Raw genomic sequence first — 63683 nt, forward strand, 5'->3', positions numbered from 1 at the left:
TTCTCTTAAATTTTTAAAGTAAGAAGATTTATTTTCTTGTGGGACATAAACATTAACTAAAAGTATTTTCCTTAATTAAAATTCAACTTCCACTGCCAGGTACAGACCCATCGAATCTTTAAATATTTCTTTTGATTTTAATAGAGGTGATATGTAAGTTGCCACTCCTTTTTTTTTTCCTTGGAAAGCTGAAGCTGCATACATTGTTCCAAGTCTTTTATTCTCTATCAGTTTCAGGTCTTTTTTCCTCATATGTGTTTCTTGCAAACATATAATATTCGCCTTCTGTTTCATTAAATAATGAAAAACTTTACTTCTCTTAAACTTAGAATTGAGACCATTAAGATTGCTGAATTTGTCTAGTTGTACTTGTGTATGATTTATGATTTAAATAAATTCAAGGTGCAAGCAGGCTAATTATATCTTTTTATATCAGAAAGTCTCAGATTTTGTTCTTGTTCTTTCTGATTTTATTTCTCGAAATCCATACATGTTTTATTTATCCCAAAATATTTTCTATTGTCTCCCAGTATGATCAGAGTCTTTTTATATCAGCTTCCCAAGTTGGTTTATTTCAACCCAATATAAAATCACACACACACAAACAAAAGAAGGAAACCTGGAACTTTTCAGTAAGTCTGGATGCACCCACAGTGTGCCAAAACTGGCTTGAGAAAAAGGCTATCCTGGAATGATGAGGACTAGGTTAAGTGTAGAAACCTGATGAATGAGCATGCACAGTGCATGCTCTTCAGGGAGAAAAAAAAGAGAGAAGCTCAGCTGATCAGAGAAAGTGAAGTTGAAAAACTGTTACAACGAAAAAAGCAGAGCAAGGGCAACCATTCACTGTTTTTCCCCCATGGGATGTAGTTTGGATCACACTAATTCCTTGCAAGAATATTACCCACCAGAATGGGTAAAAGACTGGTTATTGCACAGTTAAGCCCCATCCAGGGCTATCTGGGGGCATTTGTATATCCGAATGCTTGGGCCTACAATTCCCATCAACCCCACCTGGTAAGGGACTGTGAGCAAAACAGCTGAAAAGCTAAAGTTTACTCATCCCCTATCCTAATCTAAAAGGCAAGTTTAAGTTCCATTTAAATCAATGGGGTTAAAGTCAATTATAGTGAATGCTCTATTGATTTCACGGGGACTCAACAGCTAACATTAGCTAGGTTGGAGTGCATTTGGCTACAAAAGCCATAACCATTTCTGGATATATATAATTTTAATAACATATATAAGTGAATTATACATTTTAAGCGAAACCAAGAACCTATTGACAGAAGTTTAAATTTTTGGCAAATAAAGGAAATTCAGCAACAAAATAACTTTTTCAGTTGTCTTTTAATGAAAAAAACCTGTTTGAATAGAAATGGATGTATAACAAAGTTTTCAGCAGATTTAGGAAAACATAGCTATCATCAGTAGAGGAAAGGGTGAAGTACATCATATTTTTGTTAGTCTTCTTTGCTCAGCAATTGCTCCATGGAAAATTCATCAAACTGGGGATATAGGTATGTAGGACAAGCCTATTTTTATACCACAACCTAAACAGATAACCCAAAAAGAAAGCCAGTGACTTTCAAGTGATGTGTTTGGGACTGGTAGTCATATAATCCTAGGGTTCTTCACTGTAGAAATAATGTAGTTGACTCTAATTGAAGTGGTTCATTTCTATGGAATCCTAGGATTTGTAGTTTTACAAGGTCTTTAGCTGCGTCTGCCAAAGAGTGCTAATGCCTCACAGAACTACAAATACCAGAAGTCTGTAGGATGGGGCCATGGCACTTAAAGTTGTATCAAACTGCATTATAACTACAGTGTATATGCACCCTTAATAATTTACCATATTAGGAATTCCACATCTGAATTTAAACAACTGATTCTAACCACCTATACTTAGAAATAAACTTCATCATATTAGCTGAATCCATTCATTGATTTCATTAAGTGTATTCAGGATTCTTCTTAGGGGTGGAATGCTACTTCTTTTCCTCCTCCAGGTGTTGAAGGGCAACTCAATGGCTCCTGAATGTACTGTTGTGGCCAGTCAGTGGCCAGGGGCTGAATCCACCTGCCTTTTTACACCAAGGAGAAGATGTCATTGCCTGTTGGCCCTATAAATAGGTATACAGGTAGAGTTACACACCACTATTGTAACTATTAGATCTTGGCCTTAGACTGATTGCCATTGCCTCTTTGAGTATCCAGCTTCTAGTCCGAGCATGCTGACTTTTATAGCTGAACTAGAGTGGTTCAGAAAAATCAGCCCCAAAGTGCCTTTAGCACGACTATGATACTCACCTGGCAGGCTAAGATCTATTTATTTAGGCAAGTCTTTGATTGACATTTAATGTTAGAACAATGTTGATAGTGGTGTGCTATATCCTTATCTTATACGGGTTTTCATTATATTTTTGGTTTATTTAAACTGTTCTTAACTGTCTGATTTTAATTGTATTTTTGTTTAATAGTTGTTGTTTTTTAAATTGTAATATAACATTTTAGCTAATTTATATTTTAAATTATTGTAACCTACCTTGGATCTCATGGTGGGAAAAAGGCAGAGTATAAATTAAGTGAATGAATGAATGAATCCTCAATATGTTGCAGCCAAAATCCTATGCGAAAAACCAAATGGTGCTGACTTTTATGTGTGGCACCAGCTTTTACACATCCTGTTTGTTGCATGGAACGACAGCTAAAAGTCTGTGCACACTGACTAATCAACACAAATATTTCTTGTACAGGAAAGGGCAGGATTTCAACAGAATTTTCTTCCAATAGTATCTTAAGGTTATGGTTCTGCACACTCTTCCATTAGGAAGCAAATCATGATGCTGAAATAGCAACAGAACTTCCCCCCGCTTTGGAAAGATTGTGATGCCAGGCCATAATCTTAAACAAGCTCATTTTCAGAGTAAGTGAAATATCACTGTCTACTTAGTATATTATAGTTATACAAAATAATTGCCAATTGATGTGAAAGCCTACACAAGCACACTCAGGTATACAAAGGGACTTACTTCCAAGAAAGGTGTGTACAATAAGTTTACAGCCCTGGGAAAGAAATTGATCCAGGTGCCATGTGACTAGTTTTCAAATGTTCTTTAGTGGATGATGGTCCTTTGTAATATAATGCCAGATAAGTAAGCTAACATTTTTCCTGTAATGGCTTCAGATTTAGGAAAAAAGCAAAGGTGTGCTCCAATGTTTCCTGCATTAATGAAGCTCCTTCTGTGTGATTTAATATGGTCCTATCCCTCACAACACAGAGGCTATTAATATTGCTTTTGAGTGTGCTTGAATCTTCTTTAATCTTAAGAAATACATTTAGAAAAGAAATCTGATTCATTTCAGTGTATAATGGGGATAGACAATGTTACCCAAAATAAAATATCCATTATATAACACATACAATATCCATATTAAGCTAGCGGCTGGCAAGCACTAAATCAAATTTAGACATGTACATATTCGGTGAGGAAAGTGTTCCAGCCTATTACAGGGAACCTTTGAAGGAGGGAAGGAAAAAATTGCCTGACATAAAAAAAGACCCTAGATTTGTATTGACCCAGACAGTTTCATTCAAAGTTATGATGATCCCTGTCTTTTTTGATACTGTATTCTGAGCTTCTCCAGCTGTTCAACACATTGTGTCTGGGCTAACTTCAATGTCCGGTTCTCTTCTGTCAGGTCTGCATACTCTTTTGTTAGCCGAGCAGCATCCATGCTTTCTTTCTCAGCTTGATCTAGCCTAATGATCAGATCCCTTCTGAAAAAGAAATGATAAAGGTTAAAGGTACCATTTAATGTTCCAGGGTAGTGCCATAGATGGATGGCACATGGATACTTCGGCTTAGATCTAAAGAACCAGGAGCAAAAGGGGAAATGCATTCATGCTATTCTGTGAACTTTCCTAAAAAGAGCAAAGTGGAGAGCGGGGAGTCTTCTGGATTGGGTGGGGGTGGTTCACAGAAAGGAGCAGGTCCTTCCAGTGCAAGGAATCCAGCAAAGCCAGGCAAATCTTTCTTAAATGTGGAGAAATTTCAGGAATGTGGCTATTTGGGACATTGCTCCCCAATAAGAATTCTGTTCCCCAGTTAAATTTTGTTTCAGTCCCCTCTTAAATTAAATTGCAGTAACTTAAAATTTACAGTTTGGGCATCCAAAGGAAAAGTTACCAAGGGAATGCGAATACAGCAAATGGAAGAGTTCTAGGTGTGATCGATTGTCAATGTCTCGCTTTTTGCAATGCTGGAAATTTGAGGAATGAAGGAAAAATTCATTTGGGGGCAGAATTCTTATGGGAGGGATAATACTCTCATTTTGCCCTATCTGTAGCTTGGGCTTTGAGATATCTCCAGACTCCTTTCTGGAAAGCATCAAACTGATAGCTGCAATATGGTATCTAAGGTGGTATCCAGACCGGCGCTTTGCACCGGCCTGGATATGTGATAGGGTTGCCTCGGGGCATCCTTTACAGACGCCCCGAAACCCTAGCACGTAACTGCGGTGTCAAAATGGCTGCGCCCTGTCTACATGGCCGCCGCCATTACGACATCACAGCTGCACTGAAGACAAACGGCGCGGCACGGATGTGACTGGTGTGTGCCACTGCAGGGTACTTCTGGTGCCCTTTCAGCGATGCCAGAAGGAGCTCTGAAATGGAGCTCCTTTCACCGCACATGTCACTGGCACAGCCTTTAAATAGCCACACCAGCGATACGGAAGAGAAAGGGGCCAAGCGGCCCCTTTCTCTCTTTCCCTGCCGCTGTCAGGGTGTCCTTGGGGCATGAAGCCCCAAGGACACCCCTTTCCAGGCCAAGGCCTGGAGAAGCGGCGGATCAGGGCCTCTGGGGCCATTGAGGCCCCGATCTGTCAGGGAAAGGGGCAGTCTGTATCCCACCTAAAAGATGTAGAATTGATTGGATGGGAGGCAAATCTCACCAAGTGTATTACATACATTTTGGTAAAGGAGGGTCAGGTGAAGTTGGAAGAGAAAGAGCAGGTTCTTTGCATTCACTGTATAGCCCAGACTTTACAGTCATCTTTCTAGGAGTCCTCTTTTGTTTTGGTAGCTTTATTCAGCCTTGCTGCATACCCATAATAATTCAACCAAACTATTTACTATTATTGGAAAATAATCACAGAGTAGGTGGAGTAGGAACAAGTAGCTCTAGAGTCTATTCTATTCTTATCAGTGTCATAGAAGACCAAAACCAAATGCTCATAAACTTTATGGTGATAAATTAATAGTGTGACAGATACTGATAGATCTGGACAATCACACAGTGAATCTGCAGTTCTTAATAAACTTATAGGAAACCACACAGGAAAACAAACTTAAATATTTAGGGCTATGCTTACATGAACTCTGATTAAAGAACTAGGGTTATTCTTTGAGCCAGCTGGACATAACCAACTGCCGTCAAGATATTTGTCATAACAAGAATTGCTACAGAGTGACCATTCAGGTCCTCCTCATGATCACAAAAGTAATGGCTGTTGCATGTGCAATTTACCAAAGGTGCATGGTGGAATTTTAGCTAAGCTATAAACACACCCCAGGACAAGCCAGACTTGAAGCAAACAAATGAGAAAAAGCAAGTAAATATACTGTATCTTAAGAAACAGAAATACTCAAAAATGCCTCAGGGGCTGTGCAGACCGCCCCTAAGGGGTGGCCTGCAGGTATGTCAGATTGGGGCTGTGGCAAATGCACACTGTGGCCCCGATCCAGCCTTTCCAGAGTGCACTATCCATGCTTGAAGGCACTCCTTTGATGCTGCATTGTGCAAAATTAAAGAATGCAGTTTGGTTTTATTTAAAAACAACATTTACATTAATCAAACACAGCCTGGTGAAAGCTTTGTATAACTATAATATCCAGAAGGAATTCAAGTGTTTGCTGTTGTGAATATTGTCACAATGGATTATATTTCCCAGTGTCATGCAATTAAAGAAATGCCCTGATATGTCCAAACCTCAGGCAGCTAGATTTCAGCCAATGAGATGTTCCTCACTTCTTTGCCTGAGACTCCTTAACACTTGGAGATCCTTTACCTTTCACTGACATGAGCAATGGCCCTCCGGTTTATGGCTCATTAAATGACCCCTAACACTGAGGATCCTTCTGAAGAGATTGTGGCTTAGCCTATGCAAAAGTTTATCCCTCAGGATGATCTTGTTATGTCAATACGAGATGCATCTACACTGTAGAAATAATGCAGTTTTGACACCACTTTAACTACCAAGGTTCTATTCCACAGACTCCTGGGTTTAGTAGTTTTGTGAGGCACCAGCACACTCTGGCAGACAAAGCTAAAAACATTGTTAAAACTACAAATCCTAGGATTCCATAGGGTGTAGTTACAGCACTTAAATTGGTGTCAAACTGCATTATTTCTATAGTTTAGATGCATCCATGGTGTGAAATTTCCGGCTTGAGAGCTTTAGGTTGAAATTCATACCAGAAAATGATTGCAATGGCTTCCAACATGTTTACAATCTATAGTAGCATGAGTGGTAGCCATGGTTATTTAGGGTAAATGCCTCGGCAGTCCCATTATACACTTTTCCCTTATTCCCCAGTTGAAGAAAACCCAGTTTGTTTATTCAGTTAAATAATCATACCTGTCTCCCATGTGTTTACACCTCCATGTTAGAATCTGATCAAATCTGCCATTAGTTGTGTGTATGGTTGGATAATTAGTTATTAATGTAGCAATATAGGAGGCATTTTTTAAAAAAATTGTAGAACATGTGTACTGTAGATTTGGGGAATGATCAAATGTGTAGTGTTGAGAAAGAACCTTGATGGTGGTTTACAGTGAAGATAATTGCTTGGCACAGATGTACAGATGCGTGGGTGATGTGGTTCCTTACAGGAGAAAAGATATAGATATAGAACTCAAAGTTTTTAAGGGGATGGATTAGACCAAGAAGGATGATACATAGATATGCATTGATTTATGGGTGAATCATAGCCAAGCCCGCAATTAGGGAAAGGAATTGTGAATATGGGATAGGTGTCTGGAGATGATAGCAATTCTGTGGAATGTTTTGGTCCCAAAACACATGGGCCAAATAAAGCGGCTTGCAGACACTTTGGGAGAGTGGTGTTTATATGACGCATGCCCCCAAAGTTTCTGGAAGCCATTCCAAGGCCGCCAAAGACAGCCCAAAGCCACCACAAAAAGGAGCCAACTAAATCCGGCTCATGGTGGCAGCAAACTTTGGGAGTGGGCTGTGCAGTCACTGTGATCACTACCAGAGGCCACTCTTTATTGGTTGTGTGCTTCACCCCTAAGTTTTCCAAGTTTTTTAAAAAGTGTTTACCACACTTTCCTTCTGCCTAAAAATACCTCTATAAATTCAAGTTCTTTATTTTATTGTTTTGGAATATACTCTTTACTTACCTGAATCCAAATATTTATCTAGCTTTCTAAAGTCCTTCCAAGATCAAAAGTATGGTAAATAAAAATCAGGAGAGATGCTTGCATCAAAATCAGGAAAAATGGGGAAGGAGTACATTTCATAAGGAAAAAGAAGCCATCCACTATATATATACACACAAACATATTTGAAAAGCAGAATTAATCTTTCATTAGATATGGGAGGATGGCTTCTTTGTGCAGGTATTATTTATCTGTGTATGTGACAAACAACAGTTAGATAGGACGCAGAAGGAATAACTCACTTACTTCCTTTCTTCAAGCAGTGCAATTTCCTTTTTGACTTCATAGTATTCTTCTGCAATTTGGCAATGCTGTTTGAACACCTGCATAGATTCTTTTGAATCATGGCAAGGAGGCAGGGGCTTCATAAACAAAGGGGAAAATAGTCTAAGGTACTTTACATTCAAGAAGAATACATAGAAATAGAATTTAAATCGAGACCAACATTTTAACATAATTATTTCTTTTGTTAGACAAGCTGGAACATTATCTCAATGAAAATAATATGTTACAAAAGAAAAGGCAAAGATTTCCCTCTATGCAAAGTAACATGAAATTGTCTTCTTTCCAGAAACCTTCATAATTGTCCTTTACTATTTGCAAGGCAAATTCTTGTAAAAGAAGAGTTTTTATTAAAAAGTTGTATTTTAACAAGGCTATTTACCTATCCAACAAAGCCTATCACCAAAGTGGAAATGTTGAGCATAACAATGACAGCTCTGTGCTATACCCATTCTGTTTTCTCAAAAGGATGTTGTTCTTCTCCATTTAGAATCACACATGATAACTGTCATACAAGGGTTGCTGTTCAACACAAAATTAAGATGAATTCATATTTTGAGAAGAGGAAAAACATTAGTTGGAAATAAATGAGGATGTATAGGGGTTAGCAATGTAAAGAATATTACTGTAGTTTCTCATTGTTGATGAAAAAAGGTATCAAGACCTTTTACTGAGAAAATTGTTACCTCACACTGAGATTTTTTTCTCATTTGGGGGCTTTTTCATAAAAATTTCATTGTTGTGTGCGTGCGCGCACACACACACACACCACATTTTTTAATGCAAAATCAAGGCTTTTTACATACAGTTCCCCCCCCAACAAAAAAGTCCCATAGTGTGATAAATAACTGAAAAACATTTTTAAAAAACTCTAGTTATCTCAGTGGGGAGAAAACTTTTAAAACTATTCATTCTTAATGAAATTAGTGAAGATTTATATCCTTTTTATTTGTCTGGTGGGGAGGGCCTGTTCAAAATCAGTCTCTTCAGCAAATAAACAAGAATGGCTATCTATGGAGTTTATCACATGGGGGAAGTCCCTGCAAAAACGGGATTTAAAAGCTGAAAAAAATGCAAAAGTGGGTTGATTTTCACACACATCATTGTTAAACTGGTGTTAACCCAAATGGAAAGTAGACAAAAGCCACTGCTTTTTACTGTTGGGATTTTCCAAAAGTAAAAAGGAGCGGTCTTTGTCTACTTTTCGTCTACTTCCCATTAGCGTTAACACCACTTTAACAACAATGTCATGTGAAAATTAATCCACTTTTGTGGTTTCCCCCCCTCTGATTTAAACCCTTGTATCTGCACAGGTTTTTCCCTGTCTGATAAACTCCTATGTTTATTTCAGTAACAGTGATATATAAATGAAATATCACATCTGTAGATGAAAAATATTTCATCCTGTGAAATATTAAGGTTCTTATTGCATATCACAACCACGTTACAATACACTGACTCAGAGCCTGCATCATTGCCTATGATTTGTAATTTAATTATGCCAAAGATATATCCCTGTCAAGCAACAAAGCCATGTCAAATAAATGTGACAATGAGCTCCAGGATACAGTACAAGGCATCCCATTGCATAATGGAGGTTCCCCTTGCATGACAAAGCACCATGCAATGTGGCTGAGTGCCAATGAGGGGATGCACCTGTTGCACTGTTGGGATTTTTTGCCCCACCATGACTCCCTCTTTTGCATACATCAATGTTCAATGGCAGCCTACCATCAGAAATGTCATGCCTTTGTGCTTCACCCTTGTTATGCAACAGTCAGGGTCACTTTGTCTGCCTCTTTTCATTGGATGCCTAAAGTATATTTCTAAATGTTCAGTTGAAGTCTTACGTTACTGCAATGCTAGCCATTTGGGCAAAGGAGGATTGTTGTTTTTTCATTGGGGAGGGCAGAATTTTTATTGAGGGTGGTATTGCCCTCAGCCCCTTCCCCAACTACATCTGTTATATCCCCACTCATTAACTCTCTGGACATTTGCAGATGTCTTCCCTCCTTTGACATAAAGTTCATTTCTTTTCAAAAATTCATTTTCAGTGCAATCCTATCTGTGTCAACTCAGAAGTAAGACATCTTATATTCAGTGGGGCTTGTTGTAGTTGGATATAGGTTGCAGTGCATATTATCTCTTACTATGTTATAATCTTAATGTAAATTAGGCGCGGTACAGACCGCCATAAAGCGGCGTACTTGCGCCAATTATAGGGTTAGGGAGTGCACACCAATAATAATAATAATAATAATAATAATAATAATAATAATTTATTTATATCCCACCCAATCACAAGGAATCTGGGCGGGTTACAGCAATAAAAATACAGATAACTTAAATACACCAATCGCACGCTCCCTAACCCTAATTCATGTGGATGGTGCCATCGTTATGCAGTGCCATCCACACAGGGCTCATGATGATGTCGTCATGCACACACCATGTCCAAAAGGTATGGCATGCGTGTGATGTCTCCTCACCGCTGGAGGGTGCTTATCGCGCTCCTTTTTGGGAGCAGATCGTTCCTGTGGCAACCACATGGCCGCAGGAACAATCCTGAGAAGAAAGGGGCTGCCCCTTTCTCCTCATGGCTCCTGGGGTGTCCGGGGGCATGAAAGGATACCCCTTTTCCACGCCGGAACAACAGCGGATTGGGGCCACAGGGCTGCCGGTGAGGCTGCCCTGGCCCCAATCTGGTGAGAAAAGGGGCGGTTGTGGTTTGTACCGCGCCACAGCTCTCTTTCAGATTGAATAAAAACAAAAAAGCAGAAGATAGTTTTGCTCCAATATTTCTTGGAATTAAAAATAAATCCATTTGAGGTGGAAATAAACTGTTGCAGATGCTACCAGGAATTGCAAGAAAATAGCCCAGGACTACATTTAGGTTTTGTTTGGACACACACACACACACACCACCCTCAGAACTACAGAAACAAATACTGCAATTGCTAGCAACCACCTAACACATTTGCCCTGTCTGCAGGAAATGAAACTTATATTGGAGTAATTATTTTCAATAAGTTTTGTCCATGCTTTGGGGGAGAAATAGAGAAGGGTCCATTTATTCAGACTGAGAAAAAGTGCTGCATACCCACAAGAGTGACAAAAGTGCAGTGTTCCTAAATAGTGGTCAGGGAAAAGAGGGATATCTATGCTTCTCAGCAGTTCCTGAGGGTCAATAATAGTGGACAAGCCACCCATTAAGGACACTTGGCCTCCACTAATGATCTTATCCTGCAATGTCCAAATGCAAGGGTGAATTGGGTGTATTGTGCGCTTCACAGCTGGGAATAGCTACTTTGGCAGATTATAGCTTTCAGAATCCTACAGCCAGCATGCACTGGTCTTGTTGGCTGGAGGATTTAGGGTAGGGTTATAGAGTGACATTTCTAAGCTGTTGTTCATGTATGGAACATTGCAAAGTCATGCAGAACAACAAGGAAGCCTCTATGTGAGTTAAGTGTGTACCAAGTAATACTCTGCAGAATCCTTTGTAATATGGAGGGCTTCCATGACAGGACTACAGGCCTCTTAGTGGACATGATAGATATAGACATTTAAACATCTGCTAGCATGGTGTCATCAGAGGCTAGCCTGAAGATAGAGCGCCCTCCCTCCATAACTGTCATCTTTCGGCCGGTGAGGGAGAGAACAGGCTGGTTCAGTGTCATCAGAGGCTAGCCTGAAGATAGAGCGCCCTCCCTCCATAACTGTCATCTTTCGGCCGGTGAGGGAGAGAACAGGCTGGTTCAGTGTCATCAGAGGCTAGCCTGAAGATAGAGCGCCCTCCCTCCATAACTGTCATCTTTCGGCCGGTGAGGGAGAGAACAGGCTGGCTCAGTGTCATCAGAGGCTAGCCTGAAGATAGAGCGTCCTCCCTTCATAACTGTCATCTTTTGGCCATTGAGGGAGAGAACAGGCTGGCTTAGTGTCATCAGAGGCTAGCCTGAAGATAGAGTGCCCTCCCTCCATAACTGTCATCTTTTGGCCGGTGAGGGAGAGAACAGGCTGGCTCAGTGTCATCAGAGGCCAGCCTGAAGGAAGGAGACTCCGCCCTCCATAACTGTCATCTTTCAACTGTCAAAGTGTACTAGGCTATAGAACTATAAATCTAGTTCTATAGCCTAGTATGCATTGGTCACATCAGCTCTTTTACCCATTTGCCACATGAGCTTTTGATTTTATCTTAGGGCTCTGCACACAGACCACAGCACATTTGTCTGTCTGCAGGACTGACTAGATTTTACCCATCCCTCCCATTTTTATCCAACTTTTCTAGTTTGTTTCAAATAAAACCTTTGCTATTGTATGGCCACTCCTTGCCTGACCAAGGGCAACATTTAATGAAGTTATTCTGGTAAGATGTTTTCAGTCCTGTTGATTGAACACTATCTTAATTTAGATTAAGCCCCGTGCTCACATGTTGCCCATAACTATAAACTGTGTGCAACAGTTCAAAATAGGTATTCCTGAAATCATTAAGCAAACTTCTTGAAGTTCAGCCACGGGTTACTTAAATCAAAAGAAAGGATTTAAGTTAGTTCATCCCTTGCTTAATCAAGAAGTAACAAGAATTCCTCTGAAATAAAAAAGAAACAGTTATTTTTGCCCCTGCCTCTCTTTTTAGACTCCTCTATTTGTGGGGGAAAGTGCTTGGAGTCACTGTACAGGGAGTGTCAGTGCACATTCATTCTTATGTCCACATTTTAAAAATGGTCCAACATCCAACCTTCAGTAGTGGCATATATACTGTAAGAAGAAAGGCAAATTAAATCCCTCTCCAAAAATAGTTTGCTTAGGGAGAGCAAAAACATATGAAACGGCTGATGCCTGCTCCTAATTCTTTTTTGCAATAAAGTCAAATACGACTGACATTTTCTACTTCACTTGTGAGGCTACAATTTCATTTTTTTTTTTTTTTTACATGTCTTCCCTCCTTCATTCTCACAACAGCCTATGAAGCTAAATTAATTGACAGGTATTTCACCACAATCATTTAATAAGTTTCATGGTTGTGTTCAAATGTGTCACCATGATTCAAATGTGTCACCCAGTACAATCATTAGTGTGCTCTTGTGTCACTCAAGAAAGATCAATATATATTGTAGGGCTTGAAAGTGTGCAGAAAGGGGATACCAAAAAAAATTGGAAAGGAAAAAGGCTGAAACTGGGTATGGTCTTGAGAACTTATCAATTTCAAAACCCATAATACTAGACAACCAAAAGGAAACACACACATACTCAACCACACACACCTATGAGAAAAGGTAACATTTCAGTATTTTAGCTTAGAAAAAAGGTGAAAAAGGGAAGTTGTGGTAGAGGTATATAAGATTATGTAGAGTATGGAGAAAATCTCGGAATTCCATAGCACAGAACCATGGCAATTGACTGGGTTATTTCTGTGTTGCGGATGCAGACTAAATGATAAGAAATTCTGGACTATACAGTAAAAGGAAACACTCCTTTAGTCAGGTTATAGTTAAACTATGAGATTCAGTGTCATAAGATGTAGTGATTATGACCATCAATGTGAATGGCTTTAAACAGAGATCAGCCCAATTAATAGAGACAGAGGTAGGTGGTGGAATAGATGTTAGCAGGGCATTGACTGCTCTGGGTTTTAATCCAAACCTTAAAAGAGCTCTCCAAGGTGCCAAATCCTACTCCTAGAATAAGTAAAACTCCTAAAACACATACTCAGACAACTTTATTGGTGTTTGAGGAATATTAGAATTACTATGGTGAGATGCTAAGTTGCTTCATCCTTTAATTCCTGGAACTGAATGCTTCATGTTCTACATTTTGTCTTGTTAAATTCGTTTTGTTTTCATAGCAAATATGGGCATGATGATGTGGTTTTTCCACAGTAAAGTACAGCTAAATAAAATGTGTTGTTGTCTTTTAAAAAAATAATAGGAGAACCCAAATTTTTCAAACTTACACCGTTTTTTAAAAAGTAAATTAATTCAGCATACACCTAGTATATAAGCAGTTTCTGCTCCAAACATATTTAGAGAGCTAAAATGTATCTCATTATACTGAGATCTTCCATGCATTTGTATTTCTCATCTACAGCCAGCTATTGCATGTTCAAATTATGTATTTTTTTCTGCCCAAATCATCATTTTAAAAATCACCCAAATATCTTAATGCCTGAAGTCAAACAAGATACTGTCTACGTGAAGTCACTAGGCACAACATTATGGCTGCATTGAATCACAATTGTAAAATTTTCCAAATTTGAACATTGTTGCAGGAAATATCACAGTCACTGGAGTAGGAAAAACCAGCTGAATGTACCTTTGATATACATAAAAAACTAGTGGATATCTCCTTGCACAAAGTTCTTCATAATACAAGCAGTATAACTTAAGGTTACATTGCCACATATCACACATATGATCCTGACCTCTAGGAAATGTCACCCCAAAAAGTAACTTTTCCAAGCACTGGATTTTGAATTTTCCTAGCGTGAGGGCTGGGGATGCAGAGAATGATTTGACCAAATGTTCATAAAATTTCCCCCAAATATCAAGGAGAAATGATTTCATGAAATGGCTTCTCCATCAAGTGTGTTTCTACTCATCATTTCATTGATGTTTTAGTATAATAGTTTGAGAATAAGTCCCACTGGATTCAGTGGGTCTAGCTTCTGACTGAACTGTCAATCTCATATGCCTGCCTAAACTCCACCAACCCACCAGGGGTCATCTTTTTGCTATAAAGTAAAGCATCTCTGAAGAGTTTTTGCAAGATATACATACAGACAAAAAAAGAAGACACATAAATTTTTTAATCTTTAGTAATCTAGGTTTTAAAATAAGGCTACAAACCATCACTTTATATTTTTAACAAGCTTACTTGTTAAAATCACTGCCCCTTCTTTGAAAGTTATTTTAATCTGTTGCACATCTCAAAGTGACTTGTTCCTGGAGCAACAAATCTGACACACTATAAAATGGTGGGTTCTTCTATACTGTATTCAACTGCTGTTCAGCATAATGGCAGCCCATAGTGAGTAGCAAAGGAAGCAGCTATTTTGAATTTCCCAGAATTAAAAAAAAAAGCCTCTAAGAAAGGGACTTTCTAGGAAAAATAAAATGGCTGTAACTCCAAATCCCTTCATCTCTCCCTCAACTGCCAGAATTACTGTACATCTGACCCCAGAATAGTCCCTTTTGAAGTGGATGATACGGCTGAGAAATTGGCTTTGTCAGTTCAGGATAGATAACCTGAACATTTCTCAGAGAGCTTTTTGGAAGGACTGATAAGAAAGGCAAGATGAAAAACATGCATATTGCTGCAGGGGGGAAAAAGCCTGAACGTGCCAGGAAGGCACCCATTACATTCCTTTTATTCCAACAAAAATGTTCAGACTTAGGACTGCATCATACCAGATTCATAAGGCACCAGAATACCGTTAGTCTCACAAATGCAAATGTAGCAGGTTGGGGACAATTATTATCACACAGCTCTTCAAAAGTGTGAAGGTCTGTCCCAGCCTCTGCCTTCCTCACACCAGCCTCCATAGCCTCACCTTCCTGCCCTAATCTCATCCCAGCATGCTTTTCAGTCTGTATTTATTTTTATTAATTTTAATTTTTAGTGCAATCATAGCAGTCCAGTAAGTAAAAAATAAAGAAAGAAAAGAAAATACATTTTTTAAAGTAAAACAACAACAACAGCCTGCTTTGGAAAGTGAGGGGGTAGAACAGGAGAGGAGCAAAACTACGTGACTGATCACTCGCACTAGGTGATTGCCTGCATATAGGAACTGCTTCAGATGGAACTTAGCACATGCTTTCAACAGTGAAAAAGCAGCACACTTGAGGTGTGTGACAAAGTTGTTAGGCAGACCTGGCTTGGTGGTAGATCTGGTTGCATGGGAATTTATAATTTATTTATTTATTTATTTCATATTTCATTTTTATGCTGCCTTTCTCCCAGAAAGGGACCCAAAGTGGCTCACAAAATAAAAACACTTTAAAAACTTTACTACAATTTTTTTTAAAAAAACAAAACAATTAAAACAGTCTAGTTAAAACAATATATAATTAACATTAAAAACCCATACAATATTTATTAATAAAAGCCAGTGTGTGTGTGTCTGAGGAGGAGACAAGGAGCTTTCAGTTAAAACCAGATTAGGATTCTGACAAGAGAAGGAGTTCAGTTCAGTTTAGTCCAGAGGTGACTGTGATTCAGTTAGACTAGACAAGACTGGTCAGTATTCCTACTGAGAGGGAGAAAGTAAGGTACAGAGTATTTAATAGCCTGCAATTATTGTTATTAATGTAACCACACTAAGGATCTTATCTCTTGGTTTATTAATTTGACTTACCTCTCCCAGTTTAAATTTCAATTTGGGCTACATCTTGATCTTATTAGAAGGTTCTTGCCACCTGAATATATCCCGGGTACATCCTCGCTTCCAGGAGCACTCCAGCAGCCATTTTCTTAAGCCGGAAAATTGTATTCAGGTGGCAAATTCAGCGGCAGGATGCAGAAATGAAATTTAAACCAGGAGAGTTAAGCCACATTAATAAACCAAGCTATAAACTCTTAAGATTGAAGTAACCTACATAAGATATGTACTATGTTATTTAATGTTATTTAATAAAGTTACTGTTCTTTTTTTTTTTACAGTAGATGTCGCTATCTGAGTGATTTCTATAAACTATAAAGAAAGGCAAGCACACCACCCAAACATTACACAGGTCTGTGGGGCCCTGGCCCTTATACATTTCAAAATAGTGTTAGTAAGATAAATGTAGAGCAAATATCAGTACCTAGGGGCCTTCTGTGGAAAGAGTTAAAAGTAACTTAAAGTTTGAGAGGAGATCCTATTGCAAGAGGCATTGACATGTTTTGCCTGTCAATAAAAAGGAGCACTAAAAGAGTGGATGGACTACAGAATAGGTACTGGATAGACAGAGAAGTTTATCGCACTGGGCTTGTGGGCCGTTCTCAGAATGGCCCGGCAGGAAATGGAACGAGTGGGGGACGGATTTTACTGCACACTACAGTCCCTCACTCGTTCCGTTCCCCCTCTCTTCTGTTCCCATTCCGTTCCAGAGGGAACGCTTTTTGAGAACTGTGCAGTAAAATCCGTCTCCCACTCGTTCTGCACTTGTTCCTGCTCCTTCTGTTCCGTTCTCAGAATGGACCCAGGAGGAACAGTGCGATAAACTTCATAGTGTCAAGTGATAAGGTATGGCCACAGACACTAGTGTTCCACTCTAATCCCAGATTTCAAGACCAGTGTGATAAAGTCATTAGTTTATGTATTGCCACAGACAGTGATGAAGTTACAAAATTGGCAGCCAATGTGGGCCATTCCGTCACACTGGTAGTTTGTTGGAAATATGCCTAAGACAGAACATTTGGGTCATTTGACTGGCTAACCCTGCCTGCTGCCAATTGTTATAGCTCTGTTGCTGCCACAAGCAATAGCATTGCATCTAAGTTTAAGACAGATTTCTAACTGAGGGAAAAATTCATGCCACTGCTTGATTAGCCTCAGCCATCCACCCCCAAACACTTCAAGAATTTCACTTTGGTAGCTTGAGAATGAAACTGTGAATGCAGGATGGTATTTGGGCTTTAACTTTACCCTTTCCTTCCTATTCATGTTTTTCCTGGCCTACACAGATTTCAAGACATTTGAGCAAAGACTGTGCCAAATGTCTTGTGCCAGAACTGTATATTGTGAAGCATCCAATATTTCACAGATCAAAATTGGGACACATGTGACCAAGCAACATCAGAGTGTGGTCAAGATGGCAAAAGTTATTAATGAGGAAGCACACACGCTAGGAAAGGGTGCAGTAGTTTGCTTTTGCCTGAGTCTACTGGGAAGGACAAGATTCCACCCTCTCCTCCCCACTGAGCTAATTGAGTACCAACTATTTTTGCAGTTTGGACTCAGTTGAAGTTAGGGGGGTGCGGAAGCACCGCCCCTTCCTAACCCTAGTACGTATAGAATACGTACTATATGGCGGTTTGTATCCTGCCTTAGAGAAGCAGTTCCAGAGTCCTACTCTATAAAGGGTGCCAAGGTGTACATAGAAACAATTATAATCTCCTCCCACTATCTGCCTAGTGGAAGTCCATTTACAACACCACCTATAGCCAACTGTCCAAGTCCCCCAGATACAATATAAGGTATGCCCCCCCCAAAAAAAAACAAGTAAAGGGAGAAATTTCCTACCTAGTCCCAAAGCAACCAACAAAGCTCACACTACACTGTGGGCAGGAGAGTGGGCCATAAAGCCATGCATAGAAAGAAGCACATGGAGGGGCAGGCAGGCCTTTCATTGCCTCTAGTTCCCTCACCCCTTCCTGCACAGCATCCTGGGCGCATCACACCTGATGCAAAGGCTTCTCATCTCTCTCCGTGAAGGCCATCAAAAGTGCCCCCTCTCCTTTAGCACCATGTGCCACATGGGTCCAAGACCCCAGTATGAGGCTGTGGTGAGGACTTTGGAAAAACAATGAATTTGGGATAAGATTGAGGAACAAAGCTACTGCCTAGTAAAGGGTGTGGCACAGAAAAACATAGGTTGGAATAAGATTTTAAAAATGGGGTTCAGAGCCCAGAGAGGAGAACAAAGACAGGTCAGGTAAGTTGCTTGGTGTTATATTTAATTGGGGCATGTGATTTCTACTCCACATTTAATAGGGTACTATGTTTTTCACTTGGCTATTTTAAAAAGAAACGAAATGCATGCTTTTGATTTCTGCTCAGTACTCAGTTTACCTTAGAGTATGTTTAGGCTTTCATGAATGTTTCTATTGTTATCCACTCAATAAATCCCCTTTCCAAAACCAGAAAACTTTTTATTCCTGGCTTAAAATGCCCTTGTTGTCCCTGCTACAGGCCCCCTTCTGGTTTCCTAAAAGAGAAAGGCAGCCCATCTGTCTAAGAAATCTGTCATTTCCTTCTTTCCATGCCTCTCATTCTCCTAATGTCATTTTTAGTCAACCACTTGCATGGGCTGCTTACTGAAATTTTAATAGCTCATGGCCTCCATCAATATTCCATTTGCATCTTTAGAGCTATCCATCTGATTTAGGCTGTCTCCAATCATGGTCAAACCTGAGTTGGAGTCAAAAGTTGTGTCAGCAGTAGAATTTGATCTCAGCTTGATGTATGTCCTCAGTGCTCTATGATAAATTTTACAGAACTCTGAAGTTAATAATGACAAATGACTTGTTATTCATTATTAATAGACATTCCACCTAAATGTTATGAAAAACTTCCTGATAGTATGAGCTGTTGGGCAGTGGAATTTGCTGCCTTGGAGTATATTGGAGTCTCCTTCTTTGAAGGTTTTTAAATAGAGTCTGTATGGCCATCTGTTGAGAGTGTTTTGATAGTAAGTTCCTGCATGCCAGGGATTGGACTGGATGGGCCTTGTGGTCTCTTCCAACTCTGTGATTCTGTAATCAGCACTCTTTTGGGATCAGCTCTCCATCCATGGCAAATGCATGTTGAGAAAAAAAAATCTGCTGTGCAATCCTATGCAGGTCCCACTGAGTTCAACTTCACCAAACCACAAGTAAGCATGTACAGGATTGTAGTCTGAAACATCCAAACACATGTTCCCCACAAACTAAACACACATTGAATCATTCGCCGGTGGTAAATGACTGATAAATTATATTGGTCTAAACCAGCAATTTTTTCTGATTATTTGTTTTTCCACTTTTGTATTTTGTGCATTTTTAGCTATGTTTTTTAACTGTTGTAAGCAACTTTGAATTGCATTCTGGGAAAAAGTCAGGATATAAATAAATAGAAGAAGAGCAGGAGGTGGTGGCACAAACAAAATTTGGAAAACAGACCATTCCACCACCACCACCACCCCAATCAAATCCAAATCTCATTCCAGAAATCCAATTTCTGGCTAGCCTTGTTAACTAAAATTGGAAATCAGTATAATTTTTGTTTGCCAGTAAGTATGTTTTGCAGACTTAGTATCCCGCTATGACTGGCTTAAGCCTATCAAATTTCAAACATACAGACATTTAAGAATTCTCAGCCAGAGCACTCTTGTGTCTCTTTAAACTACAAATCCCAGCTTTCCATATGATGCAGCCATGGCTATTAAAGTGGAATTTCATTGCTACAACTGTCTAGCATGAAAGGATCCCTACTATTTGCATCTAGAGGAACATACCCTCCAACTCTCTCAATTTAAGACAGTCTCAATTAACCCTCTGTCATCCCATGTTTTCAGTTGTTTTTAAAAATGTTCCAGTTTCTCTCTATCTCACACTTTCCCTCTTCATCCCCAGCTTACTTCAGTGGCCGCAAACTGGGTTCAAGTACAATAATAGTTTGCACCAATTAACTCAGTGACAGGGGGGGTGGGTGGGTCACAATCTTGCTTTCTTAGTAGGCTCAGGCAAAAGCAAACTGCTTCAACCCCATCTAACTTGTGTAGTCTTCCTCATTAATTTTGCCATCTTATTCACATTTCATTATTGTCTCTATTCACTATCTTTCATATAAGACCTATTGAAGATTTTTAAAGGGATGTGAGGTATGGAGGTGCCATCCAGGAATGCAGACAAAGAATTGTGAATTATTTTTGGACAGAGCAGAGTAGATGGGGTGAGCTTTTCCCCTTCCATAGTCATTGCGAAGAAAGTCCCATTCTATGCAGTGGAGCTTGCTGCCAAATAATGGAGCACAGGAGCACAAGCCTTAGTTGGGTAGAATATTTTTTCCACATTTTTGCATCAAATCCAATTTTCCTGCAATAAGACAAATGTTGCATAAAGGTGCTGACTGACAATAGTCACAGAAGAAGAAAAACTCTGCTTTCAGGAGTAAAGGGAGAGGGTCTTTGTACTGCCTCTGCACCTGCAGTCTAGTAAAGACCCTTTTCCTGGAGAGAGAGAATGGGTCTACAATTACTAACATGGTACTTGCAAACAAGTCCATTTCTGAAATGCTACACAGGTTGTGCATGTTAACAACAACAAAAATCCTAGTGGTTAATTATAGACCCTATGCCAGTACCTGGCATACTGGAGCATTTGCTGGGACCCATATTATATACTGTAGCAAAAGCCACTAGTTCTTGCCTAGTCCACTACCTGGACCTCCACCTGCTGCTGCTAGCCTCTTTCAGAGCCTGATAAAGCTCCCAGAATCCCTCAAGCAACATGGCTAGTGGTCATCTGGTCTGTGGGATTTCTGCTCTAGCTTTTCTAGGTTCTGCTCTCCCTTACAGGCTTTGCTAACAGCATTGCAGCTCATGTCATCACATCACTCACAAACAAGTGCAAAGGGAAGGATAAGCCCATTCTTTTCTTGAAGCATTCATGAGCACATTTACCAAGCAGCAGGGGCCATCTCCCATTCCACAATTATAGGACTAGGAATCCATTTTAGCTGCCATTGTTTCACCCTATGGAATCCTGGGATTTGCAATTTAGAGAGGGACATTTAGAATACTCTCAGCTAAGATTCCATAGGATACATGGTAATTAAAATGAAATGATAGTCCTATAATTGTGTAGTCAGAAAGATCTCAGAGGAGTACAATAAGTCACAGCCATTGCTGCAGGAGCCCACTTTTGCAAGAGAAGGGATATTGGTGACTACTACTGGGTCACTACAATGAGACACAAATGGGAAAAAACAGTTTTCAGAAGATATGATTTGAAAAAGCTGTGAATTATTTAAATGGCATGAAGGTTAGGCAGCTAATGCTTCCTATCAACTTCTTAAAATATATTTTTGAGCAGAGATTCATAAATACACATAAGAACATATCCCACTATAAGGACATGAACTTTGCTGAATACAATTACTTGAAGTACATTCTCAAGTGCCTTGCTGAAATAAGAAACCAGATTCAGAAATGACATCATCTAGCTAGAGAAAGAAAGAATGCACTTTCCACATTTGGTTATTTGCAGGAAAGGCTCTCACAGCCATTCTCTGTTCCCCTATATGAAAATGAGACCAGAATGGGAAAATGTTGGTTGATCAGTTCTGCTTGTCTCCTATCAGTTTCCTTTTTAAGTTTCCTTGTTCCCTGAGGATTGCCTTGTCACAGTGCAGCAATGACATTAGAACCCAATGTACTCCCACCCATTCCCACAAATTGCTGACATCCAGGCTAAAGAAAGTGTCACCAACACCTTTTTACTTGGAATATGACAAAACATTCAGAGTTTTGTCGGTGGCAGTATCCGACTCATGGTAACCCTATCATGGGGGGGGGGGGGGGGTTCTTGGCAAGATTTGTTCAGAAACTTGAATAAACTGCCTGAGTCTGAGAGCATGTGACTTGCCCAAGTTCACACAGTGGGTTTTATGGCCGAGCTGGGAATTGAACCCTGGTCTCCAGACTCATAGTCCAACACTCAAACCATTATGCTATGCTGGCTCTCATGAGAATTACAGCTACCTAATACATGTGAAGGTGTATTATTACTACCTCTACAGACAAGAGACAATAAAGAAAGGGGATGGAAACAGAGGCAGTGTGATGTCTCTGTAAACATGTATGCATCGTGTATGTGTATGCATACATACACAGGGCTTGGGATAGCTTCATGTACACAAAGCTCTGTTTGCTCAACACAACCCCTACAGGTTTTGGGCTTAAGGTTTCTAAGGCCCAATATAGATGGGCAGGAAGCACTGTCCTTGGGCCAACTTTAGGGTTCCGGAGCGTGCACCATCCACATGCTCCAGAACCCTAACATGTATAGATGGTGCTATCTTTATGTGGCGCTGTCCATATGTGGCGCATGTGCACGACACAAGCGCGCCGCTACATCCACACCTCCGGGCACCGTGCTTGTGTTGTGGACACATCACAGTGCACCAATGGCGTTGTTGCCGCACACCAAAAAGAACCCAGTTTTTCCAGGTTCTTTTTGGTCTGGAGGCACGCCGCACAGTTTGGTTGCTGCAGTGTCCCTCCGGAGGCTAACTGGGTGCCTCCAACCCATCCCTTTGGGGCAGTTTGGAGAGCCCCTAAGTATACAAAACTAACAGATGCTCAAGTGGTCAGCTAAAACTGCTTGAAGTTTGCTTTGAACTGCAAGATTTCCCGTGCATGAATTTGCAGCTGTAGTTCTTTTATTATTCCTTTCTTTCATAACTTTCTTCCTCCCAACATTTACTCTTTCTCCCTCATCTGTCAGCACATCTCAAGAACCAGCCACGCCTCTAATGACTCCTCTTTCGTCAGCTCTAGCTCTGATGTCACATACTTCTCTCAGTGTTTCAAAAAAATGAGGTAAGCACAATTATGAGATATCAAAGCCTTTTCTCTCTCCTCCTTTCCTGCTTCACTTCCTTGGATATAAATTTCTCAGCCACTCCCTTCCAGCAGCACCCTCTCTGTCTGACACTAGTGAAGAGCTGGGATCTTTTAGGTACTTAGCAAGCTGAAGAACCCACATGGGCTCAGGAAGAAATACGTCACTTCATAGTATGAAAAGATGCACATATGTTCAACATGCAAACCTCATTCACATTAAACTCGTTCAGTCCTAAAGCAGAGTAGGGTTTATTCTGTCTCACATATTCCTTTTAAAATTCAAAGTATAATGTCTTATTATGTTCTAAGAGCCATAAAATGTAACAAGCAGTCTCTCAAATCAGTACCGCATACAGAACATTATGCAAGTACATTTTATAGATTAAATGTCTATGCAGGGAGACAACTATTGCCTACAATAGTGCACATACATTATTAATGGTTATAAAGAAAAGTGGTGACAGAATAGACATGGGCATTAAGTACAACTGGAGTCACCTGGAGCTGCTGTTCTAGATCAGGAAAAGCCAAAGGAAAGGCATCCTCAGGGGATGTATCATCTGAAATGGAAAAAAATTGTAAAGTTTAAACATTACTCTGCACAATCAACTGATGGAAAGTACAGAACCAATGTATATATTTATATCCCATCCATTTCTGGCCACAATTCAAAGTGTTGATTGTGGCCTAAAAGGCTCTACATGCCTCAAGTCCAGACTCTCTGATAGCCCATATCTCCCCATATGAGCCTGCCTGTCTTTCTCTCTGTCCCACTGCCCTTGCAGAACACAGGAGACAGCCTTCTCAGTGACTGCTCCTAGTTTGTTGAGCTTCCTCCCAAGTAGCGCTGTAACTCTTCACTAAATTTTTTCTTGAAAGTAGCAATGGATAATTCCAGCAATTTTCTTCCTGGTCTTAGAAAGGCTGAAGCCACAGAAAAACCACACACAGTGTGAAGGCTATTTGCAATTCAGGGCTTATTCTGCACAAAATTTCACACATGGATATTTTGCACAAAAAACACCATGTTCTTCATAGAAAATAGCATTTTCTATACAGAAAATCATATTTCAACATGGAAATATTATTCCTTGCACAGAAAATGCTGTTTTCTAAGCAAATCAGAATAAACCCCCAATTATGGCACTGGTAATAGTTTCACTGGGCATGATCAACACTAAAATGTGGTTTCTTTAAAACATCATGGGCATCGTGTGGTACAACAAGGCACATTATTTTCATCTTCCTTGTTTAGGCTCAAAAACCAAAGCATGTTTACAAAAACAAGGAAGAAACCCATGGTGGACTCTAGGAAGATTAGCCATGGCCTTGTATCTGTCAAAGTTTAAAGCCAGGGGAGGGGGCATGTAATTCCCAGCATTTAGGTATGTTGGGTTTGGATGGGCCACATGAGCTCTAATCCTATTGCAAAAAATAGGACAATTGCTTTAGGTCCCTTTAACCAAAACTTTGATTGGACTCTTTTAATAAACAAGCAAGAGGGAGACTGATTCTTTTATAGATAGCACTCCCATATATTTTAAAGGGATGTGGGGCTAAAAATACACATGTGGAGAGCTGATGCTATGCAGCACATGTATTTTCTGCTCTAGGATCATGTCAGAGAACCAAAAAAGCTTTGTTTGAAGTATTCTGAAAGCTTCAAGGAGGGCCATCAAAGGCTGCTATAGCAGGATATGAAGAATGAGCAGCTGGGCAGCAGCAACATCCTCCTTTTCCTCCTGGAATGAGAATGGAATGGCCACCGGATCCCTGGCAGGTTGCCATATGGCAGCACAAGACTGTTTGGCCTCAGGGAAAAGCTCTGGTACATTCAATTGTGGACTCTGCATTTAATCTGTATCTCCCAGGGATGGTATGTGGAATGGTATCAAATCCCTTGTTTATATCACAGTCGCATTACACCCATTGCATCTTTGTCCTACCAAATTATTTCAAATATTAGAAGACAAGTTTGGTGAGAGTTCATCTTTCATACATGATCCAATAAACTGGGGCTTGCCCCATGCTTTATATTGGAGGTTTCTCAAGATATAGTTAAGAAACAGACAGCACAATCTCATCTACATCTCTTAACTCAGAAACAAATCCCATTGAGTTCAATGGAGCTTACTTTCAGAAAAGTGTGTAGACACATTTGGAGGGGGCCCTGTTGGGAAAGGCTGAAGAAAACCCATTTCAAAACTAGCAAGATGCTACCTGCATCCTTCGGAGTCACATTTGATTATGCTCTTTTTTAAATTACAGGCGAAAGAGAAGTGGAATTTCATGGATAAAGGCATCAGTAATATGGGTGGAAAAGAGACTGAGCTCATTGAAGCCCCATGCAGTCTCAGTGAAAACTGGCCCCTTGCCACAACTAAGAGGTTTAGGGGGAAAGCTCCCATTTGGCGAAGTACAACCCTCATCCCTTTGTTGAAGATTAGGTGATGACTGTGGTCCAAAAAACATGGAAGACTATGCTAAAGCAGGGCCAGTACAAATGGTCCTTTAGGGACACCCTCATCACGTGCTAGTGATTGCCTGGGGCCAGAGCGCCCACACGCCCCACAACCCTAGCATGTGATGAGGGCATAACAATGGCGGTGCCCTGTATACATGGGCACAGCCATTGTTACGTAAGCGCCGTGCGGTGTCCACACAACGCCACATGGTGCTTATGTAACGAGTGTGCCAGTGGTGCACTAATTACACCGCCACTGCGGCTCTAAAAGAACCCATTTTTTGTGGGTTCTTTTTCTGCTGGCGGGAAGCTGTGCGGATTGGCGGCTACGGCTTTCCTCCGGCAGAAAAACAGACACCAGGAGATTGCCGTTTTTCAGCAGTCGGTACCGTGCCTCAGACATGATGCTAAACCATGTTGGGTTAAGAAAGGAGGAGAAGAAGAAGAAGGAGAAGAAGAGATACATGCCTACTCACATTTTCATTGGGAATACTGGAAGATGAGATATATTACCCTTCCATTTTGGATTACTGGAGGAGGATATATATATAACCCACTCTTCCCATACTGGAAAATTGCTTCTCCTGACTATAGTTCCTTTTAGCCCTAAAAATAAAAAAGTTCCCATTGCTAAAAGTCTCTCTCTCTCTCTCTCTCTCTCTTTTCTCAACAGCAAGTCAAAACTCTGAAAACTTTGTAAATGGAGCAAATTTAGATATGCAGATAAGAAACAAATGTACACTTGTATGATAAATCCCTAAGACTGTAGAGCAAAATACTCTTACCAAGAAGTAACCATCAATGAAAATAGACATAGTATCTTTACAGCAGGATTTTCATAGGTGAGTATGGCTTCCTCCTGGCACTGAAATTTGGGTGATCATAATGTTGAAACAAAAGTAGCAATTGGTCTAAAATAGGCTCTTCAAATGTGGCACATCACACATCCAGATGTTTGAAACTATATCCTCCTGTCACCCAAATGAGCATTGAAAATAATCAGATGCGACAGTTGTATTCCAAAACATCTAGAAGGCACATGAGTGGGAAAGGATAGTTGGGAGGGATTTTTCTAGTTCCATAATATCCTAGTGACTCTCGCTATAAAAGATTCAGAATTAGTGGGAGGCCAAAACTGTCTGGACAAATTTGGCCTGGCATATATCTATTGTTAGACTAATGGCTCTTAATGGCCAGCAGATGCCTTTCTCTATGCCCCAAGAATATACAAATCAAGTGGGCATCTGAAAAATGCAAGAAATGTTTACAGTGGGACTGGAAGACCCACCCTGATTGCTGAACTGCTCTGTACAAGATAGCTATGGCATTGGTGCTTCCCCTGAAATAGGAAACAAAAACGTTTGGATTACAGTTTCAGGAATTCCCCTAGTTAGCTTGGCCAGTGGCAGTTTCTGACTTTATGTATATATGAACACATACCACATATCAGAAAAACTAAAATGCTTGTCCCCTTTTGTTTCAACCCTTGGAGAAATGGTGTGAGCTTGTAACAGTAAGTTCCATCAAGCCCATCACTGGTGGGTTTTACATCAGCCAAAGTTTCAGGTGAAGAGCCTTTGCCCCACTTTCTTTTAACTAAATTGTGCACTTACTTATTTGCAGTTTCATCCTTCACCTATAAGGGAACATTTTATAAGGGAACATTTTAAAAGAAGACCAGTTTAAGGTGGGGGGGGGGGGATGAAAGTTACAGGAATAGGGACCCCTATTCACACTCCAACCTTGCATAGATGCACACACTCCAACCTTTCATAGATAAAAACTAGGACATGTGGCCACACAATACCAATGTGTGTGGTCAAGATAGGAAAATGTTATAAATGAGGAAGAACTGAGAGAAGTTACAGCTGATTGCTTTTGCTTGAATCTGCAGGGAAGGGCAAGTTCTGCCCTCTCTTCTCCCCCTGCTGAGTCTCTGAGCACAAATCACTTTTGCACTTTGAACTCAGTTTGCAGTTATAATGGCATGGGTTTGTATTTGAACATGTTGCTTGATTTATGGGTTGTATGTCAGAAGATGAGGTAAGCAGCTGTTGGGGAAAGAGAAAATGAAGTATTAAAGTGAATGTTGATTAGTGGCATGATTGACAAGATTTGTATGAGACGGTTGGTGAATGAATGATAGTTGGGAGTTTGGTTTGAAAGGGGAGTATAGTTTAGCCTGAGACTTGAAAAGAATACAGTTGGGGAAATGATGTGGTGAGGGGTTAGAGTGAGGCATGGGAGTGAGAGAAAGGAGTCTGAGTTGAGCAGTTGGTAAGTATTTGATTAGTCTGAAGAGCAAGTGTGGTGTTTTAAAAATTATACATTAATAATCTGCTATTTTGTGTTTAACTACTGTAAATAAAGCTTTGTTTTTATATACTTTTTTCAACATCTTTATCAATGGCTTGGATGACAGAATTGGAGGCATACTTATCAAATTTGCAGATGACACCAAACTAGGAGGAGTAGCTAATACCCCAGAGGACAGGATCAAAATTCAAAATGACCTTAATAGATTAGAAAGCTGGGCAAAGCTAAGAAAATGAATTTCAACATGGAGAAATGTAAGGTACTGCACTTAGGGCGGAAAATGAAATGCACAGATATAGGATGGATGACACCTGGCTGAACGAGACTACATGTGAAAGGGGTCTGGGAGTCCAAGTGGAACACAAGTTGAACATGAGTCAACAGTGTGATGTGGCAGCTAACAAGACCAATGTGATTTTAGGCTGCATCAATAGAAGTATAATATCTAGACCAAGGGAATAAATAGTCCCACTCTATTCTGCTCTGGTCAGGCCCCACCTGGAATATTGTGTCCAATTCTGGGCATCACAATTCAAAAAGGACATTGAGGAACTGGAGCGTGTCCAAAGAAGGGTGACTGAAATGGTGAAGGGTCTGGAAACCATGGGGAACGACTTAGGGAGCTGGGGATGTTCAGCCTGGAGAAGAGAAGGTTAAGAGGTGATATGATAGCCCTGTTTAAATATTTGAAGGGATGTCATATTGAGGAGGGAGCAAGCTTGTTTTCTGCTGCTCAAGAGACTAGGACCTGGAGCAATGGTGCAAGCTCCAGGAAAAGAGATTCCATCTCAACATTAGGAGGAACTTCTTGACAGTAAGGGCTGTTAGACAGTGGAACATACTCCCTCGGAGTGTGGTGGAGTCTCCTTCTTTGGAGGTCTTTAAGCAGAGGCTGGATGGCCATCTGTCGGGTATGCTTTGACTGAGATTTTCCGCATGGGAGGAGGTTGGACTGGATGGCCCTTGTGGTCTCTTCCAACTCTATTATTCTACTTTTGGCCTCTGGAATCACTATCGATCTGAGAGCTTGGTTTCAGACAAGCTGTTTGTGGTGGCAGCATTGAAGGTGGAAGGGTGTCCTGCTGGGGATAAAAGTAGCATAAATCCCAATAGGAATTCACAGCAGATTCACCACCCTTTTGACAAAGGAATCAACAGCTATCATTGAGAAATTGCACTTATTTGTCACATTTATCAGACTCCTAATCATTACCATAGTGGACCACAATATCTGCAAATAATATACCAAGATAACAGATAATTCCTATGAATTATTATTATTTTGTCATTGACTCATATAGCTCCATCAATTTGCATGGGACTTTAGAAATAAAAGGTAGAAGGTATAATGAAAGGAATAATAAATATATTATAATATATAATATAATATAAAGTATAACAACAGGTAAAATTAAGGTTTAATTTTAATTTTGCTAGTTGTTTATATCACAGCAATTGGCATTACATTAAGTGATATACGGGATTTACAATTTATGAGTAACATTAGTACAAAAATATTACTAAAGATTCTGTATAGTGTGGTATGGGAGAATAAACTAGGAGGGGAATACTACTTGGAGACTGATGGGGTAAATCCCCTCTATTTATACAGTATAATGGTCCTGCTGCTTCTAGTCAACCTTCCCTATGTGGAAGGGAAAGCAGATATTTAAACTAATGAGTCATACCTTCTCATGATGTGGCCAAAGTACAACAGCTTTAGTTTAATCATATTGACTTCCATGGAGATTTCAGGGTACAACCCATTTATTTGGGTTTTTTTGGCTGTCCATTGTATCCTCAGCACTCTTCTCCAGCATCACATCTCAAATGAATTTTTTTTATCTGTTTTCTTAATTGTCCAGCTCTTGCATCCATACATGGTAATGGGCAATACAATTGCTTATACAATTCAAACTTTCAAGTTTCCAAGGTTTCTCTGCTGAAGATTTTCTTGGGAATCCCCAAGGGAGGGACACCCAAACAACACCCACATCTCACCCATTAATTGAGCACTCTCACAAGGAAGTGTAATGAGATATCTGCACTCAAACTGGTTACTAAATCATAGTGGGAAAGGGGATCATTTTCAGCATGAAAAAATCATATTCCCAACCACTGTACAGCACAATAGCACCAGGAAAACCAAGATGTCATGTGACAGGACTGAGACAAAAGTGGGACCAAATCACTGCTATGACAGTATAACAATGTGGTGTGATTAGGATTAATCTAGTGTAGTTTGATGCACAGCATTGTTAATGGGTTTTAAAGTACTGAATGTTGAAGCTGGACCTCCAATTTATCGACTTAATTTTTGGCAGAAGAGATATTAATGTATTGTAAAAATGGAGAAACTAATAATAGACATTACATATTGCTGGAGTTATGGATGGATGGGTAGATAATTTATAGTTGATCTGAAAACATATATTATTTCTGTGTGCTTGCAGGGAGTTTATCAGACAAGGGGAATTGGAAGTATAATCTGATGGCAATCTGAATGCAATCATGGAGTTTAACGTTATTGCATGATAGACTGCCACACGCAAATTCGGGCAATGGGAAGTCAGTCCGAATGCAATCATGTGGTTTCACGTTATTGCGTGATAGACTGCCACACGCAAATTCGGGCAATGGCATGCTATTTTCAGGCAATGGGGAGCCAGTTTGAATGCAATGCGTATTCACATAATTGCGCAAAACTAGTGACTTTAAGTGAATGCATTTTGGCCCCACTTTCTTTTCATTCGAATTTAAGAGAAATTCCTCCCGTTTGATAAAGCACCAAGTCAATTTTGACTTATGATGACCCTCTCCCAGGGTTTTCTTGACAAAATTTATTGAGAGGAGATTTGAAATTACCCTCCTCTGAGGATGACGCTATCTGACATATAGTTACAATTACATTGTTAATTTTGTGGAATTGGGTGGGAGGGATTGATTTGCTTGTTATTCTAAAAAGAATTCTAAAAAAGAATTTTTAAAAACCCAACATACTAAAGGTCTGCTTTGCACTGTTTTTTTTAAAGACAATTATTCTTTTTTTAAAAAGATAATCAAATCATGGTGAATGACCAAAAGAAAAGGAGAAGCATGACTTAGTGTCAAGGGTAGCCCAGCTGCTCAAAGTACATTTGACTGGATAGCTGTAAAACATTTTGACAAGGATACTGGATTAGAGTTGCAGAGAGCTGATTCCTGTTTTGACAATTCAAGGAGAACACCCACTCTATACAGCAGCGATCAGATGCTTTCATGGTATTTTATCTTTTTAGATAGTATGACACTTCATTCAGAGGTCTATGTGGAAGTTCCACACAGCCTTATTAATTGGTAATGATTTTATAAAAATCATGTTTTAAAATAAATAATTTAATCTTATAAAAGCAGATTTTTGTAAGAAGATATGCATTGCATACATACTGAAGATCTCAACTCAGTGGTACTAAAACAGAACTCTGGGGTGAGCTAATAATTAAAGCATATCATAACACATTTTTATAGCAGGCCTGAGATAGGATCATTGGGAAACTATTGTGTTGGTTGTTTTTGTTATATGCTCATTTTCTTCCCCAGTTACTTTCATAAAAATAACCTCCTCTCTATAGCTCTTAATTTTTTTTCAAAAGAAACCAAAATACATTTCAACCACACAACAAAAATTAATCCATGCCATTGAACTTGCTCTGGTTATTGCAAATAGTGGCAAGAATAAGAGTCAGTGTGGTGTAGTGGTTAGAGACCAGGGTCCAAATTCCCGCTCAGTCATGGAAATCCACTGGCCTGGGTGACATTGCTCTCTCTATCAGCCTCAGAGGAAGACAAAGGCAAACCTTATCTGAAGAAATCTTGCAAAAAAAAAAGTGATAGGTTTGCCTTAGGGTTGCCATAAGTTGGAAATGACTTGAAGGCACAGAACACCAAATAGCAAGAAGAGGTCTAGGAAAGTCCTTCCATTTTGATTTCACTTATTTTCTCATTTCCTCAGCCTTAGGTTCACTTCATTTCACTTCTGCAGCAGTCTATGATTTTTAAAAATTCATATTCTTGCATATTTCTCCTAATATGAATTTTTATCCTAAATCTATCTATCTATTGAATTTATATCCTGTCTTTTTCCTGAGAGAAGATTCAAGATAGATTACAATATATTTTTTTAAAAATCAGCTAACAAATTAATTTACAACACTTTTAAAAGAATTACTTCACAATATTATTTTTAAAAAACATGATTAAAACAGTTTAAAACAGTTTAAACATATTTAAAACATAATTTCCAATAAAACAATTTTAAAAATACAGCACATCACTTCACACACACATATACTACTGCTCCATAGTTAAAATTCAAAGTCCTGCCACAGCCCGGGAGCAGCCACTGAGAAGGCTCTGCCTGAATCTTCATCAAGCGCTCCTGCAAAGGCGGTGGACCTGAGAGAATGTCCTCTGCAGATCTTAAATCTCAACATGGCTTGTATAAGGAGATGCCATCTTTCAGATAGTCTGGACCCAAGTTGTGTAGGGCTTTAAAGGTGAAAACCAGCACTTTGAATTTTGGCTAGAAACAGACTAGTAGCCAGTGAAGCTTCTTGACCTTTTGGTGTAGTTGCCAAAGGAAAGTCACAAAATCCCTATAACTAGTTCCACTGAAGTTTCTGAACCATTTCCAAGGCAGTCCTATGTAAAGTGCATTACAGTGGCCAAAATGAGATGATATCAAGGTATGTGTCATCATAGCTAGGTCTGACTATTCAAGGAGCAGGATCAGCTGCTGCAGTAGTTTTAACTGTGCAAATGTGCTCCTGACCATAGCTCCGGGCCAAATCAAGTCCAGAAGTACACCCAAACTGCAAAGTTGAGATTTGAGGGGGGTGGATAACTCTAACCAGCACAAAGATGGATCCCTATTTCTTAATCTGCTTTACAACTGACCCGGAGTACCTCTGTCCTGTCTGGATTAAGTTTCAATTTGGTCACCTTATCCAGTCCATTACTGACAGCAGACACTGGTTAAGTAAAGAAACAGCTTCCTTGGAACTGAATAGAAAATAGAGTTGCTCATAATATTGAACCCCAAAATTCCAGATAAGTTCCTCCAACAGTTTCATGTAAATATTAACCAGCATTGGGACAGAACCAAAACCTAAGGGATATCACAGATCAGTGGCCAGGATGTTGAACAGGCATCCCCCAGCACCACCTTCTGATTCCATTCCTTCAGGGAGAACCAGAGCCATTGTAAAACAGTTTGCCTAAGCCTGGTCCCAGAGAGATGACCCAGAGGGATACCATGACTGATGATACTGAAAGCTAGAGAGAGATCCACCAGAACCAACAGGGACACATTACTACTACATGCTCTAGAACTTTGCCTCTCCCCAATAGTTATCCAATATGGTGGGGTCCAGGGGGAAAATGGGCTCACCACAGCTTCTTTTAGGCAAGATGAAAACTTGTTTTGCTCTGGTGAGGCATTCACTATTCCCCTTACCCAGCTCACCAGTCTCCTGTGGGCTGCTTGGGTTCACTATGTACATGGTGGCTCTCACTTCTCCAAGGGTCCTGTCAACACCCTCAGGTCACTGAAATGCATCTAATAACATAGGACAAGCAGGACACTGAACCTGTATCAACTGCAGCATCCAAATGAGAGCAGATCCAAGTGTTTTTATATGCAAAGTGCTGTGAAAGTAAAACTTACTTAATATAATGCATTTTGTGCCGTGCATTATTTCCACTAATGCACATATTTTTGTATGCATTGTTTGACTTGTTAACTCCACAGCAAAATTCAGAGAAGTTTGATTAAAGTATGACTGTGTCCTGGTTCACCTACTGATTTGAGACATGCACAGTAGATAAGTTTATATTAAAATGTGAGCTGAACAAATGTCTCTACCATCCCAAGGCAAACAAGAATAACCAGGACACAGATTATTTGATTAAAATGACAGTTACCTGGGGAGTCATTTAGACTGAAAGCAATTCGTATCGCTTTATCAGCAGCTACCCTTGCTGTGGTGATCATGTGGGCACTTGGGCCTATGCGTTTACTTGTATCTTCCAGCTGCAAAATAGAAATATTGCATATTTTACAGATAATGAGAAATTGCTATAATATGACTGAATGTTATTTGAGTTTACATATTTACACAGTGCTCTCTCATTTTCAGGAAAGATGATGAGTACAATCACTTGCAAGCCCATTTCCTGTTATGATTTTTTACAGATAAGTTTTCTCAGCAAATCTGTACTTTCCCTTTAAAGGTGCATACCAATATCCCCTCTTCCTTAATTTCATGATCCCCATGCATTTAGCTACAAGTTCTTGACTTTTCCTAAAACAGAGGTGGTGAAACTTTGTATTTCCAGATGTGTTGGATTTCCAGAAGCTACCATCAGCAAGGCCAATGCTAAGGGGTTGTGCCCTCCAGATGTTTTAGTACAAAACATCTGGAGGGTCAAAGGTGCTAGGCCAATAAATTTCCAGGAGTTATAGTGCAACCCTATATGTATGCCATGGCCAGGTTTACTCGTATCTATTTTGTTGTTTGTATGTACAGTGCTCTGCAAATCTACAGTGTTATATAAATAATAATAATAATAATACCCAATCAGATACAAGCCACATTAAATTCAGTGCTCATAGGTAAAGTGCAGTCCTATTTACTTAATTAAACTGTTGGTTCAATAAAATATACACAGCTAAGAAATGCTGAGTTGATAAGGTTGTCTTGATTATGTTTACCCTGGATAAGTGGGGAATTGAAATTAACTGACTGCTGATTTTCTGAGTCCATACTAAAACATCTAAGGTGGTGTGGGAATCCCCAAGTGCTGTGTAAACAGTTGTGCAAGATCATTTTGATGAGGTATTCCCAGTAGAATGCAACAAACTAAAAATATGCAGAGATTGATCATGACTATCATCATTGCACAGACATGACTATCTTTTTCCCCTTGTAATTTCATGCTATTGTTTTAGGCCATCTCACCTCAGAAATAATCATAATATAGTTATTTGTATGATAAATGTACTAAGATTGTTGTTATGAAGACACTGCAGAATCCATATTTCTCAGTGTGTGCATGATGGCTTATCATTCAATTGAGCAACATAGCTGCCTTTGGCACTGAATGGTTGGTAGCAGGATCACTAACAGGTTCCCCATTGCTCCTCATATACTAGTATATTCCACACAAGTGCAATGGAGGATATTGTCTCATCCCCAGTGTTGAAAAAGATTCCACTGCAAGTCTGGTCTGTGTTTGGACAGGGAAATGAGAAGAGCCATTCTTTGCTTCAAACATCAAAAGGTCTTGGGCTTGCTCTGGTGCAGATATGTGGGTTGGTGCACACATTCATGCATAACACTTTAGTGTCATATATTAAGTAAAAATGTGAATTGACTGCATAGCAAGCCATTGCTTTTAAAATACTATGGGTTCACTATAAACAAAATTGTGGTGGTAAATCTGTGAAGGATTATTCAAACATAATAGTCATTACTTAACTGTGCAGTTATAAAGGGATAAAAAACATGTATGAAACAACTTTTTTTCTTGTTGTCACCTGAAATCTTTTACTAGTTTTGTGTCATCAAGTTTGTTTTAAAGTCCCACTAACAGCATGAAGGCAGTGGAAAACATAGTTCTCCAGGAGAGCCAGGTAACAAAATTATATCATAAATCTCGGACAGACTTCTTTGGCCAAAAGAGCTTGTTGCTTGGTGAATGAGTTTTGTTGGCTAAGAGTTATGAGCTGTCTTGGACTCTCTTAGAAGATTTCTATCTCTAGATAAATCCCATTTTCTGTGAGTAGCAATTGCTCTCCATGGCCTCAGAAAGGGTTCTGTCTCAATTCTGCTGCATAACTGGAGATGTGGGGAAAATATTATGATGTTGGGCATTTTAGCAAAAGGTAGCTGTTCTGCACCCACTAAAACTCCATCTCAAGCCAACAGAATGCACTTAAACAAGTGGATCTAATCTTTATGTTGTACATTTTTGGATAACACATTCATGTCTGTAAACTAAAAGATTTTATAAAAGCTACCAAAATGCTGTAATTCTAGAATTGTATTAGCCTCCTATACAAAATAATTATTAAGTTCCATCCCCACATGCTTACTGTAGCCAGATTATCACAGTTTATTTGGAACAGCATGCCAGCAAGTTATGGATGCAAGCTCCAGGAAAAGAGATTCCACCTCAATATTAGGAAGAACTTCCTGACAGTAAGGGCTGTTCGACAGTGGAACACACTCCCTCAGAATGTAGTGGAGTCTCCTTCCTTGGAGGTCTTTAAGCAGAGGCTAGATGGCCATCTGTTGGGGATGCTTTGATTTGGATTTCCTGCATGGCAGGGGGTTGGACTGGATGGTCTCTTCCAACTTTATGATTCTACTATACTGGGGCTGAGTATTCTATGCATAACTCTTGTGATCTCTGTATAATTTCTGTATATATTCTAGATTTCTGCATAAATTCTAGATTTCATAATAGGTCATAATTAATGTTGTTTTAATATTTGGTGGCTAATATAATTAGAAAACCACAGTATCAATTATAACTGTTATCCTGCCATTGACCTGTAGTATGCTCAGCATGACATTTTGCTGGTCTTAAAGCCAATTCATCAGGATGAGTGAGGCAGCTGCCTCACGTGTTGGTTGAACAGGAGTGTAGATTCTGCTGTATGCAGAAGGACCCTTGTTGCTGCCTTCCTGCCTTCTGTCCATATCCCATAAAACTTACCTCCATACCTCTCACTGGACACATGTCTTGTGGTGGCAGCAGTACTGTCTACCTGGTGTTGTGTAAAGCAGTGGTAGTTACCAAAGGCATTGGCTATGCTTTACACAAAGTCAGTTAGGTCTCAGATGCTGAGCAATTGCTTGTTATAAGCATCAGATATGAAGAAGACAGAGAGGTTGAAGCAATACTGCAGCTACAGTCTCAAGGCATAACTTAATAAATGACCACCATCTGATAGACATATGGAGAGTGCAAAATGAAAATGTTAAAGAATTTTCTTATTTTTCTGGACGCTTTAACTCCTGGTCCAGAATCGATTTTGCGCTTATTTCTAAATCATTATGTAGGGAAGTAGAAAAAACGGAAATATTGCCGAGGGTTATCTCCGATCATAGTCCAATTTTTGTTCAATTAAGGGAAGAAAGGAAAGAATATACGTGGAAACTTAGGGATTATATTTTAGCAGATGAGAGAATAATAGAAAAAATAAAACAGGAGATTAATGTGTATTTTGAACAGAATAACAACAATGAAACATCATTTGATATTATCTGGGATGCTTCCAAGGCAGTGATTAGGGGACACCTAATCCAACAAGAGATAAGACAAAGAAAGATTATGAAAGAAAAAGAAAGGGAACTAATGGAAAAACTCAAAAGAAAAGAAAAAGAATACATTTCTAATCCAAAAAACAAAAGAATGGGTGAAGGAATACAGTTAATTAGAAATCAAATAGAGGAAAAAATAACAAATGAAATACTTCATAATATAAGAGAATGTAAACATTATCATTTTGAAAACGCAAATAAAGTAGGAAAATGGTTGTCCAATAAATTGAAAAAAGAAAAAGCAGGAAAAACAATCCTGAGATTAACTGAGAATGGAAGACCGTACACACAACAAAAAGATCTATGCAGGATTACAGAACAGTATTTCCAAAACCTTTTTAAGGAAGATAGAGGAGCTGAAAATGAAAAAGAAGCAAAACGGGAATATATCAGAAAGTGTCAAATCCCAAAAATAACTAAACAACAATTAGAAAATTTAAATTCCCCGATATCAATATCAGAGGTAGAAATCGCAATCGGAAAATTAAAGGAGGACAAAGCTCCAGGGCCTGACGGGTTTACAGCAAAATATTATAAAATATTTAAACATGAAATATCACCTTGGCTACACAAAACCATAAAACAGATAGATAACGGAAAAATTCCGGAAACCTGGAAGCAATCTTTAACGATTTTAATACCCAAGGAAGGTAAAAACCCCGAAAATATATCAAATTATCGCCCAATCACCCTTTTGAATGTTGATTATAAAATTTATGTTTCTATTTTGGCAGATAGGTTTAAAAAATTCCTGGGGGAATGGATTTCGCAAGAACAAGTAGGATTTCTTCCAGGAAGATACTTAAGGAATAACATTCGTACCGTTTTGAACATAATTGAATATTACAACGCTCATAAGAATCAAAAACTTGGACTGGTCTTTTTAGACTTAGAAAAGGCGTTCGACAACGTCAATTGGGATTATTTGTTAATGCTCATGGAGGAATGTGGAGTTCAAGGGAAATTCCTAAACGGTATTCAAGAAATCTATAAAAACCAAGAAACCCAAATAATTGTTAATGGGGAAAAAACAAACAAATGCAAAATTTCTAAAGGAACCCGTCAGGGATGCCCACTTTCCCCATTATTGTTTATTATGATTATGGAAACTCTGAGTAGAAAGATTAAAATGGAAGGAAAAATCTCGGTACCTAAAACAAAAAATTACCAATATCATTTGCGTGCATATGCGGATGATGTAGTAATCTTTTTGGACGATCCAATAAGAAGTATAAAAACATTAGAGGAAATACTAGAAGAATTCGGAAAGGCTGCCGGAATTAAAGTAAACAAACAAAAAAGCGGAATAATAACGAAAAATTTAAGACCCTTTGATATTGTAAAATTAAAAATAGAGACAGGATTTAAAATTATAGATAAAATCAAATATCTAGGGATAACAATCACGAATAGTAATAAAGACCTGTACAAAAACAACTATGAAGCCGTTTGGAAAAAAATTAAACTAGATTTAAATCATTGGAATAATAAGTATTTATCATTTTGTGGAAGAATAGCATCAATCCAGATGAATGTCCTACCTAAGATGTTATACCTCTTCCAAACACTACCGGTTATAGTGAATAAAGCCCCCTTCAGACAATGGAACAAAGAATTAGTTAAATATATTTGGAAAGGGAGGAAGCCCAGAATAAAGTTGAAGGTGTTGCAGGGTAGAAAAGAGAAGGGAGGAATAGGATTACCTAATCTGGAACTATATTACAATGCATGTGCCCTTCTATGGGCGAAGGAATGGATCTTGTTAGAGAATAAAAAATTATTAGAACTCGAGGCACTGGACTTAAAAACAGGATGGCATGCATTTCTTACATATGACCAAAGAGATAAAAAGTTCAACACCCACTGTACGAGAAAAACTATATTAAAAGTCTGGAATAAATATAAGGATTTCTTCTATACAAAATTACCCAAATGGACCTCACCGCAAGAGGCATTTCATAAAGAGGAATATCCTGGAAATTATAATTGGATTAAATATGAAGAATGCATATTAAATATAAAAGATAAGATGAAATTAAAAGATAAGGAGGTGTTGGTACAAGAAGGGAAAAAAATCAATTGGTTACAGTATGCACAATTAAAACTGGAATTCAATAAAGATTTAAGAAAAAAAGGCATAGAATTGGGAAAAACGGATTTGGATAAAATTATAATGGAAAAAGAAAAAGGTGCCATTAAAAAAATATTTAAACTACTTTTAGATATCGATCAGGAAGAAGAAACAGTCAAAGAGTGTATGGTAAAATGGATGGAAAATATAGGAAAAACAATACCTTTAGAAAAATGGCTGAAATCATGGAAAAATACACAAAAATTTACAAAAGGGAATACCCTGAAAGAAAATTATTATAAAATATTTCAAAGATGGTATTTGACCCCATCAAGACTAGCGAAGATGGTTAAAAATATGGACGGTTACTGTTGGATATGTAGAGAAAGAGTAGGAACAATGTTCCATGTATGGTGGCAGTGCGACCAAACTCAAAAATTTTGGAAACAAATACATAAAGAAATACAAGAAATAACCGAAATACGAATACCTTTAATTCCAGAACTATTTCTATTGAACATGATAGAATTACCTCACGCAAAATTAGACAGAAACCAAAACAGCCTATTATTGTACCTCATTACGGCTGCACATATGGTGTTTGCTAGACATTGGAAGGGAAGGGAAATTCCAGAAATGTTTGAGTGGAAAATAAAGGTAATGGAGTTAAAAGAAATGGATAAAATGACTATGTATAGTACAGGGAAAACAGAGCAAGAATATGAAAAGAAATGGGGAAGGCTTGTAGAAATATGGAATTAAAGGAAAGTGAGGAACATACTGGGAAAATAGAGAATACTATTCTTTTTATTACAAAAAGATGTTTTCTAATATTTGGCAAACTCTTGATAAACAATGAAGGGGAATATGAAGGGGGAAAAAAGGGGTGGGGGACTCAAGGTGAGTTTGGTTTATGTACTTACAGGTAGAAAATTTGTCAGCTTAGGTAAATTGCCCTTCTTCTCTCTGTCCTCTGTCCACATATTATGATAGAACTGGAAATTGTTTTTGTTTGTCTGTTTGTTTGTTTGTTTGTTTGTTTCCTTTCTGGTTGTGAACAGAACGACTTAATACAAAATCAGAGAGTAAGATACTTTTTTTTTAATGTATATAAAAATTGCAATAAACATTATAACAAAAAAAAAAAGGCAAAGTAAAACAAGGCTTAGAAGTGTGGAGGTGAAAGAAGGAAGTAAGTCAGCAATAATGACTTCCACAAATCTATTAAGGAGCAAAAGGTGAAACAGTCACCCAGTACATCTTGAGTGAAGCTCTGGAAACTACACATTTGGAAGCACCCACAGACTTGCACTGCAAGTACTGCTTGACAGAATTGGAAAATACAGTTGCATAACCAATACAATGAGTCTGTTTAGACTTCTAAGTAAAGGTGCTAAACACTGGGATGCAAATTTGTTTGTTTGCTGAGTTTAGACCCTAGCTGAGAGAACAGCTGTAATTTCAAACAATTTGCTGGAGGCAGATCAACAATTCATCATGTGCAGCATGCCATTGTGGTAAGATGGCAAGCAACACTACATTAGGTAAAGTTTCCTCTTTCATTTACCTCTTAAAATTACAAGAACTTTCTGCAGGTCTGGATCCAACAACCCATGGGCTTTGCACCCATCTTTCTCTTTTAGAGGACTTGGCTTGAGAGAACTGGTTTATGTTAAGATCCCCACAACACCATGAATTAAATTCCCCCAATCCATTCTTTAACATCTTAACCTGTGATGAATCTGGCCAAGATTCCACAACTATATATTCTAATACCCCTTGTTCTCTCAGCGTTTATCTAACAACTGTATCCTGTGAAACTCTATCCTGGTTGTGAACACATTTAAACATGTGCTTTGGCCAAGGAGTGTTGTCATTCATTTCAGGATGATACACGATTGCAGTCTGCAAGCTCCAAGAGACTAACACATTGAACAGTTTGTGAGTAACCTCAAAGTGATTCATTTAAGCTATTTAAAATGTGATACCTTCCATGAATTGTTTTCAATGAACCTATCTTTGTTTTTACTAGAGTAAAGCATAAGTAATCAAAGCTATCTTTCAAAAAGAGTTTCCAGTGATGTCCCATTTCATTCCTATCTTGAAAGATCTTTGTAGGAATACCTAAATCCATCAATATATAGAACATGTAAAGGATCAAATAGTGTTGATTCTGAAGGAAGCTTCCCAAAGTTTTCTAGAAGTGGACCCACATCTTTGTTAGCATAACATATAAAGGTTAGGTAATCAGTTTCATTATTAGAAATATTCTTCATACCTCACATTTAAAAGCAAAACATTTCTTAAAAGTCTTCATGGATTTTAAAAGACCTCTTCGGATAAACATACTATGATTATTATGCCTGCTTTGTCTTCTTTGGAAAAAAAAGAGCATTTGAAATGGTGCAGATGCAAAACACAATTGAAATTTATTTTCTCCCAACAACACCATGGCCATATTAGTATATATCTATGGGGTGGAAACACAAAATATTACATATTAAAACCCAGTCAACTTCCATTTAAAAGTATCCTGTTCTGTCCTCTCTTTTTATTAAAGCTAGACTTCAAAAAGATTTCTAAAGTGATTCTCCCTCAAACATCTTTTCCATTAGACTGGCTGTGAAACAGACTGTTCTTTCCATATATATATATCTGTAACAGAACTCAAGTTAAGCATGGTTACAACTCAATCAGTTAGTTCAGTTTTCACACCTGTTGTCTTACCTCACTTAGTAGTGTCTGCACTTGTATAATCCAGGGCCAGCCACAGCCTTGGCTTGTTCTTGCCTTTATGGAGTACAGATTCAATAAAAGAAAAGGCTGCACCTGCTACATAGCAGCAAGCTGACAAGGTCTGAGAAGTTGAAACAGCTGCCGGGGCAACATGCTGCTACCTGCACTTCCCATAGGCTTTGCAGTCCCTCTGGACCACCCTTTTCCGTTTTCCCTCACAATTCCACCGTCTGGTCCAGTCCCATCCCTTCCTTTCCTTTCCAACAATGAGGGATTATGGTATTGTCATGCTTCATGGGGCAAAAAAATCCATCCATCAGAGGCATTATTAAAGCAGCAAACTGACAAGAGTCCAAGATTTTTAATTCATTAGTCCTGCCAAACCTAAAATACAAACAGACTTGCTTCATAGGACTGGAATGTTTTCAGCATGACCCAATCAGTGTCTGTGTCTATTCCAGCAAGCTGGAAAAGATAGCCTGACTCCAGTCAGCAAAAATGTCTGCGGCTCCCATCAACTCAGGGTGACATTGCCAACTTGAAGAGGCTGCAAGCAAACTAAATGATAGCTGTGCTGCTGCTCCTATCAAAGCCACCAACTAGGTTTGCTGGTTTTATCCAGGCTTGATAAATGTATACCACCCAATAAATGAAATGATAAACCTACAGCTTTCAGGGACAATTAACTATTCTTGGATGCAGTGTACTTTAAGAATATGCAAATATTTATATTCCCAAAGGTATATTTACATATATATTGGGATTAGACAGCTCATATAGAAGAGAAGAAATAGGCTTTCTTAAAATGATGAGATTTACAACAGATCTTTTTGTAAGTATTCCAGAAGTTTGGAAATAAAAGCATGCTTATCAACTGCATTGTCACATTCTTTTTACAAAATGATGGGATATTTGGACCAAATGGTACACATGTTAAAAAAAAATACACTCATTTTGTGTTAATCACGTGTCACAGCCTGAAAGATACAAACATCAACCTGGAATAACACTTCAGTTTAATTTTGCAATCACATGCACTTGTCACATGCTGTTTGATTAATCCTTGGTCATTTTTAAAAAATAATTAAATATTCAAAATATAATTAACTAGTAAGTTCATCATTGGCCCAGTCATATTTCAAACATTGGGGTATCTCTTACAAGTTACACTATTTCAAACTGATACAGAAAAGCATCAAAAATTAATTTCACTTTTCCTCTTCTCAGATTCCATAGCATAGTGTTTCCAGAAGCACTGAAAAACAAATCCCAGGATTCCATAGGATGCAGCCATGACAGCTAAAGCAGTGTCAAACTGCATTACTTCTGCAGTGTGGTAGCAGCCTCAATGTTACAGGTGACTTCCACTGCTGGGTCATTGTTATATAGACATCTACCAACATAGGAGTTATCTCAGGGGCTATACAGACCATCCCAAAGGGGCAGTCTGCAGCTGCCCCTTTACTGGCCGGATTGGGGCTGCGGCAACTTCACACCACAGCCCCGATCTGGCCTCTGGAGAATGCAAAAAGGAGCCACAAAAAGCAGCTCCTTTTTGCGCCCTCCAAGGGGCACCATACCCACTGCAGTGCGGCTTTATGATGCCCCTTCAGTGCTGCATCATGTAGATGCAGCACTGAAGGGGCGTCATTATGGCACCCACTGTGTGCACCAGTGCATGCTAAAATGGTGTCCTGGGGGCAGGGTTAGGGCATCCTGTGTGCAGACACTGCACCCTAACTCTGCCCACAGGCCAGCACAAAGTGCCAGCCTGTATAGGGCCTCAGTTCCTTGAACATAGGGTTGCCATATCCCGCCTGGGGGCGGGACTTTCCCGGTTTGGGGTGGGTCCGCACGGTCCCGCCCCGGTTTGGCCCCGCCCCCGGGATTCCCCCCCAGTGAGGCTCTGGATGCGGCTCCACAATCGCGGAGTCCTCCGAGGCCTGGCTGGGGCTTGGGAGACGCTGTCTCCCAGGCCCCAGCGAGGCCTTGGACAAGGTTTAAAAATGTAGGACCTTTTTTTTTTTGCCAGGGGGAAAAAAGTCCTACATTTTTAAACCTTGTCCTACATTTTTCCCGGTTTGGAGGTCCTCAAGGATGGCAACCCTACTTGAAGACCACATTTCACTAGTCACTACAAAAAAAATATTAACCAAGGATGGAGATCTGATTTGGGAATATCATGTTTGAAAGGATTATGGTCCAAAACACATTGCAGAAATAATCCAGTTTGACACCACTTTAACTGCCCTGGTTCAATTTCAGGGAATTCTGGGAACTGTAGTTTTGTGGAACATTTAGCCTCCTCTGTCAGAGAGCTCTGGTGCCACAATAAACTACAATTCCCAGGATTTCCTTGCATTGAGCCAGGGCAGTTAAAGTGATCTCGAACTGGATTATTTCTGCAGTGTGTTTTGGACCTATGTTGCTTTATCTACAATTCTGACATTGAGTTTATAGTTCTTGCTGTATTTTTTATTGAGAAAAACTAGCTTTTCATTATTTTGTTTGCCCTTGTGAATACAGAGACATTAAGTTATTTTTTTAGTTTTAAAATATTTGTCTGAATGTTTAAAATAATTATTAATTGCTAGTGTAAGTGCTGCTTTATGATCCCTACTTCCCTGAGTGGTGTGGTACAGTTTCATGAACGGAGTTTACAAGGTCATTTCCCACGGGAGGAAATGGAACTGAAGAATTATGGTGGAGGCTATTACAAATGGAAAGATGCAACTATAGTTGCACAAGCAGATACGTGTCTACAGGAGGTAGGACAAGCTAGTTAAGGTCCCCTTGAATTTTCTTTCTTTGCTTTTTGTGATTCATTGTTTAAATGTGAATGGAGTAATGTTCACAGGTATAACTTTATTTCCTCTCACTCAGAAAGCCAATGTGTCCAGAGTGCTGGACAGTGGAGATTATCACACTGAGGGTAAGGACAGGAGCAAAGTGGATTGCTCCCATCCTTATCCCATCCTATTTGTGCAATCAGTGTGATAATCTCCTATGACTCTGGGAACCAGGGATCAATCCCAGCTCAGCCATGAAACCCACTGGGTGACCTTGGATGAGTCACATGCTCTCAGCTTCAGGGGAAGATAATGGCAAACCTCCTCTGAACAAATATTGCAGGGGGGGGGATCTATGATAAGTTCAAGTTAGGGTCACCATAAGTTAGAAACTACTTAAAGACACAACATACACACACTCCTTACCAGCAAACCCCAGCTCTATCTGACATGTGAATTCTTTAATAATTCCTTAGTATGCTCTTGTTGAAACTGTTTCATAGCTTGTGCTGGCTTAGAAAGCCAACATAGGCCAGCAGATCAGCAATGCTAGTACTGAAATGGTTGACTCCAAAAGGAACTAGCACAATTTTAGAGCTCCCCAAGTCTGGTTTCATTATTGTAGATAAATGGATATAAGGAGTAGCATATCCATATCACAACTCAACTGAAATAATGGCTGGGTGTATTAATTTTCCAGGCAATTGATTGGCAGAACACAGCTGCCAGGTTACTGTGTAAATTGGAGGATACATACTTCCATGGTGAAAATATAGCTTCTTCCTATGTTCCCAATGTATTTACCTCCTAACTGTATGTCTGAAAGCGTTACATGAGGTTTTTCACACATTCCAAAAGGCAACCTTAACAGTTTTAATTGGCCTCCATTCCATGACAACTTGAATCTATTTTCAGCAATTATTAACTGCTGAGGATAGCAAAGCACCCACTTGGGCACAGAGACAACACATTCCTAGAGGACTTGGAACAGATTTAAATGTAAGGTCCAGGACTTTGCACAATGAATGGTCATCCGGAAATACCACTGTGTTTATGACATGGGTGACAGTCAACATAGGAGCAGAGTGAGTGCATCAGAGCAATGAGCCATATACCACAGGGGAAGGTGAAAAGCTCAAGGCAATGCTGAGTATGTCATGCCCTATTATCCATGTTGCATTTATCACCATGGGCAACTCAAGTCGATCTAGAGCAGAAGTGGGCTAGTTGTGACTTTCTGAATAATGTTGGATGTCAACTCCCACAAGTTCTAGCCAGCACAGGAAATGCTCACTCGGATGTATATATTTGTGAATTAAAGGATTTCTTTCCCTATATCAAAGGCAAAACTGTTTAAAATAATTTAAGATTTTAAACAATCAAAAACAGTATAAAGTGATTTAAAACATTTTTGAACAGTGTATGCAGTGTGCAATATATCAAGGCACTGTGACCTAGTCCCTAGACTCCAAAGGCTTTGGTGCAGAAATGAGGCCAGTCCTAGCATTAAATGGGTCTCCAAGGGGAAGGCATTCTGCAGCTAGGGAGCCACAGAAAGAGGCCCTCCTCAAGTCTGTATATACATATTTCTCTCACTAATGGGACACAGGGGAGAGTCTCTCTGGCAAACCTCAGTGGTCAGGCAGATATATATATGGTGAGAAGGGCCTTCAAATATCCAGATCCAAAATCTTTTAGGGCTTTAAATCTCATTATCAACACCTTAAATTCAGAAGGAAGCATATTGACAGTCAGTGCAGTTACTTCAGAAATGATGTCATGTGGTTTCTGTGAGGTGTTTCTATCAGCAATCTAGTTGCTGTATATTGTACTAGCTGCAACCTTCATTTCATTTTTAGGGACAACCCTACAAAGTATAAAGACAAACAAGTGCCTCAGATATCGTGCTTACATTATTGTTATCCAGGAAAGACTGTAGGTTTGGGCTAGAGCAATGTTTTCCAAACTTTGCTCCACCAGATGATTTGGACTTCAGCTCCCAGAATGCTTGATTATTGGCCAAACTGGCAGGACTTCTAGTAGCTGAAGTCCAAAACACCTGGAGGACCAAAGTTTGGGAATCACTAGTATAGAAAATTATGATGCATGTATAATTGAAGGATAAATACTGTATATACTTAGCTATAAATCAGCCTTAAGCATAAGTCAAGGGCAGGTTTTAGGGCCCAAATTATGGATTTTAATATAATCTGTGGATAAATTGAGGGTAAAATTTAGGAGCATATAACAAAGGATCTAAAGGATGACACAAAGAAAGACAATGCCAAAGAACTTACACAATTCCAACAGGCATAACTATTTGTGATCATACTAAAGGCTGGATGGATGAGAGAGTAGAAGGCATCAGTGCTTTCAGAACAAATTACAGACTTGCTTTTCACCAAGGCATGGGTTGTTTTAAAAAAATAAGAATTAAAGTTACAGTAGTTAGAGGCTCAACAGACTGCCCCAAAAGGGCAGGCTGGAGCCGTCCATTTTTCCTCCAGAGGGACGCCAGAGCAGCCAAACTGTGCGGCATCCCTCCAAACAAAAAAGAACCCAGAAAAACAGGTTCTTTTCATTGACACACTGGGGCATATCCATGATGCAAGCACCGCAACATGCAGATGCAGTGCCGCGCTTGTGTCATGGATGCATGCCCTGTTTGGGTGGGGCCACAGTCATGGCGCCACTGGCACGAACTAGGGTTCTGGAGCCTGCGGTTGCTGCACGCTCCAGAACCCTAGAATGGGCGCTGGCACGCCGCTTCTGGACCATATGTCTCGGGCCTTACGTTGACTTGTGGATAAGTTGGCTCAGGTTTTTGGATCAATTTTTTTACTAAGATTTTTAGTAACATTTCTTATACATGAATATATACAGTAACTTTTTTTTCCTTCTCCCTATGGGCTTTTGGCTACTGTTACACTCCTCAGGAATATCCCACACCAATAGTTTGTATACTGCACTCATATGGAGTTCAGACCCAAAAAGGCCAACCCACAGAGAGATTCACTGATTTCAAAAAGTAATGCCAGGGTGACAGATGTCTGGTACTGCCTTGTGCTCTGTCTCCATGTGCACTTTTGAAGCTTACTCCTATTATAAACTTGAGGAGTCATGAGCTTCATGTCATTTTTATTTTTACTTTTTTTGGAAGGAGACAGATTCTCCCTCCTACTTGATCAACTAATTCTAGAACTCACAATGAGTATTCCAGATTAATATGTGGGAAGATGTAGGAGTGCCAATCTGAGCTGCTTCTGACATACATGATATGGGGAGAGACTAAGGGAGGGGGAGAAATGGATGGTGATGTTAAAAGAAATATTTTTTGAGAATCCAGTTATTTGTCATGACAATCAGTTCTGAGATTACTTTTCGTAAATGTGGAACACCTGGTATTTGTACACAGTGTAATGTAACTAGGGTTAGGGTAATCTAATTTTTTTTACCCACATTTCTTCTGTCTGCATTCTTTTAAAGAGTTTATTCAAATGATCAAGACAGTCACCTGCATGGTAGCTGCTTAAAATATATGGAGAAGTGTTCAGTGGAAGCAGGATCAGATCAAGAAAATTTTCAGTAGAACAATATCTGGAAGAAAATAGTTCAATATTAGTTTATAGTCTCTGTGGCTCCATTTTGTTTTGTTTTAGCTTGTTTTAATGGGGACACTATTAAACATTAATTGTTTTAATAGCATAGATAGTATATTTCTAGATCATCCCATGTATATTTTATTTGTATTGGTATTTGTTTTAATTTGAAAGCTGAGTCTCAGTTCTAGGGGAGAAAGGTGGGATGTAAAATCTGCATGGCAGTACGCAAGGGTGGGGTAGAAAGAATTGTATGGGAACTAGGCCTGCACCCGCCCCTTTTCATGGTGGATTGGGGCCAGGGCAGCCTCAACAGCTGGAACTGCAAAAAGCCCTGCAAAATGCTGCTTCTCTTTGGCCTGGAAAAGGGGTGTCCTTGGGCTTCATGCCCCTGGACACCCCCAGCGCTAAAGAGGAGAAAGGGGCGGCTTCTGTGGCCTTTTTCTATTCTGCGTCGCTGGCACGGCCATTTGGTTGCCGCGCCAACAATGCAGAGGCCCAAAAAAAGCTCCGTTTTGGAGCTCCTTCCTGTGCCTCCACCAGGCCACCATAAGCAGCCTGGGATGGCGCAGAGATGTCATGTTCACGCTGTGCCATTTGGATGTGGTGCATGTGTGATGACATCATTACACGTACCGTTTGGATGGCACCGTGTAACAATGGCACCGTGCACATGTACTAGGGTTAGGGAGCGTGCAGTTGGTGCATGCTCCCTAACTCTAGTGTCGGTGGGAGTACCGCACCTATATTACATTACAAAAACCTTTACTGATATGTAGATGAAAAAGTCCTATCATGATTTTACTAGTCGTTGTCCCCATTCCATCTCTGCTTTGAGATTGAGATAGAAGGAAACAGCTGCACAAAGTTTTGAGAAATCCAATTTCTCACCCACATACATATGGAAAAGGAATGAGTAGGATTAAAAATACACATGCAGGAAGAATGAAGTAAACAAAACCTTATACCTATAAATAAATTAGACCCGCCTTCCATCAGCATTACCCAGACCCAACCAAGTTTGTAACTCCACAAGAACCATAAACAGAAAGATGTCTGAAAGAAGCACAGATACTATAACCACAAGACTCCTCTCCTGAAAGTTAAATCTTTGATTCCATCAAAAGAACCAGATTCTCAGGGACACTGTCAAAATCTGTGTGTTTTACGTGCATGAATATCCACCAGTAATGAGGAGATACTCAACCAATGCACTGGATAGCATGCCTGGTTAAAAAGGGCATGGAGGATACATGGACAGTCATGTAGCAAGAAGGAGGATGTATTCAAGTATCTGGACATCTCTCTTAGCAGAGCATTTCCCCCTCCATGTCATTGATGTTGCTTTGGAAAAAATCTTCTGTATCTAGTGGCTGTTTTATTTTTGAGGACCATTTGCCATATTTGAGGACCATACTTAACTGTCCTAAATATTGCTATTCTTTTCTAGTTTAGGCTTTAGCAAATCTCCTAGGACAGGCCTAGGAGAGAAAGATAAAAATCTAAGTTAGGAAAAAGAAAAGATTTCACTGGGGAAGGATAGATGGACGGCTCCATGCTGCCCATCTTTGCCCCATGTCTGTGCTGCAGCATCCCCATGCTGTAGTACAGATGCGCCGCAAAAAAAGAGCTGCCTAGAGCAGCTTCTTTTTTGTGGTGCCAGAAGCAGGAAGGGGTGCCGCCATGACGCCCCTTCCTGCTAGTGACATCTGGTCGCTATACAGCAACAGTGGCATCATGGTGTCCCCCTTATGGATGGGAGGCCGCCATGATGCCGGCGTACGTACATACTAGGGTTTGGGAGCATGCGGTTGCTGCACGCTCCCAAACCCTAGTATCGACAGCGCGCAGGCCGCTTTTGGCCCATGTGTACCCAGCCACTGTTAAGATTTGAGCCCAGTATATTACATTGCAATGCATTGTGCCCCATTTGTAGTGATGGCAGCTGTCAGCCTAAATTGTTGTGAAGAAATGAGACAATCCACTCTTGCATCTGGTTGGCCCACAGCTGAGAAGAAGAGACTGCTGGATTACATGCACCTACACCCACCCTGATCTGATGAACTATCTGAAGTGCTCCTCTGATTTCCTAACCTCACCTGTTTTATCTGGACATCCTAATTTGTCTGCAGTCACTCAATTTTGAAGCAAGTCTGTTGACAAAGTGCCAGAGGAAAGTTCTTATGCTCCCAAACAGGTAAAACCTGTAGGCTTTGAGCACACCCTTCAACCTGTATGGAAGACATAACTTACTTTTCAGCATCTTTAATTTTTTCCCCAGAAAATGCAGTGGGCAACAGATAGTTCATGAATTTGCTATCCTCCCACTGCAGGATATCTAGGGGCTAAGTTCTGCTCCATGTACCACTGGATGTTTAGGTTCTGAGATCCTGCCTAATGATCAGTAGCTCATGATATCATCCATTTTTTAGGAAGAGGTGATGTGAGCTCATGCTATTGCTTTAGAGCATCAGTTCTGGAATTCCACCTGCTTCTGTTTGGAATTGTCAAATACACAACAGTGGGTGCAGCTGTAATGTACAGTCTGCACAGACTGGTTCTATTTTGGGCCACAGCTTACAACAGTTTCCCATCAAGGAACAAAGCTCGAAAGGCCTGAGATTAGACTTTTTCCCTGTAGTTTGTCATATTTTGTAATTAGGGGTTTCTCCTCTTGGGTTATAAGATTAACTGGATTTTTAATCTTTACCAGGATATTTCATTTCTTAAGAGAGAAGTGGGTGGTTGTGGCTCATCCATCTCTTACCAAATTCTTCCTGAATAGCAGTGATGTCTCAAGCAGCAGCAGCAACAACAGGAGGAAGAAGATAGATAAAGCCTTTTCATTTATAAATATAAATCCCTTTATTTTTAAAATCACAGTCATAATTATGTTTGGTTCATTTAAAAGTTACTGTATCTAAGGGCACATTAAAATATCTGATATTGAAATTAATAATTACACACACACACACGTTTATGTTTGATTTCTTGTTTGTATCTATAGCATTTTAAGCCCCCTTTGTGGCCAATGAACTGCATTTGTAGCTAATAATACTGAAGTGCTCTTTACTAAGCTGATTTGTGGGAGAAAAAGCCTTCTTTGGAAAAATATTTATTTAGCTATTATTTACATTTCTATCCCAGTTTTCTTCCAGTGACCTTACTTTGCATTTTCTCTCTTTTCTTTTCCCAGGTCTCTCTCTCTCTCTCCCTCCCCAGTCCACTTTTACTTCATTTATTTCATCTCCCTTGTGCTCATTCTTCCTCATTTTATTTTCAGCCTTTCCTTTCCCATACATGTCGCTGCTCCATGGGGCTTCCTTTCCTTTCTCCTTCCTCTTGTTCTTTTTTGTCTAGTGCATTTTTCAATGCCACAGTCATCACCTGATATGGAGTTACATACTCTCGTGAAGGCAGCAGGGGAGGTGGTAAAGGGACAGAATCAATGGAACAAATGAAAACACCAACCAGCATCTCAGGAAAATGCCTATCAAAATTTCATTCAAAATGCCTATTAAATTTCATTGGTGGGTGGGTGTGTGGGGGCGGGGGAGGGTACTTTATGTTCTGACATGGGCTGCTGGCTGCCATACTGGAAAATTAATGCAGTGTGACACTGCTTAACTGTCATGACTTCATCCTATGGAATTCTGGGGCTTGTAGTGTGTTGTGGCACCAGAACTCTGACACAGAAGGCTAAATATTTCACAAAACTACAAATCCCAGAATTCCATAGCATTGAACGACATTTTAAAAGCAGTGTCAAACTGCATTTATTCTGCAGTGTAGGTGCAACCTTAGAGAGCCAGTGTGGTCTAGTGGTTTGAGTGTTGGACTAGGATACTGGAATGCCAGGATTCGAATCCCTGCTCACCCATAGTGACCCACTGGGTGACCTTAGGCAAGTCACACTCTCTTATCCTTAGAGGAAGGTAATGTCAACCTCCCTCTCAACAAATCCTGCCAAGAAAACTCAATGATACTTCATCTCAGGGTCACCATAAGTTGGAAACTACTTGGAGGCACACCAACACCATAATAGTACAGCGGGCCCTCCTCAGACGCGGGGATCATGTCATTATCACTCCCATAGCTTAACCTTCTGCATAAGGTTAAAGTTGTTGCGCACCTGCATATGGCATGGTCACGCTGTATTTTTAATGTTTCTGATCTCTTATAGCGAGGCCACACACACACGCACCACACAGCTAAATAAAGTTAAAGTTACACTTCAAACACAAACAAGCTGATTCTTTACTACAGAACAATTGTAATGTGACCCAATTACAGCAGCAACAACAACAAAAAGGATTAATTAGAAAGGTAACTTTTTGTAAAGAATTACTCCAAGCTCCACCTGAAGGCAGTAGGCAGGTAACATGGTGCACACGCCTCTGTCACCCAACGTTACATGGCTGTTCCTCATCCACTAGCATCTCCTGCCTAGGACAGTTTTCTCATTTTTTCCTCTGCATATTACCTTTGAGCAGAACCTTGAAATAATACTTTTTGGGACTACAAATCCCCGAGCCAGCATGACTGGGGGATTCTGGGAGTTGCATTAAAAAGACAGCAATGTTTCTGAGCTTTGCTTTTCACTTCAGTTGGAATCCTTTTTGAACCTGACTGTAATGTATTTTAATGTTGTAACAGTTGTGGGGAATGGACTGTGTTTATCCATCTCTTACTGCAAACATTTAAGTAGAAAGGCACATTATGTTCCCTGCAGTTCTTCATTTGGGCTTTTAAAATGAACTACATACCTCCTTATAAACAGCCTTCCATTAGGGTATCTCCTCAATACTATGAGAAGGGCAGAATGTTGATAATTGCATATGTTTTTCCTTTAGGAACAAGGGTACTAGTGCTGGGTCCTGCCAAAATGATCTAGCCACCCAATATTTGGTACCCAAGCCAATTTTTTTCCCCTCCAATCATGGATCATATTATCAAATGTAAGCTCATCTCCAAGGATGACATACAGCATATCATATTTTGGTCATAATGCATTCCAACATTATCATCTCCTGAATTAGAAACATTACAACTTATTGACACTGGGAGTTAGGCAAGCTTGTAATTTTATTCATTTATTTATTTAGCCTGAAGGATTCAGTGCTTTGCAGATGTAAATAAAGGCTAGGACCTTCTGGCAAATAAAACACCTGTCCCCTCCTATTTTTTCACTGCATTACTTTCACCTCATTAGAGACTCTTAGCAAGAGTGTCATTTGGATAGTGTATGACCTCACTGAAGCTGAAATGGTGTCTGAGGGTTCTCGTCAGCCTATAAAAATAACCTTTAGACATATTCTGACACATAGATGACAGTGTTCAAAGGAGATAGAGGAAAACACTGACCCATTTAATCAGGGCCTGGAGAAATTAATTTCTTGGACTACAACTCCCAAAAAATCCCAGTCTAGTGTGGCTAGCTGGCTGACAAATTTTGTGAGTTGTTCTCCAAAGTTTTTTAAAAATGATAGTCAAAAGTTGTAATTTTAACTACTGTTTATACTCAACTATAGGTTGAGAAATGTATGCCCCAAAATTGACCCTACAATTCTGGGTAGACTTATATAAGGGTCAATACACCAGTAGTACTTAGAAAAGTCCTAAAGCAAGCAAGCCTAATCCCCCAATCTCCATTGAACACCAATTTCTTCCCCCTCCAGTCCATTTTGCAAGACCTGGCTTCCTATGGAAACAACTCCCCATTTAAAACCATCTCTCCAGTTCGTTTTACAAAAACTCTCCACTGTTCAAAAATGAGTGTTGACCAGTCAGTAGTAGTTCAGCATATAAAGTTACTTCCAGAAATAAGTTTAGAGGAGCACACTGATGTCATTCAATATTTCACAGATGAAAACCAGAACACAAATGACCAAACAACGTCAGAATGTGGACAAGATAGAACAAGTCATTAAGGAGGATGGACACACAAGGTAGGCTAGGCTACAGCAGTTTGCTTTTTCCTGAACTTGCTGGGGAGGTCAAGATTCTGCCCTCTCCTTCCTGCTGAGCTAATTGAATGCAAACTATTTTTGCAATTTGAACTGCATTTGCAGCAACCAAAGTAAGACAAAGACAAAGGACGAAAGTGGAAGAAGGAAAGAAAAAGTGGGACATTTTAAGAGCAGCTGAAAAAGTGGGACAACAGATGATTCAGTGCTACTGTCCCTGCCAAATGGGGATAGTTGGAAGAAATGCATGTTGATTGAGGATACTTCGCTACTTCTGTGGATTTTAAGTGTTGAAATGAAATGAAATGAAATTTTATTAATATACCGCCGTTCCTATGATCACGGCGGTTTACAACAAAATGAAATACAGCACAATACAGGTTACAAACATCATAAAAGCCATATACTACTATACAACAGTAAATCCATCCTTATTCAATCAAATAATAAGACAATCTAAAAATACAATAAATAGTATACAAAAGCAAGGAAAAGACAGGACATGTGAGGGAGGCACTACAACCCATGTCCTAACAGACTCCTAACAAAAGAAACTAACTACACCCCTCTCCTCTATCTCCCTCCCTCCAGAGAGTCCACGACAGCGGGACCAGGCAACAGTCCTTGGCGCTCCGCCCTGATGGTATAGGGGCGTGGACAGAGAGCTCTGCAGGGGAGCCAGCGGGCCGGCTTTTGTAGGGGCCGCTCCCACCGGCCCCGCCCCTGGGGAAACGCCGCTGCGGCGGCAAGCAGAGTCCTCTGGGCCGCTCCTGCCCAGATGGAAAAGGGCGGGCGGCGGCGCCCGCCCTTTTCTTCTCTTAGTTGACTCCTCTTAGCAAACATTTCCCAATTTTTATAGATTCCAAAGCAAAATGAGATCCCAAATCAAGCATCTTTTTGAGCACATTTGCTCAGATGGCATAGTAGTCTCTTTAGCACCACCATGTTAGAGATATCAGAGGAAAAGTTCATATTGCACCTGTTCTTCAATCCTGCCACCAAGAGAACACATTTGAAAAAAATATTTTCACAAAATTTGTACATTTTAATACTAAAGATTTAGTGTTCTTTTAGAGTTACTGAAACAGTCATATATTTGATTTTAAATACTGAACAGTAAGATTTGTCAACCAATGGGATTCATCCAACCAATGGATTTCCACTGGTGCTTAGGATATTTTTTCCTTTTTCATCCCCTACATTCACCAAATATACTCTAGGTTGTGTAATCATTGGTGCAACTGGAACAAATGCTTCTTGTACTGTGATGCTCTCAAGAGATAAATGCTCTAGGCAAGATAATGCCTGTAGATCTCCCCCAATTCTTCTCAATGATTACTAGTGTCTATCACCCATTCTGTCTTCATTTCTGAGTGACAAAAGACATAGTTAGCACACTAGGGACTCCACTGTGACTAGAGCTTTGGGCACAACAAAAGGAACATAGACACAGCAGAGCCTTCTCTGCCTCAGGTCTCAAAAGGGGTTGACTCTGATCTCAAGGACAGCTCTTCTTGGCCCTGCAATACTGTGAAACCTGATCTGCCAAAGCACAAAACGAGTACTCCAATGGGAGAACTCACAAATGTGCACAGAACAGGCCTTGCCATGTTAATCTGAATAGATGGAAGCATACTGAGGGTGAACATGAAGTAGTTTGCTGCTGCTCCAGATACTAGGACACAGAGCAGTGGATTCAGACTACAGGAAAAGAGATTCCACCTAAACATTAGGAAGAACTTCTTGACAGTAAGAGCTATTTGACAGTGGAACACGCTCCCTCGGAAAGTGGTGGGGTCTCCTTCTTTGGAGGTCTTTAAACAGAGGCTGGATGGCCAACTGCCGGGGATGCTTTGACAGTGAGTTCCTGCATGGGAGGGAATTGGACTGGATGGCCCTTGGGGTCTCTTCCAACTCCATGATTCTAAGACAAAGAATCAATTCCACCAGCGATATCCATTCACCTGGTGGGCAGGCATAGTTGGATACAGGATGTCCAACCTGTGGTATAAATATTTATGGAAATATTGCCTAAAGAAGAAAAGTTGCTGGATGGGCAATGAATTAGTTATAGGTGAAATTGCTGCTTCTCATGGGCTTTACCCAACCTTGTGTTCCCTTGGACTATCCCTTCTTCACTTTCTGTTCCTGAAGACCCATATTTTTGTCTATGTGTTGCCCCATTCTGCCTCATCATTTAAGTATACACACTGCTTACTTATGTGCATGTCCGTAATCATTTTTTAAAATTATTTCATTAGCATGTCTCTCAGAAGAAAGTGGAAGACACAGCTCCATCCAGCATATTTGCTGTGACAGTCCTTGATATTTCACAATAATTTCCCCTTCTCCAAACAGGAGGGAAGATGCAATAAACAGAACCACTTCCAGCACACTGAATAGAAAATGTATAAATCTGCTTTAAAACGTCATTGTTTTCTTACTGTCATTGATTAACTGTGGCAGATTCACTTACAGCAATATTTTGAGTGCATTTCCTTGTTACAACTGACATAGTTGAAGAACAGCTGAACAAATCATACCAATTATAGTGTGTAATATTTTTTTTTTCACCAAAACATGTGCTATACCCTTAAGGCATATGGTCTGTGTTTCATGGTCTCATAGCTGGCTCAGATTCCAATGCCATAATTCATTTTGCATTCTTACAGCTAAATGTGTCTCTCTGGTGGAGAAATGGCTCAAGTTCATTACAGAAAAAGAATGCTTACTTAAGTCTGACTAAAAGAACAGTGTTTTTTCAGTTCTTTCTTTTTTTAAAACAAAAAAGATACTGTCTATCACTACCACTTGATGAAGGTAAACATTAAAGGATTGGATCCAGAGTTGTTCAGTAGAGCAGAGTCATTTAAATCAATGGAATATAAATTAGTCATGACATATTTGCATTCAATTATTTCAGTTGGACTACTCCAGGGATGGGAAATCTTTTGTCTTCCAGAGATTTTAGACTTCAGCTTACAGAACCTATAGGTACCATGACCCAATGGTAAAGACTGTGTGAGTTATAGTCCAAAATATCTGCCAACATGTCCTCATCTACTCTGCATATGGCTGCCTGTATCCTTCTCAGTATTTTTATTTATTTATTTATCCATCCATCCAAACGGGGGCAGAGGTCCTGATTATGTACAAGTTTCTGGTCTTAAGATCTCACAACCAAAGTGTGCTGAAGTTAAACACAGCTAAAAGCCTTCTTCAAACTTCTGTGCTCAATGTAAGAAAATCTAGGAGTGAACGTAGGGAGGCTTTTGTGTATGCGTATGTGCCTTGCCACTTTTACTCTCTATGAATAGGCTAAACACTAACTGTGACAGTGTCTTTTTAAAGACCTATGTTGCTTTCACCTTTCAACCCCAGAGTGTCTCCAATCACTAACACTTATCCTGCTTTTACCCTTTTAACACTATCCTTAAGTGTGTACGAGCTAGGGTCCCAGGTGTCTCCATAAACCAGTCTCAGTATTTTAGGTAACATGTATGTTCTTCTTTACATTGTATAGTAATCATTTCAGTCAAAGTCAACCACTATAAAACAAACAGTAATTTTTTCTGGAAACATACAGAAATACAGTATATTGTGTGAGTTAATGTCAAGCCTAGTATACTTACATTAAAATCAAACACTTGGCAGGCTTATAACCACTCTTTATTCTCCTCCCTCTCTCAGTAAAACCACCACCACCAGATCTTGACTAGACGAGACCAGACCAATTGACACAACGGGCCTCTGCATTTTAAATTCCCCCTCTTGTCATGAGGCCCCATCCAGCTGGATTGGGTTTTACTCCTCCTGTGCTGTCTATTGTCTGGCAACCAGCTGTGAAGCTGCTCTTCACCCCAAACTAGCCAGTCTCCAAAGGCACTTCATCACACCTACATAGTGGATAGTCCTCCTGGATAATAATTTCTGAAATGATTGGTATGAGGGGGTACTGAAATGTTCATGGCCTAACAAAAGAAGAGAATGACCTAAAGTCCAGAAACTTACATGCTACTACACATATTCACCCCGAAGTTTTATACACTTGGCATATAGTTTCTCATGTTTCTTTTAACCCTTCCTAAATAAATTAAGATGTCTGGTCACTGAAATATTCCTATGCTGCTCCTATCTGAATCATTCAGAAATTTCCTTTCTTTTAAACTCTTCTTAGGTTTGGAAACAGAAAATAGGCAGATGGGATAAGATCTACTGAGTAGGATGGAAGGTCTATGCACTCAAACCCCAAATTCATCAAAACATCAATTGTCTTGCCAGCCCTAGAAGTTTCCTTGCTGTTTTTCCTTCAATGCCTCCTTTAACTTAGAATAGTATTCTCAATTAACTGTTTGTCCTTTCTCAAGATAGTCAGTCATCAAAATACCCTCCTTGTCCCAAAAAACTGTGGCCATGACGTCAAGTCCAAGGCTCTCGACATGAACATGGCCACATAGAACATGGCCACATAGCCCGAAAAACCCACAAAAACCTGTGGCCATGACCTTTCCTGCTGACCCTTGAGTCTTGAATTTCTTTGGTCATGGGGAACCCAAGTGCCGTTACTGCAAGGACTGTTGTTTGGTCCCTGGATCATAGTGATGTAAGCATGTTTCATCAACAATTATTATGTTATTTTTATGTTTATTTATACCCCACCTTCCTCCCAGTATAGGGACTCAGTCATGAATCATTCCAAAAAATTATTACTAGATTGCTCAAAATGCTGCAAAGTCAATTTGGAGATATCCACTGAATTTCGTTTCCTGTCAACATTCAAATATTTCTGCACCCATTTGGGTAACAGCTTCTGAATAACCAACTGCTCATGAATTATAAACTGAATGTTCCTGGGATGTCTCTAGTGTCTCAGCAATTGAAGAGCACATGATATTACTTGAAGCTCATCCCACTGGAAGCTCCCTTGATTCAACATTACGTGTGCAGTAGCCATTCCATAATTAGATTTTGTGCCTTGTTATTTAGGCCCCTGCAGACAAAAGGAATTTCCACCTGTGAGGTAGGAATGTTTGTTCTAAGTTAGTACCTGCCATCTCAGATTTTAAAAAATATTTCTTTTTAAGCACTTTGTTTAAGCATAACCATTAAAAATCCATTACTCAATTAATCAGAACCTTGTTTTTTAATTCACAATTAAATATGCTTTAATTAATTAATTGAACAGATTGACTAAAAACTGCAATTGTTAGCCATCTTGCATACTGGGAGGAAGGCAGGATATTAATAATAATAATAATAATAATAACAACAACAGAATAATATTGTCTTTTGATCTTGAAGCCACGTGATGACAATGCTGTCTAGTAAGCATAGCCAAGGTTGCAAGACCTCAGAGAATGCCACATGAGAAACTTGATCCAACAAAGTCATATTCAAAGACATAGCCATGTTAGTCTAGCTGTATACAAAGAGATATTGTGGCACCTTTGATACTGAAATAAGTTTGTAGCATAAGCTCTTGTAGACTCAGTTTACTGCAGCTGATGAAGCAGATTGAATTTATGAAAAGCTTATTACACTACTAGACATCTCTTTACCACAGTTAAGTTTCAAAGGTGTTACAAGATCCCTTTGTACATATACTGATTCAACAAAGTTCCTAGTGTCACCAAAATTTTTTATTGTATGTAGCACAAACGACCTGTCTCTGACCCTATCATCTTCCTGAAGAGTAGCCATTTCCTGGCCTCTGTCTTGTCTCTTTGTACTTTCCTGGTTAGAGACTGTAAGACCCCGGCTTGGGCCAGGGGAAGGTCACAATTGGTTACCGTAGTTTAAACCTGGCCCAAACAAGGTTTGCTTTTTATATATTACATAATTTTCTCATAACGTTTTAGACTCTTTCCACTGAACTGTTGCCACAAATCATAGACTGTACAGATCACTGTCATGCTAGTGCTTCCCAGGCTAGCTGATGCAATTACTTTTTCCAGTGTGCCAGAATTGGCACTATATTTGTGCCAATTGGATACAACTGTTTTTCTGTTTCTTGGAAACTTGCTAGGGATTGGCATTGGTTCAGGGATGTCCACTTTGAGTAGCACTGACGTCAGGCATTTGTAATATTCTGTCACTCCTAAAATTTTGCAAATTTCTGTTAAAACATTAGCAAAAAACCATGGACGTTGTCAAAATGTGTGTGCAGATAAGCTGGGGATTTCCATCTGTACAGTAATAGATTCTGGCTGGTAAAAAGAGGACAACTGCCAGCAGCCAAGTCTGTGACCTTTGGATGGTCCTCTCTCAAGGCCAACCACCCTGCAGAATATAAACTGGGTGGCTAAATAAAGATCAAGGCCAACTCAAAGTCATGACCAGGCAATGAGCCCCAAATAAGTATTCAAGGCACATTCCAAGTTTGTGGGAACATATGCTTTTCAGTTATTTTAGTCTAATGTTATTAGAAAGGCATTTTAAGAAGACACCTTAATATTTTAATAAGACATTGGAAACTTAACACACCTGTCCAGCATTGCTGACCTGCACCACAGTGCAATGTTTTGTGACAGGGGCCAGTGGAGGAACCCTTCTAATATTTATTTAAAATGTCCATTTGGTACAAAATTTTATTACAAGCATTAAAATAAAGCTTAGTGATGATATCTCTGAACTATTTATTTCCTTATATGGTTGTTGACATTTGATATTGCTTCCACCTTGAATAAAATAGCAGTTTCATCAATGATTGAGCGATTTAAAAGTCCCAGACACAGGGCTTTGCAGGAGCAACACAACAGCAGTGGCAGTATCAATTCTGGGAAGCAATTATAAAAATTGCCTCAATCCTGACTGACTGGAGGTAAAGGTGGGAGGAAGACTTTCTTCCATTTTGGGAGGAAAGTTAACAGATCAATGGGTCCTCTCAGCACTGAAAGTAGGTGCTGTGATATACTTTATGCACCATCCTCATTACTTTTTCATTGCTTCACCAGGGTCCTGGAAGGCAGAAAAGCATCAGCTGATTCTAAAAGTCATAGAATATAGTATTTATTTTAAATCCTAAGTAATGCCTAAAGATGAGTCTCCCAGGATTGAAGAAATTGGACAGCTACAGGCAGAGGGCAAAGGACAAGTACAAGTAGTACTGTTGTTAATGATGCAACTGAACTCAGGCCAAAAGGACAGGCAGCTGCTGATATGCCGAGATGTGAAAGGAAAGTGTGAAGCTGCACAACACATATTATAGGAACATGGGATGTGAGAAGTGTGGATTAGGAGAAGCTAGATATAACAAAACAAGGTGGGATGTGTAAATACTGCAATAGTTGGAGAGATAGAGCTAAAATGGACATGAATGGGACATTTTCATTTAGATATCTGCACAGTGTTTTATTCAGGGAATGAAAATCTAAGAAGAAATGGACTGGCATTAATAATGAGCAGAAACAGTCAGGGGATATAGTCGCCCCTCTGTTCTTGCAGACTTGAGATCTGCAGTCTCGAACATTCACAGAGAGGCAACCTCTGTTAATTCCAATAGAGCGTGCTGGCGCATTCCCTGCATGCGGTCATGGGCACACACCCCATTCAAGCCTATGGGGCTTGAATATCAGCAAGTCTCCATTTTCATGGGGGGGGGGGCAGAACAAATCCCCGCAAAAATGGAGGGCTGACTGTAATTAGCTTGATTGAATAATATCAATAAGATTTCAGGGAAATCATATCAATATACTGTATATCCTTGACTATAAGTCAGCCTCATGTATAAGTTGAGGGTAGGTTTTGAGGGCAAAATGATGGATTTTGATATGACCCTTGGATAAGTCAAAGGTAAAATGTAGGGACATGCAACAAAGGATATAAATGATGCAGCAAAGGAAAACAATGCCAAAGAACCTACAAAATTATGGCAGGCATAACTATTTTGGTTCACACTAAAGGCTAGATGGAAGAGAGAGCAGAGGGAGGCCAGTACTTCCAGGACAGATTGCACTCTTGCCTTTCACCAGGGGATGGGTCCCTTTTTAATAAGAGTTAAAGTATTTATACATGGATAAGTTGACCTAGGTTTTTGGAGTCAATTTTGTGACTAAAATTTCTAGACTTATACTTGAGTATATACAGTAAATGTAATCCAAGTTTATGTTTTAATTGCAGAACCAAAACAGGAAAAAATAGAAAGATTCTATACTGGAGTCCAACAGAAAATTGATAGGCCATGTTGATAACAGTAGGTCACTGGAATGCAAAAGTAAGAGGCAGAACAGAACCAAAAATGGTTTGAGAGTTTGGCCTAGGGTCATGAAATGAAGTAAGAGAGCAACTGATTGAATTTTGTGAAGCCAACAGTTTGTTTCCTGCAAACACATTCTTCAGGCAAGGAAAGAAATGATTGTTTATACGGACATATCTACATCAGTAGTTCTCAACCCTTGGGGGGTCAAACGACCCTTTCACAGGGGTCATCTAAGACCATCGGAAAACACATATTTCCAATGGTCTTAGGAATCAAGACACCATAATTTTATGGTGGGGGTCACCACAACATGAGGAACTGTATTAAAGGGTTGCAGCATTAGGAAGGTTGAGAACCACTGATCTACATAAACAAAAGAAGATGGAAATGCTCTGTAAAAACAAGGTCAGGAATAGATTGTGGCATGGGACGTGAACTGCTAATATAAAAAATTAGAATAAAAATTAGAATAAACAGTACATTGAATCAATCACTGTGCCAAAACAGAGCCTGAAGAACATCCCTGTAGAATTTAAAGGCCATATAAATAACAGAGTTGCATGACTAAGCCTAACTGACTGGGAGCCAGAAGAACTCTGAGTTGAAATCAGGGACACTGTCAAGACTGCAAAAAAGATATATCTGCGACTAAAGAGAAAGAAAAACCCAATTGGATGGCAGAAAAGGTATAACAAGGGACATCTTCCACAACATTTGAGGAATCTATAGGAAATTCAAACCAAGCATGGGGATGCTATATGACCAACAAGGGAATGAACACTGTATGCTGAAGGGGAAAAAAGTTCATGGAAGAAATATGCTGAAGAAATATATAAAACAGATTAAAGGATGGCAGATGTGACAGACAGACAAAAGGAAGGATGTGGAGCATTCTAATCACTGTTCATCATCACTCTCCTACACTTGTTAGGGAATAATGCTGAGGGGGCGAGCCTTTTACATCTGTGGAGACTCTTCACTGATTTTGACCCCAAGCATTCAAATTTCCAAAATGAACAGTGAGCTTCCATGGACAGTAGAGACTCTGTTGTTCAGAAAGTCATGTTAACAAGGAGTATGGAAATGATGCTGCATTGAAATGACACTGCAGGACTACCATGCTT

General features: G+C 39.6%; 1 protein-coding gene across 3 annotated transcripts; it reads right to left on the reverse strand.

Moving 5' to 3' along the window:
* Positions 1-1353: 1353 nt before the first annotated feature.
* Positions 1354-42071, reverse strand: MAP3K7CL (MAP3K7 C-terminal like). 3 transcript variants are annotated; one of them, XM_089512141.1, is made up of 5 exons: positions 42000-42071; positions 33795-33903; positions 23552-23613; positions 7713-7828; positions 1354-3781 (listed from the first exon to the last, which is right to left on the reverse strand). In XM_089512141.1, the coding sequence occupies exons 2-5, from the start codon at positions 33862-33864 to the stop codon at positions 3601-3603; spliced, it is 429 nt and encodes a 142-aa protein (XP_089368267.1). In that variant the 5' UTR covers positions 33865-33903; positions 42000-42071; the 3' UTR covers positions 1354-3600. The 3 variants fall into 3 exon arrangements, with proteins under 3 accessions (XP_089368267.1, XP_089368269.1, XP_089368270.1); XM_089512143.1 differs by lacking the exon at positions 33795-33903 and having other exon boundaries at positions 42000-42062; XM_089512144.1 differs by lacking the exons at positions 23552-23613; positions 33795-33903; positions 42000-42071 and adding an exon at positions 8131-8190.
* Positions 42072-63683: the final 21612 nt, after the last annotated feature.

The sequence above is a fragment of the Sceloporus occidentalis genome, unplaced genomic scaffold (assembly GCF_023333645.1).
Source record: "Sceloporus occidentalis isolate IW3139 unplaced genomic scaffold, rSceOcc1.0.p SCAF_2, whole genome shotgun sequence".
In the NCBI taxonomy this organism is placed as follows: Eukaryota; Metazoa; Chordata; class Lepidosauria; order Squamata; family Phrynosomatidae; genus Sceloporus; species Sceloporus occidentalis.

Excerpts from the sequence above, each read along its gene's own strand:
- MAP3K7CL (XM_089512141.1), bottom strand. The coding sequence starts at position 33,864 with ATGATCACCACAGCAAGGGTAGCTGCTGATAAAGCGATACGAATTGCT. Across the intron at positions 7,829-23,551 it reads ATCTAGAACAGCAGCTCCAG|CCCCTGCCTCCTTGCCATGA; the intron begins GTGACTCCAGTT and ends TTGTTTATGAAG. Across the intron at positions 3,782-7,712 it reads GCACTGCTTGAAGAAAGGAA|AAGGGATCTGATCATTAGGC; the intron begins GTAAGTGAGTTA and ends TTTCTTTTTCAG.